Source organism: Ammodytes marinus (assembly GCF_949987685.1).
Source record: "Ammodytes marinus genome assembly, chromosome: 9".
NCBI lineage: Eukaryota > Metazoa > Chordata > Actinopteri > Uranoscopiformes > Ammodytidae > Ammodytes > Ammodytes marinus.
Window position 1 is genome coordinate 18,295,779 of NC_137213.1, and position 65,309 is coordinate 18,361,087.

The following is a 65,309-nucleotide window of genomic DNA, read 5'->3' on the forward strand; positions in this document are numbered from 1 at the left end:
TAATAGCTTTAGACCCAGCAGATTGAACCAAATAATCTCAAATCTTTATTTAAAGACGGAATAGTCCAATGAAGTGAAAAAATTAACTGCAGAAAGCTTAAAGGTGAAGTAAGCGATTTATTTATGTTAATATAAGTGTTAAATCGTTCTTTATTCATACAGTGATCACTTCCATAATGTGCGCGTTTCATAAAGCCGATCTCTCAGTCAGCTGCTCTGCATGTAATCGCCAAATAAACTTTTCGGGGGATCCCGAAATTAATATCCAAATCACAATAGAGAACGCTACAAACCGACACCTGTCTCACTCATGGTCTCGCTGCCGGTGCACGCCAGAGCGACAGATGGGATGAATGTTTATGCACCTACAATGGTGGAGCAGGTAAAAATTCTTCTCAATGTCTGTTTCGATGGTTTTTATCATGGTTTTATCACACTAATGGATCTACGATGATGCTAGATAACTCGCTGCTTGAAGACCGCAGTGTATTAATGTGGTGACGTAGGGACGAGAGAGGGGACTGCAAACTGCAGTAACTGACAGGAAGTTAGCTAAAAGAACCATTCCGCTTACAGCACCTTTAATAGTTATTATGGCAGTCAGTGGTATATTGAAAGTTACCCACCAGGACAGAATGAGTGAATGATCACCAACATTTTTGGGAACGAAACAACAAACAAAAGATGGTTGACTGATGAAAGTGGTTAACATGTTAAAGCTTTCATTGCCGAGTTGGCAGAGTTCTATATTCCAGGGCAAAAAAATTAAGTCAACAACTCAACAGCATTGTTTTAAAAAGCGGCCGCATCACAATAGTTTGACAGTAGACACCCAGTAATAATGGGCAGAGTCCCAGTACCACTACCTGTAGCAATCCTTCTCACTTCAGCCCCTTTAGGCAGGACTACAGTTGTCTCTTCTGCATGACTCTCTGAAAACAAAAGGGGGTTGAGACACTGAGAAGAGATCATCACTGTGAAGAGCTGTTGAAGCAACTATTAACCAATGCCAAATGACTGACAATATAAAAAATGTTTTCAACAGTAGAAAACACTCAGCAGAACACACGCCGTGGCTACACACAATAACAGATGCACACAAAAGCCAGACACAGAGGCAGAAAGCAACGTAACATCAAAGGCTTAATGCTGATCCTCAAATGTGTATTCACCATCCCACTGGTGCTATTCATAAGATAGTAACAACAGTATAAATATCACAAGTCTGTCTTATTATAGATTAAAATAACAATGTGAAAGATATTCACCATTTCTGTTAAGAGATGTGTTAACAGCAGTGACATACCCACAGTTAATGACTTGACTTACTCTGAACATGCTTAAAGTCCTGTTTATTGAACTTAGATTTTGGCAACTGCAGAACATTTCCATTCTTCTGCCCTTATCAGAATATATGCTATAGTTGGTTTAATAAAACAGATAAAACCCCAGGGCCTTTAATAAAGAATTAATTAGCTTTAAAAATAAAAACCCCACAGGTTTTGGAGAAGAGAAAATGTCCCTCTTGCTTCTCTAAAGCGGACAGGTGCCATGTCATTTCATCCAAATTCCCAATGACTCAGCATAGACAAAATAACAAAGCACCCTTCGGAAAAACGAACAAGAACAGGTGCTAACTGTGACAAAAAGACAGCAAGTCTGCAAAAGTAGAATCGTGTGCGAGGGCGTCCCTCTGCCTGCTCAAATTCCCCAATTAGTAAAGGACAAACAGTTCCAGCAGAAACTGTATAGGCTTATAACCAATGGTCCCTTGAGCTCTGACACAAAAGAAGGCAATCCCTGAGGTTGAAAATCAAGATGGGATTGGAGAGAGGGGGGATAATGAATCTTTAAATATTTATGAGCAAAGTGTAAAAGCAATATTCAAATTATATTGAAAAACTTTTCAGAGAATTACCAATTACCAATCTATTACCAATAAACTAGATGTATCTCGCAACAATCATCCAAACCGTAATGAGTTACTGATCTGTTGGGACTGAGGCTCTGGATTCAAAAGAAAGTTGGCTGAAACTGCATAACACGCAACAATTTTTTATAAAAGTTTTAGACGACAAGTCTCACACTCGGGTTGACCAATCTATTTATCAGGGAAGAACTTTTTAAAAAATGGTCTTGCCGTTTTCTGACCTTCCAGACACATCCCGACATCAGTGGATTGAGATGTATCATCCAACTATGTACACAGGTACAACCAATTTCCAGTATATTGCCATTTAACTGCCCAGATTGTACACACCAATATAACTGGTGTGTAACTATGCAGTACTCCCCTCCCCCCCCCGAAAAAAAAAAACATTGATCCTATTGCACCCATTTAAAAGGCTAAGAATAATAGCCCTGCTGCTCTCAGTCAATCAAACTACTGTTTTATACTCAAAGTTGTCTCACAACATGAATTCAGATCAATGACAACAGCTGGATTGTAATTAGCTGTATTGACACTCAAAACACTGTAGTCAGAAAAAGCTAGAGGCAAAAGTTTGCTTCATCAACAACGCGCATGTCCGATCGATTCTTTGTAGGCACACATCATTGCATTACTTCAGCTGAGTGAGTAGTTCGCACACCTTTAAAAAAAAAAGTGTAGCAGGAACCAAATAGCTTTTAGCTAAAAGGGCTACACATTAGCTCAACATGCTTGACCGCATGGTGAACAGCAGGGAGCTCAGCTCAGGCCTAAACTGGATGTAAGCCACCCCTCCCTTTGCAGTTTTGAATCTGGTGACAAAAACCCCAGGTGTCACCTGACTGGCCGGAGAGGTCACTGGATCCCTCCTCCTATCCTGTGGTTGGTCACCTGCCCACAGGAGGCTTAACCTTTTCTGAGACGTATAAATATGCCATTTACAGCGTTATTCAGTCTCTTTGATCGCAAATTCGTTTTCAACAATATTGAGGATGCTCTGGTTTTGGAGCAACAAAGGACTCTCCCTCTTTTGTTAACCAAAGGATGTTTTTCTTATTTATCAGCTTGCCACGGTAAAAATCTGATTGACTGACTTTGTTAAAAGGCTTCAGTGAGGCAAAGGGAGAAACACCGGTACCTTTTTCTTTTAAACCGACCACAAGGAGAGCAGGCGACCCATGCTTTCTTTTCCTCAAAACGTCGACTTCTGATTCACCCTGATCCAGCCGAGATCGCAGACTCAGAAGTGTCTCTTTAGCTGGCAAAGCACCGAGACCAAATGGACTTTAATTCATCTTTTTCTTTTTTTTGACAATTAAACTAGGTTTTATTAATATTGATTTATTTTAACTGATCACTAGACTTAAACATTAATTCTAAACCATTGATAAAACGAGACATTTTTGCTATTTTGCAATCCTGAATAAATTATTAAAGTATTATTATTAATCTTCAGTTAATTTCTGATAGCAAAATTAATCTGAAGGACCTGTTACCGCTACAAAAGATATACTGTTTAACAAAAGATTTTAACACAGCATATGCACAATGTGCTGCACATGTTTTAATTATGATACAAGTGGCAGCAAAAATGTAAAGAAAACTATTGTTGAAAGAACACATGTCGAGTAGACAGCCTTGAAAGAGTCAAACATTCACTCCAGGAGGAATGGCAAAAGTCACATGAACCTACACATTGGACAAAGCGGAGCCATAAGACAGTGTAAAATAATTTGAAAAAATTAACACAAATCCTATTGTAAAAAAAGAGAAAAAACTAATAAAATAGGAACAGAATTCAGCACTGATCTGATCAATGGTAACGGGCATTCATTTATCGTTTTAACAAGTCTGAAGTATAAAACCCTAAGAGCACACGCTTCCTGAATGTGAGGATCATGTGGTGTGGTGAGCTGGTTAAACCCAGCTCCTGTCACAGCCCACAGTGACAAGAACCACACACAGTTATTTTCTTTTTTTGAGAAAGCAAGCTTGTCTGCATTGATGAGGAGCCACTTTTCAAATTTGCCTGATGCAATATCTACCCAGCTATTTCACATGGATTTTATATCCTAGTCTAGTGCATGTGAAACCTGTCTTTTTTCTGCTGCCAGAATACAGACATAAAGAGTCCTTTTGAGAGGCAGAAATCATACAGTCTATGGTATAACTACAGCTATCAAGCAGTACATCATGGTAAATAAAAGGAGTTGCAGATTAACCAAACAGATGCTCATTCATGATATACAGTATCTCACAAAAGTGAGTACACCCCTCAAATTTCTTCAAATATTTCATTATATATTTTCATGGGACAACACTGAAGAAATGACACTTTGATAGAATGTAAAGTAGTCAGTGTACAGCTTGTACGGTGTAAATTTACTGTTTCCCTCAAAATAACTCGACACACAGCCATTAAAGCCACTACGAGTAACATGGCACGTTGGCGTCCCCTTTGGACAAAAGCGGTAGTATTTTTACGACGCCAGCTGTCGTGAAGCTGTTTTCTAGCTCGTGCCGGGCGTGCGAGATTCAAATGATCAGGAAGCGATATAGTGCATGTCCGTGTGTTGAAAGTGTGAGGGCACCGGACTCTTTTCGGCTCCGTGAGAGTGGTTAGTGACACAGCATCAACTAATGCCAGTCAGTGCTACACACACCTGATTGCAATGAGTTGATGCAGTGTCACCTCTCACGGAGCTGAAAGATTACGTGTCCTCACAGAAAGCGAATGAACGAGAGACGGCAGTTAGTATGGATCACGATGAGGTAATGTGTTTATGTTGTTGTAAATAATGACTATTTCAGATTAATAATGGTCATCTGATGATGCTGGTGAGGCAAAGTAAACTTTGTTTTAGTAGGCTACCGCTCATTCATTTAGGAGTCTAGTTCGCTCCCGTGAAATTGTGTATACGTTGCTTGGCAACGCCCTCCCGCCCATCTCTCCCTTTTAGCTTTTCTTCATTGCATTTTCTTTTTTTTCTTTGATGGTTCTGCCCCGTTATCAGTCATTATGACGACAAACAACTGTCTCAAACAAGGCTCCCGCTCCCCTTCCCTCACCTGGAGGGATAGGCTTCTCAAATCGCGTTGTTGCGCCACACTGAAATCTGCGACCAATACGGATATGTGACCATAGAGCATGCACGCGTGAACCGAAAATCGGACTGGGTGTGCGACCAGACCAAATGCAGTAATAAAAACTATATAAAAACGTCTTTCTTTGCACTGATGGTCTCGTTTGCTGTTAAAGGTAATTCATGATTATGTGAGGAAACATGAGGCTGTTTAAAAGATATTTAAATGTTACTCAGAGCTGCTTTAATGTCTAAACTGCTGGCAACAAAAGTGAGTACACCCCTGAGTGAAAATGTCCAAATTGGGCCCAAAAGTGTCAATATTATGTGTGGCCACCATTACTTTCCAGCACTGCATCACCCTCTTGGGCATGCAGTTCACCAGTATTTCAAAATGATAACGACCCCAAACATATTTCCAAACGACCACTGCCTTGCTAAAGAACCTGAGGGTAAAGGTTCTTTAGCAAGGCAGTGGTCTGGCCAAGCATGTCTCCAGACCTAAACCCAGCATCTTTGGGGCATCCTCAAATGGAAGGTGGAGGAGCGCAAGGTCTCTAATATCCACCAGCTCCGTGATGTTGTCACGAATGCGTGGAAGAGGATTCCAGTGGCAACCTGTGAAGCTCTGGTGAACTCCATGCCCAAGAGGGTTATGGCAGTGCTGGAAAATAATTGTAGTCACACAAAATATTGACACTTTGTGCCCAATTTGGACATTTTCACTTAGGGGTGTACTCACTTTTGTTGCCAGCAGTTTAGACATTAATGGCTGTGTGTCGAGTTATTTTGAGGGAAAAGTTAATTTACACTGTTATACAAGCTGCACACTGACGACTTTAGATTATATCAAAGTGGCATTTCTTCAGTGTTGAAAAGATATAATGAAATATTTGAAGAAATGTGAGGGGTGTACTCTTCTACTTTTGTGAGATACTGTATTTCTATATGCTAAGCAGGGCATAAGCCTTTATATGTTCCATGGAGCAGTGACGGTTTTTCTAACACTAAGGGCCAAGAACGAGGAATAAAGATAATCATGATTTTATCCCTCTGTGAGACGGCATGGTTTAGCTGTGCACTATGAAAGGCAGGAGAGACCATCCGTATGCTCTTTCCCCTCTGACCGTCTTTAAGCCAAACATCTGCCACAACAGTAATGCACAGAGAGCCAATATATTATCCACTATAATCAAAAAGCCTCTCTGCCACAGTCAAAGCTTGAGAAATCTCTGCGATACGGACCAAAGAAGAAGTCATATGCTGATCAATCGTTACTGTCAGAGATACACCATGCAAAAAGAGGACATTTATAGCAATGAAAGGAAGGAAGTCCCTTATACTAAACTATATAGATCATCTACAGTTCATGTAAATTTAGCAATATTTGGATTTGTTTATGTCAGGCAGTATGCCATAGTATGATAGGCAGACCAAAGTCAAGAAGATTTATGGACATTGGATGGGACAACAAAACCCTTTGACTGTGAGCCAGTCAGACATATTTCACTATGAAAAAAAGAAAACACTGGTAGCAATGACTTATCGGTCACATTTAAAACTCATTCAGTGCTGGCTCCATTCAGACTGTAACATTGCTTAATCTGACCAGATTAAAAAAGGTAGTTTACACCGTTTTTTTCCACACAGTTTAATGTTCCAATAAATCAGATTACTTGTAGAAATACATTATCTATGCTTGAACCACTTGAACCAGACACATCAGACCAGGGAATTCTGAAGCCCTAGTGTTTGCCCACTGGGACCAATGTCCCTTTGCATTATGTCAGCTGCTTAACATTTTCTCTCTTTAATCTTTAGATTACATGCTCTCCCTCTAGTTAAGCCCTCATCCTGTGCTGAAAGGCTGCTCCATGAGAATGTTTTCCTAGAAAATATACTCAGTAGGGGGCACAGGCAGGCAAGAAAGTTTTAACATTCTTGAGGAGAAATCTTCTAGCCCCCTCTGTTGGATTTGAACAGCTGTTTCAGGGGGCCAACTCACTGTGACGTAATCTTCCTCCTGTCCTCTGTCATCAATCATTTGCAGTTTGATCACATATTATTGTCAAAAAACATATTTCTTAGTCATTCAAATAGAAGCAGTCCACAAACATCCAGGTCTGTCATCATTACTTTTTTTGTATTATGGACTCAAACTCAAAGGGTATCACAACAAGGAAGTCACAATGAGTCATGATGACCAAAACATAAGTTACAAGTAGGAGACTTGCCTTATAAGTATGTTATCAAATGCTAATGTTTAAATTTGGTGATAAAAAGTTTAATCATATTTACAGGGCAAATCTCAAAATGCCATTTCTTCCCATCTACAAAGGGAGGGGGAGAATATAGTGGTATACACTGCTTAAAACAGAGACAGCAGAAAAGGCTTTCTCATCTGTTCAGTTAACACAGAGGTGCACTTACTGTAGCTGAGGTAGAGGGCTGTCAATAGATTTCCATCAGTGAGACAAACCACAGGGGCTCATTTAGAGTATAGAGGAAATGGAGCAACTACATCTAGATGCGCAAGGAAAATCTGATTACAATCTCCCCACAACGTCCGATGCTCTGGTAATAACATATCAGAGACGGACGACTAGGTTTTTAGACGCCAACATGCAGCTGCTCCACAATACTAACGGTTCAGCAGCGACAATGAAAAACAAAAGTATCAAAAAACACAAATAGACGGACAGTTAACTGGCATTCTGCACAGAGAAGCGGGCACGAAAATTAAAAAACAAAACAAACAAAAAACACACAGGTGTCCAAACAGATCTGCTCAATAAACAGACAGAAATACATGTACATTTTGAAAAGCACTGTGGGTAATAATGACAGATGGATGACCGGGTGATAAAATACAATTTTTACAGTCAGAGTGGAGGTGTCACTTACGAGGCTTCTGGCCCCATACGTGTAGATGTAGCTTCCCGGAGGAGTAGTAAATAAAGCCCAGGACCAGCATAGGGCACAGGATGAACATCAGCTTGTGTGTGGGCTTCATGGTCTTCAGTCATTCACATGGCACCATCCAGGTCATCACCTAGAATGACATGGCATTTATTTACTCATCCAAGAAGAGACATTTTATCGGTAGGCAGCAAAACTGACAAAAAAAACAAAGTGAAAGCAAAAGGGAACACACAAGCAGGGAGGGAGTAAGGAATGAGAGAAAAAGGTGGGAGTCAAAACTGAAAACACACTGGTAAAGTTAAAAAATATTAGGGGGGGTTGCAAATATGAGAAAATATGAAATATTGACCATGTGTAATCTATTGAATTGGCTACATACACCATCTTCTCTCCTTGTGGAATATTCAATAATGATAAGCAATACAAAATGATAGACAGCGGTTGTTTCTGTTATCATTGTCGGGAACCTTGATAAAATTGTTAAGTTGGAGAAACAGAAAGTCACTTTTTGTGGTCAGTTAGTAGGTTTTGGCAAAATAGTGGAAATGACAATGCTGTGTTTATCAGTGCTTCAAGCATGAACAACACCCAAATACATAAATAGTAACATTTTCTCATTTCTTCACAGGAAACCCCACCCTCGCTGCTGCAGAAAGCATGGCAGCTACATGATAAAGAGTGTGTCGGTGTTACTCACTGTAGGATGTGAGTTAATTCAGTTAAACATACAGCTCCATTCGAGTTGATCTCGCCTCAGTTTACCTGCCTCGGAAATGCAACATCTACATAAGGACTGTCCCACATTCATACATTATGTCCAACATTTCGTATAGCAAAGCAACAACTACTCGCGGTAAATCATATCCAGGCTACCTTATGCCTGTCAGCAGAAGTGCCATTATTCATTTCTGTGTCTGTGTGGCCTGGTCCCTGCTTTGAACCAACTCTTCCAATTACCTTGGGTCACCTGGCGTCTTATGGACTATAACTCAGCACAGTGCATGCATGGTGCTTCCAAGCCTAGATCATTTTTATCTTTTATCTTGATTTTATCAGATGAGATACAATATATAGGCTATATAATACATAGCCTATCAAATTCCATCTGAAGCAACCCTGTTTCAATCTGAAAACTGTTTTATTCAAGTACAAATGAGGGACTAAAAAGCTATGGCACAGTGAGATGAGGTGTTGAGCTCAGATAACAGTTTTAGTTCTGAAAACAAAACATGCATTTCAAAAGAACAGTACACAATCCACAACAGGCAACATAAGTTATCCACCAGGCTAAAATAAAGTCACTTATGTGCAACTTATCAACCAATTCTTCCATCTTTTGAACTAGAAACTGTCAATAATACTCTGAAAGTTACCTGACAAACTGCCAGGCAAGCAGATTGATGACTTATTTGACTAAGCATTTAGTAGAACAGTTGCTCAAATAAGAAATAGAGACCTGTCCTGTGTGTTATACATTCAACAACATTTAATGAAGCCGACACAGGTCAGTGATCAAACTGTTCCCAGTCATGCAACTACGCCAGTGCATCGCGCAGGTCAAAACAATATTGGTTTAATCTCCCTGCATGAAATGGTGCATTTCTAAACTTCTTGCGTGAGAATATAGTCGAACACTGTCTATCCAACTAAATGGAAATTACAATTAGGCCTAGATTATGTTCGTGGCAGGAAAAGAGGAAACGTGTTCATTTAGCTTTTAGCAGCAGTAGGGTTCTAACTCACCACATCAATGTGCCCAGAGTTTACAACAGCAGCAGTGAGCCTCGAGTCACAGTCATATTGCAAAAAGCGTTGTATTTCAGGACATGTCGAAGGTTAGCGCCGTCTCTAATTGGCTTTCACACTTAAGTCGTGTAGATAGGCCTACATGACCAACTTCTAGACAAAGTAAACTACTAGAAGTTAGCAAGACAAACATAACGGGACTTTTGTGGTGCGCTATTTCAACCCAATACCTCAGGCTGTCTGTCCAGTTGGTTCCAACGTGTACTTAAAAGATAACCCGTTGGCTTCTCTCACTTCGCACTGCTCCTTTTCGCGCTGGAGTTGTAACGGCTCCCAGATATTTTAAAAACGGATGAAGGCACGCGCTGTGGATAAAACGAGAAAATACCAGGGCAGCTAACCGTTACCGCTAGCCTTGGTTAGCCAGTCGCTATGCTAACGACGCTACGTTGGCATAGTGGGGATTTTTGCCTTGATCCCGTCGGCAGGCCTGAAGCATAACACCACAGCACTGTTTGGGAAATGCCAAACATGTACCATAAGAATAAGTAGGCTGCCGCAGCCAGCGCAAGTGGTGTCCGTGTAGGCTACTAAATGGTAAGTAAAAACAACCCAGTGTACTGACAAGCAAACAATACTGAGGGAACCCTGGACCACCAGTTGTCCAAAATGTACCACCACCATCATTGTCGTGTAAAACACGGCGTAGCAACGTTTCATTGCCATTTTCTGATTGCTGTGGATAATTGTAGATATTACCTTTTCTTTTCATTTGAGTCCTCGGGTCCAAAACACTTTTAGTCTTAGTTTAAATGTGGGATAGGTCGATAAAACGACCGTGTTCTCCCTCCTCGCCAAGCCATCTTGATGGAAACCTGCAAAAGTAGACCAGCACAGACGAGCAGTCTGACTGCGTTCTTCTTTCTGCTTCCCCTTCTGTCTCACGAGCTCCACTTCGCATGAAGACTGGCACATTGAAAAAGCAGCACCCCCTCCGTCAACATTATCATCATTACCAGAAGCAGCATCCGTTTAATGGTCCACAGCTCCCCATTTTGTCCCCGACAGTCACATGAGGGGTCTCTGAATTATGATGCCCTCTCCTGTTTTTAACAGAGCATTAATGAATGCACCTTTTCATCTGGCTCTTCACGTGGTGCTCCTCTCTGCGCGTCAGCTGTTAGCCTACATGACATTAAAGCTGGTTTGCATTTGCAGTTAATATAGCAAACACATCAACTCCAACTCACATCCGACTGCTACAGGGATGTGCTCACTAGCCAAATTAGAGATGCAATAATGTAGGCTATAGGGCCAGTCGAGATGCCTGCCTCATATAGGGGTATGTGCTTGTTGAGCACTAATATTTTGCATTGACTGAGGCCCACAGGTTAAAAGCATGGACAGTAGCCTAAAAGAAAAGGCTTGTTTTTTATACTATAGTAATGGTATAATTTCTCTGAGATCCAATGACTTAAGAGTTTAGTAGGCGAGTGTGAAACTGCTGAGACTAGTTTCAAAGTAGTCTCTTTACAAATCAATTCAGATGAAAGCCTATTTTGTATGATTTTATGGACTAATATTTTAGGTTTTTCAGACAATCCTCGCTGTCTTGTTTAGACACTGGTATCCCATGGCTAGTATTGATTTCAATCCATATCCAACAGACGTTCAATGAACTGTCCAGTTCTTACCAGTGACTGCCTGGTGGATCTGCACTGGGTTGGTTCGCTTTTCATGAAATGTTTAACTCTAATTATCCCTTAGAGGACTACACATAATCATTACTTACACAAATGGTAGCCCCTTTGCTCCATGATTCATTCTAAAACTTTCCAGGGTAATAATGCCTGCCCACAAGCCAAAAGTAGCCTACTCACCAAGCTGTTTGTCTGGAGCTGTTGTATCTGTGTACTGTTGGCTATATGGGAGGAGGTGGTTTCTATCACATGGTCATCATCATGAGGTCATACAAACCAAGTGATCAACTGGAATCACTAAATACCGACAGCAGTGTCAGAAAAACAACACACAAAATATACACCGGATTTATACCAAAGATGAATAAAAATAAATAATTTGAATAAAGTTCCCAGCTTAACACTATAGTGCGTAACTTCTTTCTACCCCATGAGAAGGTAAGCCTTTGTTTATCGCGCCTGGATTTTATACCTTATACTATAGCTTTACATCCAGGTTTTTTTCTTAGCAGTCGAATTAGCAACTGAAACATTTCTTGGGCGCTTCTTGGGGTATTTCTGAGCTCCTGTGCTCATTGTTGCTGCTTTATTATCTTTAGTTTTCTGTTATTAATGAGAACTTCCCCTTCATGGAGATTCTTGTCTCAGCGCTGGACCAAGTTCAACCACAATCTGCCATCACTAACTTCATTTTTATAAGGATAATAAAACTGGATCTGGTAGTCCTCTGTCTTTAATCGCTGCACACCATAAAATAGATTCAGTTGTTTTCAGTGGTCCACGCTGCTATAGCCGGCCAATCATGTAAACAGCAAACATAGATGACCAAGAGGGTGAAGCAGTGATGTAACCATCACACACTGATGAGAAAAGCCACTATAAGTCTATCAGACGTCTCAGATAGTGTGAATATAAAAATAACTGAATAAATAATGCACTGCTAGATGCTCATTGCTTAATAAACACAGTCTCTGCAGACTCATCCTCAATGCCGGTTGAGCTTTTACCCTATCACTTGGCTACTCACGGCAGATTGTTGTATGGCAGGAGATCTATAGCCCTGTCCCTCACAACTGCTCGGGTTACTCTGTGTTAATTCAGTTTGCCCCTCTGATCCTTTGTCTTATTTGTGCCCTAACATTCCTCGTATCCTACATAAGCAGTTGATGGGCTAAGAGCCAAGGCAGGCAACGGGTGGTTAAAGGGGATGTGGGGTTGGCAGTCCGTTCCTTTTTTGCCTCGCAAAGAGTGTGGCAGAGCAGCATACCGATCTATTAATATTAAATCATGCAGGAAATACAATCTGCTCACCCACTGTTCTCCATCTGGGGTCTGAGGAGACTAGCAGGAGCCAGGAGAATACAATACACAGGCAAATTGCGAAATATGTACACATACGCAATACAACACAGGGGTCCCAGGATCATATGTTTTTTTTCAAAGCTGGTTTGGGACTCCTGTGAAGTTGCCAGCACTTCATGACCTTTGGCCCATGGCTCATTTGTTTACATTACAAAAAAGGGTACTATTAATGGCAACACAAACCAATGAATAAGTTGGAAGCCCACTTTCAGTTGTTTGTCTACCAGTAAGGAACCGTTTGTTTGATATGTCCACAACTTGTAATCCATTCTCTTCACTGTGCACCTTAAAGGGATAGTTCAGACACAAGAAACAGAAATAAATGTCTGTCTGGCAGCAAACTAAAGCTGTTGAAGAAATCTCAGTATAGCGTATAATTGAACGGATTTTTAGGTTTTAGGTAAACATTTATACAGTATATGTGGAGACTGCCATCTCCATAAGGTAACACACTAGCTATGCCTAAGTACCCCATACAACCCTACTTCAAAAATACTGAACCACCCCTTAAATTCCAGTTGCCAAGAAGAAGCCACATCTAAGCTATTGTGATCCTTTGTGGGTTGAAACATGACTTATTTTAAAATTGTGGTTTTTCCTCATCTCCTCAGTCACGCCCCATTTCTCTTAATGCTCCAATTATTATCAAAGTGACACTGTCATAATTTACAACCATTGATTGTAGTATTGAGTGATACATATTCCAACGAAAAATGAAATCCTTCATCCAGTGTGGGTTGTGAAATCAGTGCCAGTAACAGCGATACCATCAAGTCTATTACTTGAATAAGCATGTCATACTTCCAGTGTAATCAGACAGTGCCCGCAGTGCACAAGCTTCTACTTCAGCCCAGGAGCTTAGAGGTACAACAGACCAGTGGGTGGTGTGGAAACAGTGAAATTCTGTTTAGGAAAATGTGATTCCTTTCATGTCCTTGTATTCAATGGGGCCATTTTTGTGCCCAGACGCCACTAGTTTGATCCACGGTGTATGTGTACTGAATCCCTATTCGAAGGAACTTAACCTTGATTCAGTCTTTCACTTCGTATGCGAGCTATACGTTACGGTTAATCATGTACGCTCACAGGCAAATCAATTATTTTAGCCATTCCCAAGCGTATTAATAAATAAAAAAAATACAAAATTAATCTAATTAATTACAGGCTCTGTGATTAATTAATCTAAATTAATCGCATACTTTTATGACACTTTTATGCCCGTTTATAAACAGCTGTATAGCCTACTACAGTTTGTTTCTCTCTCTCTCACTCTCCGTCTCTCGTAACTTCTGTCTCCTCCCCTCAGTCAGGTTTCTACATGAAAATTAGAAACTAGCGCCGAATTTTCTCAAAAAAACAAGCAGACTAAATGACGACTTTCCATCTCCCACAACTGAGCCGATTCATTCACCATCGTCGTCATAGGCAAAAATATTGACACACACACACACACACACACACGCATAGACGGATTATGAGATAATGGGCCCCTGGGCACAAACTCTTAAAGCTCCCATATTATACACTTTTCGGTACTATTATACACCATATTATATGGTCTTAGTGGTCCCTAATACGTTTTTCTTTAATTGTTTGCTGAAAAAAACTTTCAGATAATTTATTGTACTATGCTGATGTTCAGCTAATCTCACAATGGCCTATTTTTTAAAAAGAAGCTGCAGCTCCCCTCGTAAATATACAATCTTTGAGCTCCCCCCGCCCCCTGTCCGGAAGCGAAGCCAGATACGCCTCGCCCTCTGTCTGTCAGGGCCGTGGACCAATAAGAAATAGGGGTGTGGGTAGCTTCTGGCTTTCCAGTTTGTGAGGTCAGAAACTGGGAGAATTCTGACTGGAGTATATTTGGGGGGGGGGGTTCAGAAAGGGGGATTGTGAGAAAAGGAGAGTGTTATTTCTTTAAATATTTTGGCAGTCTCTAGGCACACCGTGGACCCATGGATATGTTAGAACACATTTAAAAAGTGCATTTAGCATAATATGGGACCTTTAAAGGGCCCCCCACTCGTCCCTATCCAGTCAGGTACATTGACTTTTCCACACAGATACAATTAATGGCAAAAACATATTAAGGAAGTCAGTGTTTCCCACAGGATTTTGGGATACTGTTGGAGGGACCCTGTACCTTGTTGGGGGGGTCCTTTTTAAAGTAAATGCATCAATCTGGTGCACTTTGAAAGGAAATTTTAGAGGCTATATCAAATCCTGAGCTGCAGAAGGAACATTATTTTTCAGATGTTTCTTAAACAGGCAGCACTCTTTACTCTGCAACTGTAAAAACAGTACAATATATTGGTCTGCAGACCCATGTTATATGATGGAGGGGATAGCTACTTTTTATGAACAATTTAGAATTCACACATATAAAGCTTATTTCTATATGTGTGAGGGGGCCTGCAAAGCCCCTTAGACAGAGCTAATAATGCTGTTGTTTTTAACTTGCTTTTGTATTTCTCCCCTACTAGTTGAGGGGCCCATGATGATTTCTATCTTGTTAAATTTTAATGAGTATCCTTATATTTAGGCTATTCCTTTTTGGACCCTGTTATTGACATCAGTGACCGAGCTCTTTCACTATGCAACATGAAAAGTTACTATCAGTATCTCTGGCTAAGGGCCCCCCTGAGCCCTTGGGCCCCTGGGCCTGTGCCCGGTGTGCCCGTGCAGTAATCCACCCCTGCACACACACACACGGGGCGGGTGTCCATTTATGCGGAGACGAGACAGCTAGCAGACAAAATTGAGACACACGGAGGAAGATCGAGAGATACTGTTTGTACCGCTTATTTTGGCTTTTCATTTGCCAACAGTTGGGTAGGGTCCGGAAATAAACGCGCCTAACCACTCTAAGCCGCTCCTATTTTCGGTACTCCTCCATTGGGTACCAGCCATAAAGGTGGAGCTACACACTGCCATCCGTTGATTGGTCGAAAGAATCATTTCCACATTAAATCGCCGTGTGTATTCCTTTATAGGTCCATGGTGTATTCACCTCGGCAAGAGTGAGGAGAGTCTTTTGCTTAGAGAAAATCATTAAATTAATCAGTGAGCTACACTCACGGACCTATAAATGCTACACTGTGTCCCGCTGCTACGATGTCACCAGTTAGCCTGTAGCTGCTGCGGCCAGCGCTGTTTGCTCACTGTCTCGGTCGTCTTGCACCAAGCCGTCTCTGTACATAAATTTACCGGCGTAATAGGCTCACAACACAGTAGGGCTGGCCCAAATGCCATTTTTCAGGCTTCGAGTATTCGTTGGCTTTTCCGAGCGAATATTCGGATATTCGTTCCAGAAAAACACACCATCAAACCAACATTAATAATGCCAATGTACTCACTGAAACCGAGTGTGTGAGCCGAGACAGCAAGCTGCGTAGTTTGTTGATGATAACTTTCGAACGGTAGTAAAGTTGGAGTTCCTTACTTTTTCCCCGTGGAGGCAACAGCTGTTTTTCGTTCCAAAATCGTAACTCATACAGGAGCTTATCAATTCATCCAGGAACGTGCATCTTTTCGGCGATTTATAAATCCATACAAAGATCCAATATTGATAGTCTTTTTTGTCCATATTATATCCATTATTGACCGCCTATTCCCATGATGCAAGCAAGTCACGGCAGGGTTCGACATAACGTATAGCCCGATGGCCCGGGGCCAGTAAAATCATATGCAGGGCAAGTTGATTGGCCAGTCACTGTCCCGCCCGGGCCAGTGACTGGCCAATCACAGTTCAGTATCTTTTTGTAGACTACATCATGGTTCATTGAAATGCGCGTTGAGAGTCGGAATGAAAGCAGTGTTTATTTAAGACTCAATATAATAAACCTAATATAAAATATATTTTTTAATGAAAGGCCAGTGGACACCGATGCGTGGGTGTTTTGACAGGCGGGGCAACAAGCGGGTGCACTCTCGCTCCGTTGGCAGAGCTGCCTACTGTCCGCCTGCGAGTCGACAAATCAATCGACTTGCTTTGCCCCCTTTCTTTCTTCCCACAGCAGAGGTTGAGGTGCAGAAAATGATAACTGCGCTTTTCCTTTATCTGCCGCCGTAATGTTACAGTATTTTCATCCAAGCCCCAATGGTAATACAAATGAGAGGCGTTATTTAAACGCTGTGAATGCGTCTCTGGTGATTGTGTCGGTTGTAGACAGAAACGAACGGAGGGACTCCGCTCACTGTACAGTATAGTCGCGCAGTTTGGCACTGTGTTTTCAGGCTCGAGACATTCAATCAGATCGCGGAAGTCTTTCCCATTGAAATCGTTAACGGGGAGAATATCCCCGGTTATTATTTTAGCCACAAACCACAGTTCATCTGCGCGGCGGCTCACTCGCTGGCGAGATCACACGGTGAAACGCTGCTGTGATCGGACGAAGGCATTGTGTGTTTCTAAGGTGATTTAACGTCATAGTCTTAGACGAGCGTTTAACTTATGCTGCATATTTTGCACTGCATTGTTTTTTATCAATAGTTTGAAAAAATGGTCCCACACCGGACTCTTATGTGAAGCTGACACTTCATGGAGAAGTGACACTCTTGCAGCGCGCACGACCAGACATGAACTCACATACACGGTGAAATCTCCCATTAAAAAAACGGCATAACCCACTGATTTTCGGATTTCTATTCTATTTTTAAAGTCAACTTGAGCGCAAGTGGAAAACCGGTCATTCGGTCGACACATTCACATCCCTAATGCATATAGAGAAATTAATAAAAACAGCCTACCACACCACAAAGAATGATCAGACCTTCATCTCTTATTTTTTTTTTATGTCTGATCATGACTTCTGCAGGTGAACTATTCATTAAACTGCCCAAATTCAAGAATAAAAACAACCATCAAACTACTGGACTTTAAAATACTGGCCGACTCTTTCAACATACTTTTAGTTGTAGGCTTCTAATTCAATATGTTTGCCTGGTTTTATATTATGTGTATGAGCAATATCAACATTTCATATAATTAACTAAAAGAAAAATAACCAAATCTAAAGGGAATATCTATACTGTTACAGAATAGATATTCCCTTTAGATCTGGTTATCTTTCTTTATTTTTCTAATACAGGTATTATAATTATTGACACTAAATTATGAAGAAAAAAAAAGTGTGTGCAGGGCCAGTGAAAATATACAAGGGGCCAGTAAAACTCGGATCCACTGGCCCGACGGGCCAGTAGGAAAAAAAAGTTATGTTGAACCCTGCACGGTTGATGATGGCTGATGTAAACAAACAGCTGAGCTAAGCTAACGTTAGCATTAAGCCAAGCATAAGCATTACATTTCCTTCCGAAATCGCGCTAATTTTGTGGTAGCCTATAGAGTTATTAGGAACACAATCTATTCTTCCTCCATCTCTCTCTCCCTCCTGCGCTTGGTGCCGCTTTTAGTTTGCCTCACTCTTGTAACATCACGTAGCCTACTACATCACCGGTTGCGCAAAGGGCAGCGGCCAACTAGGTCAAAGTTCAAATAATTCGATAATATATTTTAAATGAACGTCTAATTTGTATTTTACAATTGTTTTGTAACTTGTGTATCCAAATATTGTTTGCTGACAAAATATACTGCAGTTTGAACTACCTTTTGAAAAAAAAAAAAAAAAAACGAATATTCCGAATACTGAATTGAGCTCCGAATACTAATTTAACAAACGAATACTCGGATATTCGAATAATTCGGGCCAGCCCTACAACACGGGGAATAAATATAAAACCAGACGGTTTGGCCAAGAAAAAATTAGAGACCGTTGGCTTGACCACAGCTGTTCCACAGCCCGATACTTTGACCAATATTCGTGCAACAACGTGCCCCCAAAACCTTTTTTTTTCATAGACAAAATAGTGTCTTGCAGATTCAGAAATGTGTCAGCGATTTCAGGGTAGATGTCCCCCAGAGAGATGAATTCACATAAATATATCCATGTTGCTGCAACTTATCTACCATAAAATCCATAAAATGTGCCCTGCTCTCCCCTACAGACATGGGAGTTTTGACAAGAAAACCAAATGCATAACAGAGTCTTATATAGCACAATAAGATAAGTTTGTATAGAAATAAATGAGAAGTAAATCAAAAACAAGGCAGGAAAACAGCACAGAGTGTTACTGAATATCGGTATAATAACCCATAAACAGCTTTAAATGGCAGTCAAAGCGATGAGCTTGTGCAAGGTGATGTGCAAAGCAGCACTCACCTTTCCAGTCAGGATTTTCTCCGTTTAGTTTCCTCACACTAGTTTAACTGTTCTCTATGGTGGCGCTGAGCATTCAGCAAATAGAAATAAATTATCACCTTATCTAGCCATTAGAACACCAGGATCTCGTAATTATGACATCAGGATCTCGTAATTATGTTAATTATTATTTAAATTTATTTTCTGAATGCTCACTGTTATGTTACACGTTTTGAGTTTGTATTAGGTATTTTATAGCCCTCTGCAGGCCATTACTAGTATGCAGTCTTTTTGTAGGTAATTCATATGTATTCATTCTTATTGGCTGATAAGAGTCACATTCTGTTAAGTCACGTGATCGGTCATTATTTCGGCAGCCATTTTGAGCCAGAGATCCACACGGTGAAACATCTATTTTTGTAATCTCACGTCATTCATCCGTGTAAGCCTTGGAGAAGCTTTGTTTGTGAGTAACTTAATTCATACATGTCTTACGTAATTATTTATGTTCATATTTCATTGTATTTCTCAACTTTATAAGTACATTTTTATAACCAATTTGCATATTGGTTCATTTTCAGTTTCACACTTCTAAACCTGCTACAAACAACTTGTTCAACAACCTTCAATAAATGGACATACAAGTGCATCCGTAACGGTCCTTCATTATTGATCCTGTCTTCAAGTTTCGTGGGAAAAGTGTTTAGCTGTCTGGTGATGTGTGCATCCCTACGCGCTCAGGTGCCAGAACACTCACCGCCACCGTAGGTTCTCTCCAATTCAAACACTCTTTATTAAACAAATATAATTAATCTATACTGTTTAAGTAAACAAGGACATATTTATTCCTGAATCAACATGTTTTGTCAGTTGAGAAACAGCCGTACTGAGATTTAACTTATGTGTAGTTTTTAGATGCTAAATTAAATTCTGTGATTATGAACAATTTATTAAATTAAAAACTGTCAAATATTTGCAAATAAAAATTCAAAAGAACAATTCTAGCTTCTTCTTTGTGGACAGTACTGCTTACAATGTCACGTTGCACCTCTCTGGATTGCTACACAGAGCCTATTTTAAGGTCCCACTCAGCCAAGGTCAATGGCTCCATCCTTGGCCCACGAATGATTCCTGTTTTTGTTTCAAGCCTCTATTTTTGCTTTTGGAGACACTGTATTTTAGGAGACCGATTAGGAAGAAAAAACATTCCCACGCAAAAAGAGAAACAAACCTAACTGCTTTTAAAAAAGAAAAAATATATATATAGTAAGCGATATCATGCAAGCTTTAAATACTTTATCACCATTCTCTTTAATATCCTTTAACAAATTTAGACATTTTATCTTGAATCTTCCAAACTCTAACTGCTACTGTTCAAATCCAAATAGGCTAGATTGAAAATACCTGTGTATGTGTGTACTTTCAGCCATTTCATTTTCATTGCAGCCATTCTACTGTACACCACTCTCTAAATGTTTCAATGATTTTTGCCCTTTTTGTGTATTTGATGTATTTGCATTGTTGTGTTTGTGTTGTTTTTGCTTTCCATTTTTGATTGACTCAACGTCATTGGAAATGAGGGTCAATGATCTCTCGAGTATACAGTCATATGAAAAAGTTTGGGAACCCCTCTCAGCCGGCATTATAATTGACTCTGCTTTCACACAAAAAAGATAAAAGTGGTATGTCTTTAATTTACCAGGAACAGCTAAGTACTGGGATGTTTTCCAAACAAAGATTTTTTGAAAAGCAGTATTTAGTTTTATGAAATTAAATAAAATGTGAAAAACTGGCTGTGCAAAAATGTGGGTACCCTTGTGGTGTTGCTGATTTTAATGCATGTAACAGCATGTAAAACTGAGGACTTTAAACACCAAATTGGTTGGATTATGTTGTTAAGCCTTGAACCTCATATAAAGGTCTGTTTAATTATGAGAAAAGGTATTTTAGGTGCCTAAATGCAAGTTCCACTTCTCTTTGACTCTCTGCTGAAGTGAGACAGAATGCGATCATCAAAACAGCTCCCAAAAGATCTTAAAAACAAAGATTATTCATTGTCATGGTTTAGGGGAAGGCTACAAGAATCTTTTCCAAAGGTTTCAATTGTCAATTTCTACTGTAAGGAACGTTGTCAGGGAATGGAAGGACACAGGCACAGTTAAACCCAGGTCTAGCAGACCAAGAAAAGTACAAGAGCGGCATATGCGGCAGATTGTGAGAATGGTTGCACACAACCCAAAGATCACCTCCAAAGACCTGCAAGAACATCTGGCTGCAGATTGTGTATCTGTACATGGTTCTACAATTCAGTGCAATTTGCACCAAAACATCTGTATGGCCGGGGGATGAGAAGGAAGCCCTTTCTGCGCTCACGCCACAGATACAGTTGCATGGAGTATGCAAAAGCTCATTTAGACAAGCCAGCTTCATATTGGAAGAAAATGCTTTGGACTGATGAGACAAAAATTAAGTTATTTGGTCTTTATAAAAAGCAGATGCTTTGGTGCAAATTGCGCTGAATTGTTGAACGATGTACAGATACACAATCTGCAGCCAGATGTTCTTGCAGGTCTTTGGAGGTGATCTGTGGGTTGTGTGCAACCATTCTCACAATCCTCCACCTATGCCGCTCCTGTTTTTTTCTTGGTCTGCCATGCCTGGGTTTAACTGCCACTATGCCTGTGTCCTTCCATTTCCTGACAACGTTCCCTACAGTCGAAATTGACAATTTAAACCTTTGGGAAAGCTTCTTGTAGCCTTTCCCCTAAACCATGACAATGAACAATCTTTGTTTTTCAGATCTTTTGGGAGCTGTTTTGATGATCCCATTCTGTCTCACTTCAGCAGAGAGTCAAAGAGAAGTGCAACTTGCATTTAGGCACCTACAATACATTTTGTCATGATTAAACAGACATTTCTATGAGGTTCAAGGCTTAACAACATAATCCAACCAACTTTGTGTTTAAAGTCATCAGTTTTACATGCTGTTACAGGCATTAAAATCAACAAAACCACAAGGGTTCCTATATTTTTGCACAGCCAGTTTTTCACATTTTATTTTATTTCATACAACCAAATACTGCTTTTCAAAAAATCTTTGTTTGGAAAACATCCCAGTACTTAGCTGTTCCTGGTAAATTAAAGACATACCACTTTTATATTTTTTTTGTGAAAGCAGAGTCAATTATAATGCCGGCTGAGAGGGGTTCCCAAACTTTTTCATATGACTGTAAATAAAGGTTAAATGGAAAAATTAATTGTGATCTTGTCTGGCTGTGTATTAACATATGATCAGCTGAGCAATGCCTCTGGGGTGAGGATATGGTTTTTCGTTTCCTTCCCTTTAACAGGCATATTGCTCTGTTTTCTATATTAAGTTGTGTAACCCATTTCGTTTATGTTGTTAAATAAATTACACAAATCCCTCCCTGGGGTTGATGACCTTCAATTTCCCAATATGAGAAAAAGTACTGTACCTTTTCAGCTGTGGCTGTCGAGTCCTTAATCCAGAGTAGTGGTTTCAAAGGTATGACACGTACAACTGAGCGACATTCACACAGATCAGTATTTCCAAAGGAGAGAAGAAACACAGCAGATAAAGTCACTGTACTCTTAGCGTCCGCAAACATTACTCAACCAATAAGAGTAAGGATTTGTAAAACTGTGTGGCATTTAATCCTAACTAAACACAGGCAGGCAGCACATTACAGTTTTGCACAAAATGTGTTAATCAATGACAAGATGGGTATAGGCAAATCCATATGGCCTGTTACACTTTCAAAGTAAGCTATGTAACATCAATAAAAAAAGTGTACTATTGCTAGATGTAACATCAGGGGTAGCACAACACAAATCGATTAAAAGAGATATTTGGTGTGACCTTCGGACTAGAGGTTATGAGCATGCTGCAAGCTATCTTAAATCAGTTTATATTGTGAAATTGGGGATTTGGTTCATTTGTGCACTTACATATTTGTCTTAACAACAGGATTGAGTAACAAAACGTCACATTCTCTAATTCTAGAGAAAGAATTAACATCAGCTAGGGCCCGACCGATATGGATTTTTGGGTACCGATGCCGATTATTTTCTGAGAAAAATTACGATAGCGATTAAATCGGCCGATAATTTTTTTTTTTAAATCCCATAAATATATATTGAAAACATTTTTGAACCCTTAAATATATATAAATACTTGTTACTGTCAATAGGTGTACAGGAACTTTTTATTTATTGAAATAAGCATTATCTAAAAAAAAAAAGTAAGTGTTACAAATATGTCTAAAGTGACATGACGCATTTTTAAACTCAGAACATTAAGCATTTTATGTAACTGCACCCAACCCTCTGGAACTCCCTCCCTCCAAACATCAGCATCTCAGACTAAATAAACTCATTCAAAAGTCAACTCAAAACTCACCTCTTTAAGAAAGCATAATTACACCGGACTCCACTCCAAACATTATCTTTTATTTATCTGTATTTTGTTTTCTTTTTCTATAAGTATGATTTTTTATATGTTTGATGTAAAGTGTATTTGAATGTCCTCCAATAAAGCACTATATAAATTCTATATAATAGCTATTGTAATATCAACTACTATTAACAGTCAAGAGATGACCAATGACTCTGCTATTGGCGTCAGGGGGAACTGTCAAGTGTGAATTAATCTAATGTATTACAACACACCTGCTGCTGCTGTTAATATGCTATAAGGCTACCTCCGGGGCAGCAATGCATCTCACTCAACATGATTGCTGGAATAAAAAAATAAATAAAAAAATCGGCGGCCGTTTTGCCGATTTTCGGAGATGTGCTATAATCGACCGATTAAATCGGCCGGCCGAGATATCGGTCGGGCCCTAACATCAGCCTAAGAGCCCTAGAGCTTGTTGCATTTGTATAGATGTATATTTTGATAATTTATGGAATGTATTATTACTATTTGTATGTTCTTTGCATACAGTACTATATTGAACATTTCATGTACGGACAGGTACAGATTCAAGCAAACGTCGTTTGAACAGACCTGTAATGTCTGTTACTGAATATGAAGACATATTCAAAAAGTCAAATAGCAATAACTCCACAAACAACAAGCACAGTTTGTGGGTCATTCAGACAACATTTTAACCAAATGAGGTTTCTACAGCCCTTCACACATAGAGTAAACCCACTGTAACCACCTGTCTCTCTCTCTTAAAGGTCAGGGTAAACCTTAGTGTCCATAAAGTTGAAACATTTCTTCTACTTCACCATAGACAACAACATGGGTAAACAAAAACAGGGCAGCAGTAAAAAAAAAAAAAAAACCCGGAGCACTTTGAGATACAAAGAAATAAACCCAGCAAGGGAGAGGACCCGCCATACTGGCTAACAACTCAATTAACAACCAATCATATACCATCAAATACATTTAATTAACTTAATAAACAAAAACAACTGGACCTTCAATATAACCTAAACAAAAATGTAAAACCCAATGGAGCCTATTACTAAAACTTTCATAATAGTTTAACAAATTAAAACCAATGGATATTAATTGTGTGTCTCTACACATCAAGGTGTCCAGACAAAGTGACAAAGTTCAATGACAAGATGCTTTCTACCACATTTTTGTATGCCATTTCTATACTTTTCTGGCTCACCCCAAAGGCATTAGGCTGCCTGAATAGGTATAACCTCTGCATAGCTTTAAAAAAAAAAATTGTCTTTCAAATTAAACTACCATGATCTTGTTTCTTTTTTCAGTTTTGGCGTTTCATTTGTGGTAGGAACAGTAGAACCACCATGCCAGAACTGAAGCAGAATTTCTTTGGAAGGGGGAAAGACTGTGGGCATACGGCAGACACACAATTTCTCAGACAATTATGAGCTAGATCCATCATGTGACAAAGTAGAGCCTTGGGGAAACCTATAAGCTTAGATTGCTGCCGTCTGCTGCCTAATGAGGTGGCAACAACAGGAAGCCCCATTACAATGATACAGTAATGTAGCTGTACACAATCTCAATCACAGTACAGTATGCATAGAACTTGGTGAATAACGACACATTTAAATGTTTGGTGATTATGGTATTTCACAGATTTTGTCTTCTAACAGAATATATACTGTATATATAAGCAGAAACCAAAGTAAAACATAATGTGCTGTTATAGATAATGAGATGAATAAGTAATACAGCAGAATATAATGGACATATTTAGAAGATTTTAAAATGTGTAAAAAATCCAACCCTAAAAAACTCAGTCAGAAAGAGCTTATAAGAGTGAATGTGGGAAGTAGTTACTTTTGCCGTCACCAAGTCTCTCGATGTGTTCATCTATCAACTTTCACACCCTCAAATATCTAGACTCTCTGTCTCTGTCACACACAGACACGCACACACACTCGCTCTCTATAACATCCTCTTGTGTGTGTGTATGTGTGTGTGCGCGTGTGTGCATGCAGCGGCCTGATGTTTTATGTTTCCGTTCTTGGCTGCCCCCAACCCTATGCTGGAGCATCTGCAGTCACTGTGAACAAACTTTTTATGAGGGAGCTTGCAAGTGGGGGGATGTGAAAAAGCAGCAGCATGCAGGCAGGTTGTGACATGTAGCCTGCATGATCTGAGGAGGATAGAAAACAAGTGATAAGATCAGGTAAAAGTCTCATGCTGGCAGCCATTCAGCACTGATCTGATTTCATACATTCCACCACATTTCTCATTTAAGATGGAATTAAAGACAACGTTTGCCTATGGCAGTCTTCCTCCTGGCATCAAAGCTGCAAGTGAAAATCCTGTGTGCGGTAATGTGCTTGGAAAAATCTATTATTTTGTCTTCCGATTCCCTGATGGCCATGGGATTTTTTTTGTTCCCATGGATATTTTAAAAACACAGAAGTGAGGCAGCATTGCAGCTACTTTTTTCCCCTGAAACTTTTCAATTATCCAACAAATAAGGCATTAAATGAGCCTGTGCTCACTGACTTTTGAAAAACACTTACGCCAGTTGTAAGACAGTCAAAAAGCAAACATACTTAGTCCGGGAAGGCAGAAAAGAAATTGAATCATACTTTGAATTACTGAAGTTGACAGTGATCCATTTTCTACTGAACTGCAGTTCACTTGTGTGAGTGTGAGTGTGGGCTATACAAATCTTGACAGAGATCTCATATCATATGTCATGTCCCTGAATCAAGCTCAGCTGCCAAGAGCCTTAAAATCAGGACGTGTGAAACAGCATATGCCCCTGTTAATGGACAAGTGGCTTATGTCCGACTTTCACCTCGTGAGGGACTTTGGGTAGAGGTCCACTGTGACTGATACGGTAATGATTGATGACATGAGTGCAAATAGCTTTCACAAGCAAAGAGAACAGATCCAAATCTTGACATATTCAAAAATAAACTACATAAATAGTCATATTAAGTTATATTTGGAACTGTCAAACTGTTATCAAACAGTAAGCTAAGGTACAGGTACCAGTTTTTGGTGTTCCAACCAAATGACAGATGAAAGACTCACAAAAGCATTGCTTAGGCCTTGTTCACACTATAAGTGCAAACTGCCTCTTGCACGCTTGTGTATTTAGCATACATTGCACGCCTCATTTGCTGCGTGGTGCGGGACCTGCCAGCCCTATCTCCTTTGATTTAACATTGGCCAGGGCAGGGATATTTAAAACAACATGAAAACGAGATGGTAAATCTGACTGTGTGTGTGTGTGTGTGGTAGTAGTTACTTACTACAGTTACTCGATTGGTATATAGTACTGAAAGAATATAGTCGTAACTCATTAATCTTTTATTCGATACTCAGTAACTACCTACAATTGTGTGTATCCAATTGTAAAGTATTAACAATATGCTTGTTTCTACCAAGTTTTGTGGCTTGTTTGATGTCAAACTTATCATTTTCACGTCCTTCTTCATGCGAAACGCGGGCGGCTCACGACAAAAATAGGCGTCCCTCCTGAGCTCGAGCCTAGGCGAGAAATGTGAATGGTTTCACCTGTTAACATGGGAACCTGATTAAAAAGAGGCAAGCCAGGCGCCCGCCACGCCTAGTGTGAACAAGGCATTAGAAAATGAGACATGCAAGTAGTGGATTCCCTGATGTTTGCTTTTAGCTAAAATAATGTGCATCCGTACTTTAAACTACTTTCACTGAGGAAGGATAATGTTTCCTGTTTTTTCAAGCAACACAACCCTTGGCAGTGTGCTAGAATCAGCACAGAAAAACCTTCTCCTTACCATTTGTGTGGTAAAAGGCCCTATCTGAGTAAAACAGTTTCTTCACCAAACAGTTGCATCTACTGCACTCGATAATGAAGAATTTAGAAGAATGTACATGGTTGTCGTGTTGTTCAAGAGTAATTACTTTCACCCACCCACATAGCTTTACATTCGTTTGTGAATTACAGGAAATCAATATATGCAGCCCTCACTCACCACATATAACATGTTCTGCCCACACACATCACATAGCCTTCAGTTCTTTACAGCCAGCATCTGCCTTTTGCACTCGCTACCTAGATTACTATCACAACTTTCACAAGAAGAAAAAAAGTTTAAAAATAGCACAAACATTTGAAAGGTAGAAATCTGAAAAGGCTGCTCAATGGTTGGTTTAATGTGTTAGTGTAAGATGACTGGATGTTACTGGAAAAGTGAAGAGTTTAAATAAAGAGCATTGAATTTATTTTACAGTCTTTTTTGAATGTATTGTTTAGTGGTGTGTTAAGTTGCATTTGACTTTTCTGTGACCTACTTTGCCCCCAAAAAATCTAAGGTTCAAAAAAACATTGATTAAACAAAAGACATTATAACCATATTGGTTCTGTTGAGTTACGAGTTGACCTAGCCTATGACTGATGCTGCAGTGCATACTGATCAGTGAAGCACCAATACCATTAGAAGTTGACTCTACAAGTCGTCACTGAGTGCATAGTGCAAAGACACCAGTTGGTCTTACAACAAATATGAAGCTCAGTAAAATACTGGTTAACACCATGTCTGACCATCAGACATCAATAGGACAAAGGAAGCTGAGCTCTGTCACTTGACTACCATGTGACTGCGGCTTCAGAAATTAATACCCTGTAGGCCTACTACTTACAGAGGGACCTGAAGGAGCCACAGCTGCCAGGTCACACAGAAAAAATGTGAAAGAAGGAGGAGGGAGGGTTTAGATAAGGAGGCATACTGAGAATGAGAGAGCGCTGGTGTGAAAACAATAAACGAGCTATTTGCTGACATGCTCCTACTCTGTTTTCATGTCTACAAGAAAGAAAAAAAATGTCAAGCAGTAAAGACATCACTGGCTGGTAATCGCTTTTTAAGTTGCTATGGTGAACTATGCAACAAGCAAATGCCTGGTCCAACAGATACTAAGCCATATTAGCGTTTATTTAGAGCCGTCTTTCTGACTAATTGATGAGTTCAAGTCCAATATTCACTTCACTTTCAGCTCTGTTTTGGTCTCCAACAACTCCCGAGTCACATACTGTATATGGCACAAGCTCTTTAGAAGCTGTTGCTCCACTGTGTGGTTATACATGTAGTTGCTAAGCTGTTGTATTCTTCTACCAAGTCCAGTATTATACATGGGGTGCCACAGGGCTCAATACTGGGCCCTTTATTATTTTTGATCTATATAAACGATTTAGCCATGTCTTGCAAACATCTTTTTCCTGTATTATTTGCTGATGACACTAATCTCATAGCAACTCATAATGACTTTAATTATTTGATTGACTGTGTGAATGATGAATTATGCTGTATTGCCAAATGGTTTCTAATTAATAAATGAACACTTAATGTGAATAAATTTAACTTTTGCAACATAAACAAGTCTTACCCCAAAGAACAAGCAAAAGTACTTATTAACGGATCAGAAATTATGCAAGTAAAGGCTACCACATTTTTGGGAATTCTAGTTGACGAAAGACTTAACTGGTCAAATCACATAGACCTGCAAAAGGTCCACGAAGATGATGGGCATATTAAGGAAAGTTTGTCCTTTAATTCATCCTTCTGCCCATTTAACTTTATACTATAGCTTTTTGTTTCCTTTCCTGAACTACTGTAATCTGGTCTGGGCAGCTTCATATCCCAACCATCTCAAAATTATGTATTATTCAGAAGCGATTTTTAAGATTCATCTCACATTCAAACAGATATGCTCCGTCAGCACCACTTTTTATAAATTTTTATATATTTCCAATTCAGAAATTGAATATCTATCACATGTTTATTCATTCACAAGTTTATTTACAGAAACCAAGATCTCCCGGAAAGCTTTCAGACTTTGTTTACTTATTAATTTAACTTACATTCACATCGCACTAGACAGAGCAACAATAACAACTTATCTTTACCCTTTTCCCGCACATCACATCATCAATTTAGTATAGAGGCCCAGCTTTATGGAATGTTTTACCTCCCCTTTTAAGATCCATATCATCCCACTCACTCTTTAAAAAGCAGCTTAAAAAACATCTTATCTTTTTGTGAATCTTCTAATCACCTCCTGTCCTCTCCATTGCTTTTTTTCTACCCATTGGGCTTCGTTCCCTCCTTGCACTATTAATTGTTAATGTGTGCTAAATAAATAAACTTAACTAAACTTGTCTGCTGTTTAGTGCAGGACAGATAGCTTTCAATGGTTTATGAAAGTATTTCTTTTTTGCTGGAAAGAAAGGCCGGCTTTGGCCACACACAACACTTATGAGAGACTGAACCAAAACATTAAACTTTAAGGGCTCTTGTTTAAGGGAAAACAATTCAAAGAGAGCTGAACATTGCTTAAAGGTGCTGTAAGCGGAATGGTTCTTTTAACTAACTTCCTGTCAGTTACTGCAGTTAGCGGTCCCCTTGCTCGTCCCTGCGTCACCACATTAATGCACTGCGGTCTTCAAGCAGCGCGTTATCTAGCATCATCTCAGATCCATAAGTGTGATGAAACATGATAAAAACCATCAAAACAGACATTGGGAAGGATTTTTACCTGCTCCGCCATTGTAGGTGCACAAACATTCACCCATCTGTCGCTCTGGCGTGCACCGACAGTGAGACCATGAGTGAGACGGGTGTCGGTTTGTAGCGTTCTCTCCTGTGATTGGATATAAATTTCGGGATCCGCCGAAAAGTTTATTTGCCAATTACCTGCAGACCAGCTGACTGAGAGATCGGCTTTATGAAACGCGCACAGTATGTAAGTGATCACTGTATGAATAAAGAGCGATTTAACAATTATATTAACATAAATAAACCGCTTACTTCACCTTTAAATGCTCCATAGAGATGTAGGGAACTGCTGGGCAATAATTCTCTCTGGGTCTGTCACCATGAGCGACACCTTTCACACAACATACAGTAATTTGACCCGTTGCCACTGTTAAAATATTTATAGTAGTTGTGTTAAATAAAGACAAAGAATCAAGGTCTGGACTCTTGGCCTGCTGCAGGTGATGAAGAAGGTATCAAAAAGCAAGAGAGAGTGAGCAAATGTGACAGCTAAATAGATAAAGTATACAAAGAAGTGGTATATAGGTACAGAATTTTCAGGCCATTTACAAATTTACAATCTTCATACACAAATTAGTTATTAAAAGTTACTTGCATTTCTTCGACCTCAAATAAAGAGTGCATAAAAAAAGGCTACTTACTTTAAGTTTCTTTTTGTAGAAGTATGCTTTGTTTGTATCTGTACAATAAACAAGTGCACTGTAGACAGAGCTGAGATTCAGTCCAACTGAACAGGCTGAAACCAGCACAACCCCTCTGATTAATTCACACAACCTGGTGTGTTCAGTCCTGATACGCCTTTCTCTGTCACCCCCACATGCAACTTGCTGTGTATTTGTAGTTATTATGGATTCAGTACAGTAGTAGGGAATGTATTATGCATTCCGTAGCTGGGACTCGCTGGTTGAATTATGGGTCATATTCTGGCGGAATTCTGTCTCAGTATTTTACCATTGGTCATGCACCACGGTGGCAGAATAAATCAGTTAAAAGTTACGTTGTTTTCAGAGTATCTTGGTTATGAAGGAAACATGAAAAGAATAAAGACAACAAAAAAACTCTCTGCTTCTACAGAAATGAGATTTGATGAGCACTTGGATTTTATTTTAACTCCATTAGTCTCATTGAAAACGGCCGTTATAACATAGAAAATAAGGGCACAGCAAAGCAGCTAATTAATATATTCGAGGATATAGCGTTGAGTCGATTTCTGTTTGTATATACGAATGCATTACTCCCTATGTAGAACATGTTAAAGAAACATATTTGAAGTGTACTGAAACGTTAACAGCTTTTGTAGAATGCTGCAAATTAATTCCATGTCATTTTCCCGCACGTTATGATCTTGCTTAGACATTGATGATGCGATGGAAATGACAGAGCCTGCAGGGACGGTTTAGAAAAGAGATCTGATATGCTGCAGGTGGTTTCTGTCTTTTTCTGTGTGTGTTAATGTGAGTGAGATAGCCATCTGCCTCTAGGTTGTTGCTTCCCTGCCATCTGCCCGTGGCGTAGTGATGAACACTTTTCTCTGCCCTCTTTCTCAGAGCCTGACTGATTTCATGACATTAATTAATGTTATGGTACATACAATGATTAAAACCAGCTAAACAAGATTACATCCTACGTACGAGTGGAAGCTACTTTCTGACAAGAAAAGGTGAACAAATGGTACAAAAAGAATGGCGCTCGTGGTGTAGTGGTTAGAACCCAAGACTAAAAACACAAAAGAAACACAAAACCAGATATTGCCAATCAACAAAGGCTTGAAACCAAGGCAGGGGAATAACAGGGTTCTCTTTCTCGTCAGAAGTGATTTTATGGAAGTATCAGTGAGGGCAAAAACTGCATCATGAAAGTGAGGATGGCAGGATGTTGGTTCTCATTTCTCACTACCAACCCAAAAGGGAATTACCACATTCAACCAGTCTACATAATCTCTTTTGAAGAAATTTTACACGTAAACTGGAGTATACACAAAGGAAAACTGAAATGGCACCCTTGGGGCATTTCCTTAAATTCAAGCTGACAAAGTCATGAGGCATTTCATTGAAAGGCGAACCTTCAAAGGTGTACAACTTTCATAGGTAGAGGCAAATATACTAGATATGCAAGTAGATCCAATATTTCAAAGCAACCAATTTCCTCCCAAAAACATAATGTTGACAATCTGGTGGTAAAATGGTGTTATGGTGGAATTGAGGTTTGTCAGCGGCTTGAAATAAGAGGATGTAAGAATACTGTCTTTGGTCTGATCCTTAATAGAAGCTGAATCAGGGATTTTGTGGGAAAATAGCAGATTGAGGCATTTTTCACCAGCGAGAGTATAGAAACAGAGAATATATCGCAAACTTCTTCATTCATCTTTAAAAAGGGAAGCAAATCAATTCCTACTCACCTCAGCAGTACGCAGTGTTTTCTCTGGTTGCTCCATCTTCCATATAGTAATGTTTGCTGTCATTCCAGGAACAAGAGTGGCTAAGATGCGCAGAGCTTTGAGTATGATGATCTTCTGGAAAGTCTTTTTTTTTTTTTTTGTTTTTTTTTGTGGCTTGGTTGGACAAGTCTGAATATTTGTAGCAAATTAGTGTAAAAAAAAAAAAGAAAGACGAGGAAGGTAACATGCCGGCACATGATGGCTATTGATAACTATCAAGTCTTAAAGAAGTTAAAAAAATAATATTTTATTGTAAGCTATAATAAATCATTTGATAAAAATATGACACATTGAACAACCTGGGGTTCACAGGTTGACAGAGTGCAGTGATACAGAGAACTAAGGGCCATCAATCTAATCGAATTCCAGCAGCAGCCTGCACTGTCACAAGACCCTTCCTACTTTGGCACAGCTGCAGGCCCTTCTGGTTGAGACATCCAATACCAGCAGTTTAAAGAAGACACATAGGAATAACAAATTTAAATTCCATCAAAGAAAAAGCAGATGACAGCATCCCTAGGAGAACTGTATTCATTTGAATGTAACCACTGCCCCACTCCCCAAGGCTCTTCACACGGCTCATTTCTACATGGGGTAGCTGTAGTAGAGAAAGTATATTGAAGATGAAGGTTCTTTTTCTCACAATGGGCCTTGGATAGGAATCCAAATGAAAGAAGAGAAACAGTGGCAGTGAAATTGAATGGCAATAAAATATGTCTACTGGTGTTCTCCTTTCATAAAAAGAAAAAAGTAAAGACATTAGGACTAAAAAAAAAAAAGTTGCTGGAGTCTGAAAAGGATCCTTTCAGCACTGTTTTTGTTTATTTGTGATCAAACTAGAACCTGGTTACAATGTTCATCTACTGAGCTATAGCTTTCATCAGGCACACAAACAATCTGAACTCTGAACTTTGTGTCTACAAAATGGCCAATGTCCTGTGGCAGTAAGTAACAAGTGCTTTTTTGTTTCACACCTTCCGAACCCAATGAAGGAAAAGTGAGCATCAAAATTTAAACAGGATGTCTGAAAACCTTTCCATATAATAAATATAAATACATCTGAGGTTTTCCTACGAATTGTGAAAAGGACATGACAAAAATAGCTTTGTTCTCAAACTCAATGCACTCGCATAAATAAAGTCTAATAACATTAATTACAATAGTTATGACAAACCTTAAGCTTCAGAAAAACCAAAGTATGCTCGGCCCCTTTGAAATGTAAGGAGTGGGCATTTAAAACAGGTCTAGTTTACTTCTATCTTCACAGTAGACGCACGTCGTTGACACACCTATAAGAAGACATACTTATGAACCATGCCATGCAAAGCACGGGGTAATAAGTACAATCTAGAGATGTGTCAAAAGTTACCTTCGGACAATTCATTTCTTTGGGGTTAAAACTTGACGGGGTACTCAAATTCATGAGATTGTTATTGTAATAAACAGCCGATAGGCTTTAAGTTTACAGTTTTGCTTTTGTTAAAATGAATTAATGAAAAAACTGATCTGATATGTTTCCTTTAAAACCTCATTCACAAGCATATTTTTCTTTTACTGCAAAAAAATATGAATTATTTTGAAAATTATGGGCAAATGGTTCATTTATATTAGAAATATCACTACAGTAGAACATTTTTTATATGTATAATGTGTAAAGTTGTATTTACTTGAAAGCTGCTAAATATGGTAGGAGATCAAAGAAACAATTAGATTGCCCCGGTTAGATGATAGTTCAACCTTTTCCATATTTATAATTCATTGATGGCTTTGTCCTGAGAAAATGAAAAAAAAAAAAAAAATGAAATGGAGGAAGAAAAAATAATCTACAGAGTGTGACGGGAAAACGGAGGTCTAAGCATATTGGTCAATGCACACAAAAGTAATTTAAATTCCCAGCCGTGGTTTATAAATATGTAGCCTGACAGGCTGTGGAAGAAGGATGATGATGATACAATGGGGGGGGGGGGCAAAAAAAAGGAGAAGCCAGGCCGAGAAACCAAAGAGTCGGAGCTGCATCTCTACGGAAAGCAGGAGCAGAAATAAATGGATAACAAAGTTCACTCCATGATGGTTCTGTAGATGACAGGCTCGATGAAGTCCCCTCTGTACTTGGAGTTGATGACGCGTTGCCTTTTGGAGTTCTGTTTGACTTCAGTCTTTGTGAAGATCTCGAAGCGCATGTCAGACGCCACCGACTGAGAACAAAACACAACACGGGAAACGGTCATTAAAGCTAGTTTGTGCTACAGATATCTCACATACAATAACCTTGGGCTGTTGGATATGGTTAAATACAAATGTTCATGTTAAAAATGATCAGTGGATAATTATCCTGATTAATGCCAAATCATTATTTCTTTTTAGTTTCAAGGCTGATTTTTGTTCCCGAGTGAAAGTTAAAGAAACCAGATGGTTAATTAGTTTAAATGAATTTTGATAGTTTGCTGCTGGGAGGTTCCAAGAACAACACTCAATTGGGACAGTCATTTCTTATTTTGGGCATGTTCTAACGGATGAAAAAGGTTTGTAGTGCTGTCCGTTTAAGATGGAACGTGTCTTCGGCACAGTTTTTTGTTGGATAATAAAAAAATATATATATTCAACTACAGAAATATACAGTCCCCTCCAAAAGTATCGGAACGGTGAGGCCAATTAATTTTTTTTGCTGTAGACTGGCAACATTTGGGTGGTGATATAAATATGAGACAATAGATCAACATTTCAGCTTTCATTTCCAGGTATTAACATCTGGATCTGATACACAACTGAGAAGATATCATTATTTGTAAAGGAACACCACATTTTTAGTAGAGCAAAAGTATTGGAACAGATAGACTGAAAATAAATTTAAGTGAATAAGACTTAATGTTTTGTTACAATCCTCCGCTTGCATCAAGCCTGTGACCCATTGACATCACAAAACTTTTGCATTCTTCTTTTGTGATGCTTTTCCAGGCCTTTACAGCAGCCTCATTCAGTTGCTGTTTGTTTTGGGGGGTTACTCTCTTCAGTCTCCTCTTTAGCAGGTAAAATGCATGCTCTACAGGATTTAAGTCTGGAGATTCACTTGGCCGGTCTAAAACTTTCCACTTCTTGCCCCTGATGAACTCCTTTGTTGTTTTTGCAGTTTTTTTGGATCATTATCTTGCTGCATGATGAAGTACCTTCCAATCAGTTTGGTTGCATCTTTCTTTAAATTGGCAGACAAAATGTTTCTGTAGACTTTTAAGTTAATTTTGCTGTTGCCACCATGTGTTACTGTGTTGTTGTCAAGATGAACCTTTACCAAAGTGATGGAAAGGCTAACGTTTGGAGAAAGAAAGGATCTGCTCATGATCCCAAACATACAAGCTCATCTGTGAAACACGGTGAAGGCAAAGTCATGGCTTGGGCTTGCATGGCTTCTTCTCGGATGGGCACATTAATCTTCATTGATGATGTAACACATGATTGCAACAGCAAAATTAACTCAGAAGTTGACACAAACATTTTGTCTGCCAATTTAAAGAAAGATGCAACCAAACTGATTTGAAGATCCTTCATGATGCAGCAAGATAATGACCCAAAACACACTGCAAAAACAAAAAAAAGGAGTTAATCAGGGGCAAGAAATGGAAGGTTTCAAACCGGCCAAGTCTATCTCCAGAATTAAACCCTATAGAGAATGCATTTTACCTGCTAAAGAGGAGACTGAAGAGAGTAAACAAACAACAACTGTAAGAGGCTGCAGTGAAAGCCTGGAAAAGCATCACGAAAGAAGAATGCAAAAGTTTTGTGATGTCAGTGGGTCACAGGCTTGAAGCAGTTATTGCAGGCGAAGGATTTGCAACAAAATATTAAGTCTTATTTACTTTAATTTATTTTAAGTCTATCTGTTCCAATACTTTTGCCCACCTCAAAATGTGGTGTTCCTTTACAAAGAATGCTATCTTCTCAGTTGTGCATCAGATTCAGATGTAAATACCTGGAAATTAAAGCTGAAATGTTGATCTATTGTCTCATATTCATATTTTGGTGTCAAACCCAAATGTTTCTAGCCTGGAGCTACCAGACCATCGTACTTCATTTCATTTGTACAGAAGGTCTGGAAGTGCTGTAATTGGCAAACGTTCACTCACTTGGAGGCGGGTGTCTGTCGAAGTTTAAAACTATTGGATCTGCCCAGTGCCACTCTGGATTAGCCAACCAATCGCATCACGTTTGGTCGTCACGTGTGTCATGAGCCGGCTTTTGACGGTGCGTTCCAGTTGGACAGGGAACTCGGAAATTTCCGACTTCACTACATATTGTAGTCTATGAATCTACCGGTACCTGGCAACGAACTTGCTAGAGCCTAACGTTTAGTTATTTGGATGAGAAAGGTTGTAGGCGTCCATACTTTCGCGAGCAGATGCACTGGACCACAGACAGGTCGGAACTCGGAACTACCAAGTCGGAAATCTCCTTCTTCCGAGTATAAAGGAACGCAGCATTCAACTGAAACTGGAGCGCGACTTCGACGTCATCGTTCTCAGCCACTCGCTCTGTTCGCTGATTGGACGACTGTAGATTCTCCGGCTAAAGCTGGGAAATGCACTGTACACCCAGACTGACTACTGAAGGGAAAATGAAATTTGGCCGGAAGTAGGCGGGCGGGCGGAGCCAGGCTAAAATGTTTCCAGTCTACAGCAAAAATAAAGGAATTGACCTCAATGTTCCAATCATAGATAGTAAATAATATGGATGTAGCATCCGGGCTGACCTCAGTTATTCACACAGCATCCAATAATCCTGGTTTGTGCACGTCGCCATTTTGTGAGGGGGAGGGAGATAGCTGACGTATAACTCCGAGGCAAAGTGAGCATGAAAGTGAGGGACAACGGGCGGAGAGCTGTCACTCAAGAGATCGCGCCAATACATTTTAACCTCCAAAAGAATAAAAACTAGCGTGGGCCAAAAAAATTCACCCCCCTCAGTGTTGTCATGGAGATATGACCTAAACATACAGACTAAAATGGTTTCGTGGCCCAGGCTGTAAATAGGTTTAATAATGCTGTGAAAACGGCATGTTTAACATTGGAGTCAATGAGAGATGGCTGTCTTCTGCTCCCAGCCCCCAGTGGCACTTCCTGGTTACTACAGTTGTGGTCACTTCCTTATTGGATGCTGGTAAAAATCGCTGAGGTAGGGGCTTGGTTCCAATACTTTTTTTTTGGAGGGGACTGTATTTGGTTTATTCATTTTTATAAATGAAAATCATATTGAGCTTTTTCTCCCGTTTGATCACCCAGCACTAACATTCTATAGGGTTTTATTAGTCATACCTAGCAGCATTTTCTTAGATTTAAAAAGGTTCAGGGACCCTTGAGATGAAATGGGTGTTTCTAAATTACCAATCGTGACTTGATTCTTTTGGGCAGATCCTCTTCTAGAGTGTAGATGTCTTCTCTCTTGAGAGAGATTTGTGATCCATCCTCAAACTCCACCTGATTGTACACACACACACACACACACACACACACACACACACACACACACACACACACACACACACACACACACACACACACACACACACACACACACACACACACACACACACACACACACACACACACACACACACACACACACACACACACACACACACACACACACACACACACACACTGAAATCATTAATACACAGATAATGTGCTTGAAAATTCAATTCAACACCATAGAAGTGTATGAACGCTGATTTAAATAGCTATTTCATTGCATAATCATTTAACTGTTGCACTCAGTCTTTTTTGAAACAACAATAGTATAAGCCACTGTTGTCACATTAGTACTTCCCTTTAGGACATCACATATTGATGAGCAGGCTTGTGTATATTTAACATGTCCCAGTGACTTCAAACAAAACCAGTCAAACCACATAAGCCAACACACACTGAGTGAGTCCTTTTAGATAGAGTGTATGAACGTATTGAATTATATGGGGTCCTACTGTAAACAACTAGGGGTTGTGTCTATAACAGCACCCCACAATATTTAGTAGGATGTCGGTGCTAGTGAGACAGAAAGAGCAAGAGACTGATAAGGGGAGATTTACCAGGTACATAGGGATGGAGTGTGACGCTACAAACTTGGCTCCATATATCAACCCGTCTGTCCATTGCACTTGAACAACGTCACCTTCGGCGGGTGGACCAAGATGGACACAGTCTCGGTTCTGGAAAGAGAGAGAAAGAGTCACTCATGCTATGTATTAGATCTTTAAACTTTCTAAAAGGGAAACTTAAATTACACAAGCTTATATCTACCTATCTATCTTTAAGTCTCACAAAGTTCTTCTACTTTATCTCTTAAAGGAATAGTTCAACATTTTTGCCTCACTCTGCTGCTCAAGAAAAGGTGACAGAAACCGTTGCTGTAATTGAGCATGCATTTTTGATGTAGAAATGGTCCAAGGTTGCTTATTTCTAAATAAAAAATCCATGCACAGGTACAGGAACAGTTTCTGTCACCTTTTCTTGAGTGACGCAAACAGCTAGAAATGTTGAACTATTCCTTTAATATTTTTTCACTTGACGGAGTAAGTATTGTTGTGAAGCAATTATTTTCACCTGGATGTCCTCTGGGAAGAGATTGTCGCTGTAGGAGCCGTCGTCGAACACAACCTCGTAGAATGTGGCCGTTGTCAGTTCCACCACGTCACTGTGGTAGTAACGGCCGTTTTTGTGTTTACAGATTGCCTTCTGCCCCACAGCCAGCTGCCGCATTGAAGCCTTGTTGCGCTAGGAGACAAGAAACTGAGTGTTACTCTTCAAAGCTTATCACTTCTACCGGCGCATTAGAGATAAACGGCTGTACTGCAACCAACACCACAAGTCTACAACGATAACTGGGGGCGGGACCTGATAAGCCTTTGGCTTCTTCCGTCACCCTTCGGACAACACAAAGTATGATGTATGATGTGAAAGAGATAATTGTGTATCGTGTGGAATTGTCCGAAAGAATAATAATAAAATAAAAAATAACTCAAGCTTGGATTAGTCTACTATTATGAATGAAACAATACTTGGTCAGTAATGTGGCCTTATGAAATGATTCTGTTCTTTGACTAGTGGTAAAAAAAAAATGGAAAAAAAACTTAAGCATGACAGTGGAGGATTCACATAACAAGCCTGGACTTGTAGTCACATAGCTCAATACCACAAGAGCAAAAGACAGACCCAGGTCATATTTTAAGCAGCATGAACATGTAGAAAGGTATGGATCACCATGGTAGTATAGTAGCTTAGGCAAAAAAACTGTTCTCCAACTTACACTGTGCTTCATGGCTGACTAAACCAGTGCTCGAAACCAGTGCAAAAGTAATTAGAAAGTCTTCAAAAATATCCTGTTTGTCAGAAATCTACAATAATATGAAGAGCGCTAAGATGAGTGCATTTATATAAAAATAAAGATGCATGTTTTGTTTTTGCTGTCAGTGAACCCAAATGCCTGAAGAAAGAACAGTACATATCTAGGCAGCAGGATTTTTAGAATTCAAAATATATGTAATCTCTCATTTATATAAGTTTTCAGACTCTTTATTCAGTGCTTTGTAGAAACCCTCTTGGCAAAAATAACCGCTTTGAGTCTTCTTTGATAAGTTTCAACAAGCTTTGCACACCTGGGACACCATGTAGCCCGCCAATATATATTCAATGAAAAGGAAGAACGTAACACCTTAAACAAAGAGCTTCGAGGTAAACACTCAACCTATCAACTGACTGCAGTGTGCAGCTCCAATGAATTTCGTTGCACAATTCTGAAAGGATGACAAAACTAGGTATGGCTTATGTTGGTAGCCTTCCTAACTTTTGACAGTGGAAACTCAAATAATTGCCTGCTCTACCAAACCAAACAGCTCTCTTATTTATTACACCCTGACCAGACCTTTATACCCGTCCCCTGACTAGTTAGTTTAGTGCATTTGTGTTTTCTATTTTTCTTTTCTTTTTTTTCTCTGTACATAGGCTGTACATTTGTATATCCGTTATATATTTGTCTAATGTGAGTCATGCTTGTGTATTTGTTATTTGTCATTTGTGCCTTTATTCCTAGTGGGGCCTCTTGGACCAGATCAATATTGTAAATAAGAAACTGTTCTTAATGTTTTATCTGGAAAAAATAAAGGTTAAATTTAGTGACCATCGGGTTCTGGGTCATCTCCCTGATGGAGGCTCTTCTCGACTGCTTTCTCAGTCTTGGGGGACAGCCAACTTTAGGAATTGTCCTGCTGGTTCCACACTTCTTTAATTTCATACTTTTTGAGGCCACCGCCCTCCTGAGAACACTCAAAACTGGTTTTATATCCTTGCCCTGTCTTTACCTTGCCAACATTTTATCTGGGAGGTCAACGGAGGGACTTTGTTTAAAAAGCAAACAGGATGCACCAGGCGGCAATTGGTCCACCATCTTTAAACTGATTTTGAATACATCTGTAAATTGAGAGGTGTGAATTCTTTGTGAAGCCACTTTAATAGAATGTCTGAGTGAGCTTGTTTGGCCCTGCTGATTATGCCACCTTCCCTGCTGTAGAAACTGATACTGACCTCCATGGAAGTAAACTTTCTTTACTCAATGAGGAACTGAGAAAAACAGAACCCTGCTCTCTTCTGTTAGCATTTATATCCTTGGTGGATTAATATACTATCATAAATAAACTATTCAAGCAATATGGAAGAAAAAAAATTTCATCAGCCAAGAATACTCTCAAAAATGAAAAGAATAAAGTTGTCTGCTTCCCACAACATGCATATCAGCTCTTAAAACAGAAAAAGTGCTTGTAGAAAAATTAGCCCCTGACAAAACTAAAAAAGTCAAAGGGCGCCAAAATAATGTGACCTTTTGCACTTAAAGCCACTACGAGTAACATGGCACGTTGGCGTCCCCTTTGAACAAAAGCGGTAGTATTTTTACGACGCCCGCTGTTGCAAAGCTGTTTTGTAGCTCGTGCCAGGCGCGTGAGTGTGAACTGAGAAGGGAGCAATATAGTGCATGTCCGTGTGTTGAAAGTGTGAGGTCTCTTTTCGGCTCCGTGAGAGTGATTTTGACACTGCATGAACTAATGCCAGTCACTGCCACACGCACCTGATTGCAATGAGTTGATGCAGCAGTGTCACCTAACTACTCTCTCTCACTCACGGAGCTGAAAGATTACGTGTCCTCACAGAAAGCGAATGAACGAGAGACGGCAGTTAGTATGGATCACGATGAGGTAATGTGTTTATGTTGTTGTAAATAATTACTATTTCAGATAATGGTTATCTGATGATGGTGAAGCAAAGCAAACTTTGTGTTAGTACCAACCGCTCATTCATTTAGGAGTAAACACTGCAGTCTAGTTTCGCTCTCGTGAAATTGTATACACGTTGCTTGGCAACGCCCTCGTCCCGCCCGTAGCCTCCCTTTTAGCTTTTCTTCATTGCATTTTCTTTTTTTTCTTTGATGGTTCAGCCCCGTTATCAGTCATTATGACGACAAATAACTGTCTCAAACAAGGCTCCCGCTCCCCTTCCCTCACCTGGAGGGATAGGCTTCTCAATTCACGTTGCGGCGCCACACTGAAATCTGCGACCAATACGGATATGTGACCATAGAGCTTGCACGAGCGAACCGAAAATCGGACTGGGTGTGCGACCAGACCAAAAGCAGTAATAAAAACTATTTAAAAACGTCTTTCTTTGCACTGATGGTCTCGTTTGCTGTTAAAGGTAATTTATGATTATCAGAGGAAACATGAGGCCAGAGCCGGCCCGAGGCATAAGCGAACTAAGCGGCCGCTTAGGGCCCCCGACTGCCTGGGGGGCCCCCTAAAAAAAAAATAAAAAATTTTTTTTTTTTTTTTTTTTTTTTAGTTTGTGTGTTTGATATTAACATCATATTATGCAAATGTGAGTTATCATACAAAAAAAGGAATAAAATGTTTTGGTCTAGATAATTAATAGCCTAAAAATGTAATCAGTTCATCTGGGAGGAAATCCGAAATTATGTGATTATGTCACGTTCACATCCATGCACAGTGTGTATTGAGTTTATTTAAAAACAATTGGAAATGGGGCTGCCCTCAGTTGCCCATGCACTGTGTATAGTCTATAGCCTATTTCAGCCTTGTCTGTGGAAAAAAAGATACAGTAGCTGGACAACAGAGTTCTTCTGCTTCGTTCCTCACACTGCATTTAAATGCATTCATTATATTACAGAGAAATATGTCCCGTAAAAGAAAAAGAGCTCCAAGCCCAACCCAGAGGACCCTCCATAATATTTTATTTTATATTAATATTTTTATGGAAAATCCATGTCCTTCTTCAATAGCTTCTAATTCATCTGACCCAGTGTCTCCAAATTATTTGTTCACACAAAATTTCTCAGATTTAGCCTCTTAATTTTCCTCTCAAAGTGCACCAGATTCATGCATTTCACTTTAAAAAGGTTAAAAAAATCTCCCGGGGGGGGCAAACCCCCGGACCCCCCTAGGAGGGTCTGAATCTCGGCTGTCTAATATTTTCGCACAGCCGCACAGTGGAGGCACTAGCGGAAAACACTGGGTGTGTGAATGATATTTAACACAGATCTATAGTTTTAGCAGCGCTAACATTGGAGAGGGGCCCCCTAATCATATTTCGCTTAGGGCCCCCTGAAGGCTTGGGCCGGCTCTGCATGAGGCTGTTTAAAAGATATTTAAATGTTACTCGTAGCCGCTTTAAAGGTGAAGTTGTCGATACTGGAGAAATCAGTGAATATCTCCTCAGGCTCCTAGGGCTGGCCCGAATTATTCGAATTATTCGAATATCCGAGTATTTGTTTGTTAAATTAGTATTCGGAGCTCAATTCAGTATTCGGGATATTCGGGTTTTCTTTTTTTACATTTAAAAAAATAATAATTAACATTATTTTTTTTGCAAAAGTACCTCAAACTGCAACATATTTAGTCAGAAAATAATTTTATAAATTATACAACAATTGTAAAATACACATTAGACATTCATTTAATACATGATCAAATTATTTGAACTTTAACCTAGTTGGCCGCTGTCATGGCCGCTGTCCTTTCAGGTGATATCAGCTGTAGGCTACGTGATGTTACCAGAGCGAGGCAAACTAAAAGCGGCACTAAGCGCAGTAGGGAGAGAGAGATGGAGGAAGAATAGAGTATGTGTTCCTCTTAACTCTATACCACAACATTAGCGCGATTTTGGAAGGAAAAGTAGCCTAATGCTTGGCGTAATGCTAACGTTAGCTTACCTTAGCTGTTTGTTTACGTTCCTAATGCAGCGCTGCTATCGCCCATCATCAACAGTGACTTGCTTTGCTTGCATCATGGGAATAGGCGGTCAATAATGGATATAATATGGACACAAAAGACTATCAATATTGGATCTTTGTATGGATTTATAAATCGCCGAAAAGATGCACGTTCCTGGATGAATTGATAAGCTCCTGTATGGGTTACGATGGTGCGGAGGACAGCTGATTTGCAACGGAAAAACAGCTGTTCGCCTCCACGGGGAAAAAGTAAGGAACTCCGACTTTTGTGGGGTGGGTTTTTTATGTTTCTTATGTTTTGTGTGTTCTTTTTATGGACCTTGAGTTTGACAATAAAGATGATGATGATGATGATGATGATGATGATTTACTACCGTTCGAAAGTTATTAAAGCATCAACAAACTACGCAGCTTGCTGTCTCGGCTCACACACTTGGTTTCAGTGAGTACATTGGCATTATTAATGTTGGTTTGATGGTGTGTTTTTCTGGAACGAATATCCGAATATTCGCTCGGAAAAACCAACAAATACTCGAAGCCTGAAAAATGGCATTCGGGCCAGCCCTACAGGCTCCACTACCTGTCCCGTACTGTGAGTGTCCTCAAAGAATATACTGTCAATACACAGCCTAAGCTCTGTAAACAAAGGGTAGGTAAACAAAGAGGGCCCACCATAGCTGGCAACATGCCTGTTTTGCAGAGCCTAGGCTGTGTATTACATTTTTTTTCAGCGCACACACAGTACGTACAGGTAGCGGATTCACTGATTTAAAAAAACATATCATTATTTTGACAACAAGCATTTTCCAGAGCTGCAGACTACACCCTTAAATCCTCCCGTTACTGGTTGGTTACCTCGGGCAGGGCGGGAGCTTTGTGTCTGTGGCAGGTGATGAAGACGATGAAGGGCCAGTCGTCTGGGTGCATGAGGATACCAGCAGCTTGAGCACAGGTGGGGTGGAACGCAGTGGAGCAGCGGCCGTGGGAGCACTGGACACAGCAGCCCTTCACCTCCCTCTTCATCCGCTTCCTGCAGTATGCACACTTCTACCAGAGGGACAAAGACCAAACGCATGGATGTGTGGGAACAAAGGGGGTTGAGAGGAAAAGGCAAATGAGTGGCAGGTTGAAGCCAAGGAAGTACAGGGGGAAGGAAAAGGAGGAAAAAGGAAACAAGGCAAGTGGGGAGGATGAGAGAGAGACACGACAAAAAAAAAAAAAAGTTGTCAAAGGGTGTAAATGCCAGGCCAGGACCCAGACATGACACTGGAACACAGACACATTAAAAAGGGAAATTACATAACTTCCTTTTGACCATTTAATGCGGTTCATCTGACATCATATGTACATATTTTAGATGTACATCCCACTGATAGAGGTCCCCCTTTGAGATCAAGACCTATAACAATGGAGGCAAGGCCAACCATTGTGAACAAAGTCCAGCATTATTTCCTACAGGCTGTTTGTGATGTGACTCATGCAAGACAAAAGGTACACATATACTGGGTGCTGTCAGTAGCCTTGGTTAGCTGTGGTGTCTTATGAACATTTGAAAAGAAAATCAAAATGTTAAAGTTCTGTCACAAAAAGCAGCATCTATTGTTCGGGAACGTCCGGGGGCCAGAAGGCGAAGTGAAAATAAGTAGCGACATTCAACAGGTGCCACTTTAATTTCCCAATGGTGAAATGTGTATCCTCAGAGAAAACCGCAAACAAATGCCCTTAGATTACAGTTAACCAAGAATTAAAGCTGGGGTATGTGATTTCTGATTGGTCAAAGTTAACATGAGCTGTACACTTTGACCAATCAGAGCGAGGCTCCAATTCTCTGTTCTTATTGGCTCTCGGGACTGTCCATTCACTTTGGCACGACTTTGTTGGTGTAGAGCGTGTCAGGGAGGGACCATAGGGGAGGGACCAAAGAGAACTAGTGGAGCGGTTGAGGTATTTGGATTCAAATCTCTATCCCAACTGCCATTTTCTCCCCAAATCCTCCACCCCAGCTTTAATATGCGTAGTGTTTGACACATAAAAAAAAAACTTACCCGGCTAATAGTGGTATGAATATTACGTATATAGGTATAGGAATTACGACAACAGCGATATTTAGGAAAGGTTTTTGTTTGCGGCCACAAAAGCAATACGGCATTTTCTGTGCATTGGTGCATTTATTTATAACAATGTGCTTGAGTTTAAGTTATAAACAAAGCAAAGCTGAACAACTACAGTTCAATTGCAGGATAGTAGCACATCAACTCACAGGCTACAAAACAGGTCTGAGGTCTCCAAATCTAAATCGCTGTAAACCAAATGATAGCCGGGCTGCAGTAACTGAAGTGAATCTTACCAGTCTGAACCGTGGCATTGGGATTGCAGAGAGGTCAATGGGGCCCCGCTCGGTGATGTTGACAAAGCGAGCTTCCAGCACAGTGATGGCACAAAGCACATGAACCCATCTGTGTGAAAGGCAAACATAGAGTAGATTCAGGACAAACTGTTCGATTTTCAGGGTGCAAGTTTTCTAGAAATGTTTGAGCACGTAGTCAGCAATGTGGTTACACTATCTTCCTAATTAAACATCATGACTGGCCCTAACTACTGTTAGGAGTGCAAGTTAATGTCCAAATATGGTCCATACTTCTAGTAGTATTCCTGCAACATTCAAGAACATAACATAAAGTTTGGGACTGTTGAATGTAAAACATTGAAAAAGACATATTCAAAGATGAAATTACAGAGAAATATGTAATATTATTTAAATGGGAAGCAAGTGTTAGTCACCATTACTGAACACCAAAAAAATCCCCAAGCTTCCCCAAAGGCAACAAAGGTTCCTTTAAAACAGGACTGTGTTGAGAAGGGCTGGATACCTTGCCATAAAATAAGACAACAATCTCTGACAAATAATATAATATCTGAGAAAATTTAGTTTGCAAAATCACTCCGTTCTTACTCTCAAAAAGAGGCATAGTGGTACATTTCTAGGAACAATGGTTGTACAGTGAGGAAAATCAAACAAACAACGGACAAGGAACGAAAACAAATCTGGTGCACCTGGTGCAATTCAGGGCAGCAACAAGTTCACGTTAGCAAGTTACACATGCTGTTACACAAGAGCAACACCCCTCATCTGTGTTTGAGGGGAACTATATTAACACAGTACGTATATGTAGTGTTGAGGAATAAATTAATGCATTTTAATTGTCAAATTTAGATATTTACTCGAAAAAAATTGTTGCATCCCCAGTAGTAACCCATAGGATAATATTTAACAGACAATTATATGATGTAGTGCATTATTCTGAAGAACTAAAGCCACAAGCCAATCAAGATGGATGACTTGTGGAAAAATGTTATTTCTGTCTATAGGCATTTCCTGTCATTTAAACTGACATTCACTTACTGTGCCCTACACAGTGCGATGTTATCACGGGCTGAGGGCACCGCAAATGCACATGCGTGTGCGTGAGTGTGTGTGTGTATGTGTGTGTGAATTTTAAGCTTGAGGGGCATGATCCACCAGCTGGGTTTCAGCAGTAACAGACTGAAGAAACGGGCAGACCCACTATGACTGGGCTGTTTTGTAAACATCAGAAATCCTTCTTGAAAACTTAACATTCACAAGTTTGTGACTGTGACAATGAATTTGTTTAAATGATGTGTTATCATATGATTTAATTGCACATTAAAATATATGTTACACATTTTTAACATTTACTTTTCGGTTCTATTATGGAGAACAGTTAAAACTTCCATGACACATTAACTGAATGATACAACTTATAAATTGTCTGCTGTCATATCTTACTTGTCATTGTTGGCTCTCTGCAGCGCTCCGCCTCTCAAGGAACACAGACAGCAGTCCTTGAGGAAGAAACACAGACACAACACTGTTATTTAATGTTCTGACTGAATTATTTATACAAGGGATGGACAACCTGGACAATCTCCTCTACTGGATCACATGGATAGGTGTCAGCTATATAAAACTATCGCTGATCCTTGTAACTTATTTAAGTAATGCTTGTCTGACAACTGCACTCTCTTAAAGCCAGTTGCTTAAGTATTAAACTGTGTGCTATCAGTGAATCGCAGAGGTGCATTACTATCTATACAGCAGCCATACAATACAGGAACTGTGAGGCAGTAGGTGAAGAGAGCTGGTATGACATAAATAAATAGCTGATTTGGCTATCTAACAAAATCTGTTCAAAACTGCTAGCCACAAGTTTTAATCTGACAAACAGTTCTTTAAAGATGTTGACTCATTTAGATTCATGGTGTAAAGAAAACTGATGGGGACAGCCTGCGCAGTGGCTAGAAAATCAGTGACCTTGGCTGCTTATATTTCCATAAAATAAAACGCTATAATTCTTAAATAAATAAAAGAAAAATGAGAATCTTCAGCCGAAAGATTCTGAAACTGAAATGAAAGGTTCAGATTTCAACTTAAAACAAAATCAGTGTGAAGCTGAAGTTCATTGGGGTATCACAAAATGAACTATAAAGTGGAGCATTGCCCACTGGTGGTCAAAATGTGTCACTGCAAAATTGGGCCACATTCACCTCAAATGTCAAATCTTGCAAAGAGGCTTGGAAGGAACAGATACTTCAGATAGTTGCACGCAGAGGAAGGAACACTCGCACAGTCTCAGAATAAGACGCCACAGCACAGAGCCAAGCTTATGTGTGTAACAACAGCGAGACTACTACCATTGGGGTCCTGGTGTGGTACATAATAATCTATAATAAGTAAGACAAACTTTAAACAGACTGAGTCAGCCTTTCTTTTTTAACTTTACTTAATTTAAGTTTGTCTTATGTTATAACAAACTGGTGACAGTTAACCATCACTACTGGCCTGTCATATAAAGAGGTCACAGTTTCTTCAATATTCAACCTGTGTTATACTATAGTTTTCACTCTAAGCTCTTCCTAGATTACCTGTGTTCAGTATTTATCACCTGAAGCATATTGTCAGGCCACAGCATTAAATATTACCTGATGACATTTTTCAAGTTTTTCCAATTAAAATGTCCTTTTCCCACTGTGCTTGCTGTTGATGATTGGTGATGCTGGACTTCCTTATATTACTGAACAGTGAACAAATGTTCTATGATACTAAACAACGTGTCAAAGGGATACCACAACTCTGCTACTGTATTTTCTTGGTATAATGAGCACTATAAATGACTTGCAGATCAAATATAATGAGTAGGGGAGAACGGGGTTAGTAGGTACACTTTTTACTCTAGTAAGAATTGCTCATCGCCAAAACATCTTTCAATAGTCATTCCTACATTACATTGAAGCTTAAGGCGTTGTCTTGAAATGTGTGCCCTCTCATTGTAATGAAGAAGTAATTGACCATCAAAGACACTGACACATTGTGACAACCAACCCCGTCAAGGGGTCGGTTGTCACACACTATGGGGTTGTTTGTCACAATGCTACATTGATGGGAAAAACTTAAAAAGAAGGCAGAACTAAATTTGAAAGTTTAATTATAAGCCTACATAACTTAATGTATCTTAACGCAAAATGAGAAAGGAAGACGAACAGGAAACCCATATTAAGACCAGCCATTTAACAACATAAAAACAAGGGGCGCCCGTGGCGCAGTGGGTTGGAATTTCTTGCTAGCATCAAGGCTTACAACCATCTAACTAGTTAGCTGGCTAACAACAATCTAAACTATAGCTTTCCCTTCACACTTTTTAAGGGTAACAAGTGTTTTGTTATAAACCCATTGTGTAAAAGCCTAGAAGAAAAATACTGAGGAGCTAAATATTTTCATATTTCAATGAAAAACACAAAACGTACTCTTCTGTCTTACTCCAAAGAGGACTATGTAGGTGACCTCTGATCCCAATTCTGGACATTTCCGTACCAACATTTCAGAAACAGCGCCTTCTGGTGCCGAGATATAACGAATGTGACAACCAATCCGTGTGACATATAACCCTGTTCTCCCCTATGTACAACAACGTAGCCCAATGAACTAACCTCGGTGGTGGCATCGGCCTCGCAGCGGGCGCACAGCCAGTCGTCCAGCTCTGCTTCATCGCCAGACACACCATAACAACCTGCACAGGAACAGAAAGGAACATGTAACAAAGGATCTTTTCACAGTATTATTAGTGATGTTTTGCTGGTATAAAACATTTAAAAATACAAAAAAAAACTATCTGTGTTCAAAACATTGGGTCATTCCTGCATCAAATTAAATGAAACTTGTGTGAGGAGTTTTTATTTAATTATTTCTATGCTGAATATTGTATAGTGCCATGGGTGTGTCTGTGTTTAAGTAGTTGTAACAATATCCGTAGTGGTTAAAAGAATAACAAATGACCTGAAAATGCCAGATGTATTTCATTTAACAATCCCTGCAGTAGTGCTACATACTGTACTTCCCGACAGAAAAGAGGCTTACTAGTATGTACGCGGACGCAGCACTGAGCACAGCTGACCAGCCGACTGGCTCCATCCGGGCCTAGATAAGGGTTAGACAGTTGCCCCTCCCCACTGTCGTTGGTCTTGCTAGTCTGGGTGTTGAAGCACATTTCAGGGATGATTGGCTTGGACCACTGGCGGTCTCCTGGACGGTTCACCAACGTCACACAGGAACTCCCACTCATGGACTCGGACTTGAGAGGGGGAATAAATGGCCAGATGCTTGTTAGCATACTATTTCTAATAATACTTAAAAGAAAACCTGATATTTCCAACCATCAGTTAGTTCAAACTTGTTCAAAACTAAACATAGTTCAAACTCTGAAGTGGCAAATTAAATTCATGCAACATTTGTTTCACTTAAAAACTACAGTAACAAGCTATTCTTTAAGAATTATATAACTTGTTAGAAGGTAAAAAATAGTAATTAAAATTAAAATATATCAATTTCTAAAATAGATACATTTTTGCTCTTGCTACTACAGACTTTTTAATTGTTTTTATTGTTCTTGGTTCTATTGAAGGCCTTGCAAACTGATAAAACCATTGCACAACATCCATGAATGTCAATATTTAAGGAGCTATTGATAACTATGATACCACCTAATACAGACACTAAAGGGTTGTAATAATAACGTCAAATAACAGAACTTAATAAATGCTGGAAGTTTACCTCTTGATAAGTGCTGAAGAGCAGACAGATGGAGCAGTATGGGGCTTGCTGGCCCATGCTCCTGTTGTACTCTTTCTCTGCCTGAGGGTTATATGGCCGACACTGCCAGAGCTGGGTTAGCGGCTTTGCCCACTCCTCTTTCTCCTCTTCCTCCACCTCTATATCTTCATACATCTCTACAGAAAGGAATAAGAGCAGAGAGTTATGGTGAATAAAGGAGGAAGGGGGCAGTGGAAGCAATAGGATTTTGAGGAAGAGAGGAGTGAAATTAGGCCATGATAAGAAAAAAGTATTGGAAAATAAGACAAACTATTACTTTAAATAGAGTAAAAAGGTAAACTGGCACCACACAACAGTATGGCAATGAACTAAACAACTGCTTACCATCGTCACTGTTCATCTCTCGGAGTAGAGGGTGATGACGGGGCAGCTTACCCAGCTCTGCCTGCTGCTGTTGCTTCTTCACAACTGACTTGCAGTATGACTGCTCTTCTGACATCTGCTGGTGTAACACGTGTAAGCAATACTCCAAAACAGGGATTGAACTGTGTCCGTAGCAACGAACATGACATCAGTTGCCACATGAGGCCTATTGGGAGCTCTGTACTGGTATGCATTCATTTCCAAATAAAACATTGGGTGCATGGATCTCTTGCTAGTAGTCTGGCTTGACCACTTCAGCCAGCGTCTATTAAGCGCTGGCGTCGGCAAACAACGCTACGCCTCCATTGGCTGCTTCCCGGGGTTAGCCCCGCCGTAGATGATTGTGATTGGTTTAAAGAAATAAAAACAGGCCAGCCCAGTTTCCCCCCGAATAGACGGCTCTAAACGGAGTGCTTCCAGACCATACTACTTGCTGTAGTTTGGTCTGGCTTTGCGAGACTACTTGCTAGTGACTACTTACATAATGATTTAGAGCGATCACCTTCTTCTCATCATGCATTGGTTGCCTGACAGGAGCGGTTTCTTTCAGGATGATAATGCCACTATCCGCAAGGGGGCATTGGTTACTCTGTAGTTTGAACAGCATGAATAACATTGAAGATGTGCGGAAGACATTATTTGAATTATGCCTAATAGTGTAATTTGCCTCCAGAGAGAAATAACTGCTCTGTTAGTAGAATTAGAAATAATGATGAACTCAAAGAGATTAGTATGTCATCATCATACAAGGAAATGCACCAGTACAGAGTGACCCACAACTTATTTTAGTGCCTTCATGCAGAGTGCAATTTTGAAGGAAAGACACAGGTATCCAAGAACACTGAATATAAACTTAAAACAAGAGTATATTTGTTCACAGGCGTGCAAACTCATAAGCCATGAAAAAGGTGAGAAGTCCAAAAACAAACCCCGGCAGGGGGGTCTGGGGGCAGACTTTTACAATACAAAGTGTGTAGGTAGGCTATTTACCAAGAAAAACGTTAAAAACAGCTTGGAAAAACGGATAAAAATGCTGGCAAAACCAGCTTTAAATAAGACAGAAAATAACATGGAGCCTCAAATCAATCACACCAAATTCCCTTACAATAAACTAACTATTTATATTGTGGCAAACAGGATTTGCCTTATCTTTGCTACACAACCATCAATCACACACATAAGAATACACTCTGTCACCATAGTTAATCTCGTGTTCACGCACTCACACACGCGCACGCACACACACACCTCAGTCATGGGCAGGAACATAATGGTGCAAAATGGGATGATAATGGAGGAAACAGGTGAGTGTGTTGTTTCGCCGCTGATCTGCTATAATCACTACATTCACCTCAGGTGTGTCGACAACACCACGCACCATTCAAAAACCGTGAAAACAGCAATAGACAAAAGCACATTATTAACTTGAGGTGACACGTTAATCTGCAGTGACAATCCGCCAACCGCGGCCGTTAATCAGCACGCGCATAAATCAATGCAAATGGCTGTAAAACAACGGTTGGCAAACTCCGTGAATTTATTTAAAAAGTGATTCACATAAACCAAGTAGGCACATTAACACGGTAAAGTAATAGTACTGCGGCTGCGGCCCTCCCCCTCCCCCCCCAACGGATCTCCACGAATCACATAGATGGCCAATTTTGTTTCCAAAACGGCGAATTTCGCCGAAAGGTGACTAGTTTGCATGCCTGTGTTCAGGAGTGAATAGTGTTATGATGACACAAAAGACATGCATGCAACGTAGAACATACTGTGCTGAAACATGCATGATTGTGCACCAGTGTACAGAAAGCCAACAAGGACTAACATCTTAACATTTTATTTCATGTGATTGTATAGATGGTAGAGAAAAATAAAAACAGACCTTTCTCTTGTGTTTTGGGGCCTCCTCCACCTGCGTTCTGCACATCTCTTTGTGTAGTGTTTGAATTGGGGAGGTGGGCTGAGGCTTCTCCTCCTCAGCTTGATCCTCAAGGGGCTTTGGCATTTTAGGTTTATCCTGCTCCACAAGACTCTGTGCTTCCCATTCATTCTGTGCTACTTTGGTAGAAGAGATCTTGGCTTCTGGCTGTGTCTTGGCTCTTTCACAGCTCGGTGCTTTAGACGAGATCTGAACCTGTGTGTGTGACGGCGTGCAGCTTTTGTGTTGTAGATGACGGGGCTGGTGCTCTCTGGCATAGCTGTGCACCTGCAGCTGTGTGTGAGGCTGCTGCTGCCGCTGCTTTTCTAGCGTGTAGCTGTGCACCTGAAGAGTGTCCTTTGGAACCAGAGTCCTATGGAAGAGCAGGCTGGCCACACCCATTTTGCGAGCAGGTTGAGCGGCTGCTTCTGTCCACGTAGGCGCAGTTGAAACGGATAGATGACCGTTTCTGGCCTGGGACTGGGACGAGATGGCAGGTGCACGGGTCTTGGTGTAATGAGGGGGCCGGCCTACATCACTGCTAATTTGGGTCAAGCCCCTGTGAAACGGATCCAACAGGGTGAGTTTGGTCGGTGTGACAACCAACTTCGGTGGACCTGTAAATGAAATCAAAACGGCGTCTGTTTAGGAAGTGAGAGTGAATAATGGGTACCTTCAGCTGCCCCATAGGAAACTAGTAAAAGGTGATACACAGGTGTTATTACCTTTATTTTTCTTGCCATCTTGTGTGGTATTACGTGGGGGTATAAGGCTTAGTCTGGGTCGCTTTCCATACTGCACCACTTCCTCATCTTCCTCCTTGGGAACAACCTCCTCGGGCACCTCCAGACACACTCTGTGTCTCTTGGTCTCTATCCTCTGTGTAGCGCTGAGGGTTTACCAAACACACAGACATGGGGAAGATAGTTTGGACATAGAACAATTGAGCACAGAAGACCTTCAACTCAATTTACTAAACATCTTCTATTTCCCAATGCAATTATTATATTATTTCATTTGCTGGAAAGTGAAATCAGCGTGTAGATAGCGAACCTGATTTTATTATAGAACTTAGAACAAGCCATTTACAGGACATTTACGACTACGGTCAAATGTTTACCTTAACTTGAGTTTATGTTTTTTAATTGATTAGAAACAAAACTCTGAATTGCTTTGGAATAGCATCTGCTAAATTGTGTAAGTATAAAAAGGATATCGGGATTTCGGTTAGTTACTAATTAAATCAATCACAGTTCTCATATATATTCTTTTAATCACTCCACCATAGAAGGAATCTTGGTTAGTTTGGCCAATCCACATTCACTGATGCAAGACAAAAGTGCTACAAAGGCGTACAGACAAAGACATAGGAATGATGCTCTACAGTCACACATTGTCACTGGACTTTCCATGGCCGACAAACCCAAAAGGTGTTCCCAACACCACATAGAGCAACATAACTTGGGAGTTCTAAATCCCCCTAACTGCTTAACCATGTTACACTGTAAAGTATTAGTACAAATACAGTAATGGAATAGGACATTTTCTGTAGTGAATGACCCACCCCTTCCGCTCTCCGTCCTCTCCACAGCTCTCCATGGAGTTGCTGTTGTTGGTGATGTCATTAAAGGATTCTCCCAGGAACTCTTTAGCTTCTGGTGTGGGCCGTGAGTGATCAATGGGTCCCGTGTCTCTCCCTGCCAGCCACGTGTCATAGCGATCGGGCTGGAATTTCTTCACAAATACGTCCATGGAAATCTTCACCATGTCTTTACGGCATGAGCACTAAATGGAACAAAAATACAGTTACAAATATATATATATATACAGATGACAAAATGTTTACAGTTGATAGTTATAGTCCACATACAGTCCCCTCCCAAAGTATCGGAACGGTGAGTCCAATTCCTTTATTTTTGCTGTAGACTGGATACATTTGGGTTTAACACCAAAAGATGAATATGAGACAATAGCTCCTCAATAAAAGGAGTTCATCAGGGGCAAGAAGTGGAAGGTTTTAGACTGGCCAAGTCAATCTCCAGACTTAAACCCTTTAGAGCATGCATTTTACCTGCTAAAGAGGAGACTTAAGAGAGTAACCCCCTAACACAAACAGCAACTGAAAGAGGCTGCGGTGAAAGCCTGGAAAAGCATCACAAAAGAAGAATGCAAAAGTTTGATGATGTCAATGGGTCACAGGCTTGATGCAGGTATTGCAAGCAAAGGATTTGGGACCAAATATTAAGTTTTATTCACTTTAATTTCTTTAAAGTCTATCTGTTCCAATACTTTTGCTCGCCTAAAAATGTGGTGTTCCTTTTCAAATAATGCTATCTTCTCCGTTGTGTATCAGATCCAGATGTAAATACCTGGAAATGAAAGCTGAAATGTTGAGCTATTGTCTCATATTCATCTTTTGGTGTCAAACCCAAATGTTTCCAGTCTACAGCAAAAATAAAGGAATTGGCCTCACCGTTCCGATACTTTTGGAGGGGACTGTATAAACATGTAGTTAGACAAATGAATGTGCGTGTTTACATTCTTACTAGCATTCAAATTAGGTTATTGATAGTTTTTAATGCTGTGTCCTTTGGCGTTACTTACCAAAACTGCTTTCTTGCCGTACTCAATCCATCTCTCTGTGGCAAAGTTGGTAGATTCTGCACAGTTGTAACCGTGGTTGAAACCAGCATGATAGGCATAGGGGAAAGTTACCATGAACTCACCAGCCTCCTGAGTTATCTGAATGAGATGCAATGAAATGATTAGTGACTGCAGTGTAGACATTTAGCCTGTTTGGCGGGAACAAAGTAAATACTCCCAACTCATACCTTATCAAATGGAATGCCATACTTCTTCAGTATAGAGGGAGAGAGGAGAGTCATCTTGTGCCTCAAAAAGGCCTCACAATTTTGGGCGCTTCCAGGAAAAAACCCTTTGGGAAGACAGATTAGAAAGATGTTAGCGTAACAGGGTAGTTAACAGCCTCATATTATGACCATCTATAGAAAAAACCCACCGGTATCTTACCTTTAGCCAAACGCTCCAATCTTTTCCCATGCTCTGGTGGAACACAGTACCTGCACATATTCAATTGAGTCTTCTTAGTCACAGTAAAACACTTTTTTTTTAAAGCATTCTGGGATATTGGGTCTTGGATCAACATTCAGATCTAACACTCTTCAGATTAATATAAAAACAATGTAATGACAATAATTTGTAAGAATAATCAAAAGTTCCTGCATGGGATCAAGAAGATAACAGTTTGTGTCTTCACCATGATTTGGGCTCTCCAAAGTGCAAGTAGTTGATACTGTAGAGGTCCATGTCCTCAGTGTGCCATGCAAAGGTGGTCTTCCACATGCCAAAATATAAGTAGGGTGTATTAACACCCTCAATGGTGATGCCGCTTTCATGTTCAACGGTATCCAAAATGGTGTTTAGGCGGCGAATGTTCCACTCTTTGATATCCTACAGGAGCAAAGCAGATAAAACCAGATGAGCAATAATCAGTAGTATCAGCATCCCTGATGTGTCACCTCAACAGCTACTCATCCACCCATGTTATTGTCACTGTCTTCTATATTTCTTGGTGGGGTGTGAACTGAAATGCAATTTTGTTGTTCTGTAATGGTGCAATGACAATAAATCTGATTCTGATCCCTGATGAATATATAATAATATTCTAAACATCCACTCACAGGGTCATATAGACTTCCATTAACATCTGCTCCGTAAATGGGAGGGTTAAATGTCACATTTTTCCAGTACTTCCTTTCCAGCTCCTCAAAGTCATCGTAATGTGGACTACAGAACCTGTAGGCAGTCAAAATGGTTAATTAGTACCAACACCATAAAATGAGTTTAGCAGAGGATAAAAAAGTCAACGTTATTCCACTGTAGATGAAACAGAAATGACTTCAGAATCTTTTAATTGTAAGCTTAAAGCTTCTCACTTGTCACTGTTGGCAATCTTGCTGAACTCTTTGACGGTCATGGCCTTCTTCTGAATGTTGTATTGTGTGAAAAGGCCTGACTGGCCGGTCACCACCTGCTGAATGGGTGCAGGAATCACCAAATCGTCTATGTCGTCATAAGAGCCTCGAGGCTTCCATTCCTTCGGTGGGACAATCTTGGGGGAGGAAAGTTGTTAGTTGTTATTCTGTTATTTTAACACGGTTTCTTTTCAAGACTATTCACCAGCAAAGCTATGAATGCATTTTTCTGGGAAGCTTGTGTAAACATGTATGAAACACATGAAGGGATGGAAAAGGCAAAACAATGACATTATGTGCCTTAATGATTGCATATTAAAAACACACAGAAAGATAGATTTGTCAGATAGAATGCACACATTTGTCACAAATGATTGTACAAATGATATATATATATATATATATATATATATATATATATATATATATATATATATATATATCACCATCACCATTTTTGCTGCTAATAAATATGATCCCTTACACTACAATGGCTGTGAATAAGGTCTGTGTGAATGAACACATCAAATCAAATCAAATCAAATCAGTTTTATTTGTATAGCCCAAAATCACAAATACATTTGTCTCAGTGGGCTTTACATTTCATACAACATGCAATGGTTCAGTACTTACTTTAGCGAGCCCTGCTTTATGTGCTCCCTGGGACTCCACATATGCAATGTAACGTGTAAAGTTCTTGAATTCCTCCACAGTGGGGTAAAAAGTCATGATCCCCTTGGAACCATGGTTTTGGGAAACTGCGTCTGACGCCATCCCAAATCCCAATGGTTGCTCCTGTTGGATTTTGAATGACGAAATTGTAAATTTATGATATGACATTCTGATTAACTTCACTCTGATTTTAAATAAACACTATTAACAGTTCCATTATCTGTACTCTTATCACTGTAACTTTACTGAATAACTGCAAATCGATATCTCCAAGTTTTTTTTTTTAATAATATTTTAATAAAGTCATGATTATATAAAAATTTGTATTTTGGCACGTTTCTTTTTCAGGATTTCCAAAAGTGGTTGCTGACATTGACACTATTAGCATTACAACGTACCAAGTGTTTGGTTACCTGAGTAACTTCTCAAAACATCCTGAACCATTTTTATTTTTGACATTTAAAATGAACGCTCACAATTTGTACTGTTACTATCAGTGTTCTAAATAGCAGATCATGCATGTCGTAATTTAATTTGTGGTATTATCATAGACTGTAAAAAGAAAACAAAAATAGGGTTATTATATGCGACTGATGTATCTTGCGTTTGTGTAGACGTTTCCACTTGAGACCAGGTAAAGTTAGCAGGGGACAGGGCTGGATAGGCTGGAAAGCTATAACCACCGGTGATTGGTTGATACGGAGTCTCTTTAAATCAGCCTGCTAACAGTAGCTCGCTTGCTAAACCAGTAAAGAGACACGAGCTAATACCATAGACTGTAAAGCGTAAAGCCTAATACATAACGACTATGCAATGACATATAGCATAGCATATATGTTGTCGCTGGTAGCCTATATGACATATAGCATAGCATTGGCATAGCACATATGTTGTCGCTGGTAGCCTATTTACGTTCTATTTAGTTCTACTCACGAATATGACGTGCAAATTATCGTATAGTGTTGAGAGTAAACTTGCCATCATGTTTTCATGGTGTAAAAGTAGAAAATACATACTTGCTAGCTAGGTAGTTCACGCTAACACCGTGATGGGATATGACTACTTCCTGTAATACTGTAACCACCACTGCTACGTTACAGTATACCGAGCTTATTCGTACAGTGAGCCGTTAGCAAACTTGGACATATCTAGCTTTACCGTTTTCATTAGACTTTTTAAGTTACACAATGAGAGCAGGCTTGTTTCTTAAAGTGTCTTTCAACGAGTGTTAAAGTATGGGCAAAACAAACTGTAAAACTATCACACTCCAAGTCAGTTATACCTATTCCAGGAAATACACCACACCCGACCCCTAGCATCGACATTAGCTGCAGAGCAGTTCCGGCTGGATTAGCATCTTGAGTTGAGAAGCTAACAAATAGGCCAACTCGAAATTAAAACACTTACCGCCTCCTCGCGGTTGATTCAGAGGTTATTCCTTTGCGTTGTTATTACCTACTAATCAATAATTATATCAGCTCTGAACAAAAGTTAGAGAAGACAGCTTGCTAACTAAGCCCCCTGTGAGTAGATCACTATCCCCATTACCACTTCTACGCATGCACACCATGCACACGCACGTCGGATTTTGTTTACCACAACACGCATGGGACACGCTTAGCCAATCAGAGAGGCGACTCCGATCAGCCGTCGTATGATGGATGATGTTATCATCTTTTTGTAATGCCTGTTAATATTACCTGATATATTATCCATGTTGCTGCACTTTTAAATGGTTTAAAGGATATATTGAGCGAGCGATTTTCTGACATCAAGAAAGTAACATGGTCCTGTGCAAAGATAGTGTTGGCGATTCAGAATCGATAATTGGTAGTTGTAAACTATGAGATAGGCTAATGATCCGTCAACTCATCCATCTTTTCTCAGTTTACCATTATTTAAATGTATTTGGCTAGCTGAATAGAACTAATTTAATTAAAATTATAGTTTGGACTAGCCCACTATATTACAACACACGTAAAGAGATAAATAATATATAGCCTAATAACAATTTATTAAATTGTGTTAACTGAACTGCTATGATGACATGGGCAAATAAATTACATTAAAACAAATTAGAAAGTTTATCTGATTTTGATAATGTGGCTGTATACTGCATCAATTCATCAATCCTGGTGTAATTATCCCAAAACAATCTCATAAGCAATGCCTTTTACCCAAATACCTACATTTATTTTCTACTTGACTGAAATTGTATCTTAGTGTAAAATGAATTACTTTTATATTACATTTTAAAATGTATAATCAAATGATTGTTATGCTTTTACTTGCTGAAAAAAAAGACCATATGACTTCAAGCAAAGAAACAAGAAAGCATAATTTCTGCAGACTGTGAACATCTGTTTTATTTTTTGCCAGGAAAGGCACGTTCATACACTGAATCCAACTGTTTTGATAGGCTATATAATGTAATATGCATCTACATTCAGGCAGTGCATATATTATGATTTCCATGAATAAAAGCAACGATAACATTAACACATTTTGTTAACCACAAAAAGGTATAGCATTTATGAGCACTGACAATTTGTATATGCACACTTTTAGCATAAGAGGAAGTACATGTGCACCCTGTAGTCCATACAGTTTTACTAACCTGTTACATCAAAGGAGACATACGGTACATTGCATCAGCAGCACTTGTTGGTCAGTTTTTCCCCCAATCTGTTTGCCTTTATTTAGTTCCATTTGCATATGACCAGTCTTGTTGCATCCACATTCTGTCAAAATGCATATTTAACACACCACCATGATGAGTACACATGTTCCTCTTTTTAGGGGACTTTCTCCTTTGGCTGACTCATGTTCGATTGTATATAGTCTCACAGTCTCAAATCCACCAATTTACTTAATCTGCTACTCAAAACAGTACAAACGATTCAGTCAACTCATAAAACTGTGCTTTTTTCCCGCACCTTACTGTCCCACTATGAGACAAAGCAGCACCCATGAATGAATGTCTTTCAGTGAGCATTATGTTCAGCTTATTCATTCTGTCTGACACGATTAATAGATAAATAGTGTGGACTAGACTGTGGTGGAACACACTTGTTTTGCGATAATTATCTTAGAGACACAACAGCTTCAAGCGGTCGATACAACCACAATTGGTTATGGCAGTTGCTGTTATATCAGAATAAAGGCAAATAATCCTAAAACAAATAAATAAAGATACACTTATTTAAGACAGGAGTGCACAGGGAGTTTTTCAATATGAGAATATATTGCAATAGTTTGAACAACCCCTCATACCTTTTCATATTCTGAACTCATGCAGGGCCTCTGTACTTTGTATCCTTAGGATATTATAAACTATAGAAGAAATTGCTGCTAGAATAAAGGTGTAGAACCTTTTGGCGTCCATGTTTGTTAACATCTGTTTTTTACAACCAGTTTACATAAATCTCTCATTGATTATTACTTCATTTTCATGCAACTATGAATTGATGAATTGTTTAACATGCGAAGACACACATAGCTTTTGTGATTTAGTTTTAATATTAGTGGTCAATATTATGACAAATTACTTGCGGTATTTGGAAATTGGTGAGCCAATTTTATGGACCATAGCTGTGATTGTGAGTCTTCACGTCTGGTGCACATTGCATGGACGTGGTTAATATGTGGCTGGACTGCATGTGAACAATTAATTTTTGTGTTTCTCCTTCTCTCATAATGTAATCTAAATCTATGTGCATATGTTGTGCAATTATTGATAATATTTTGCATGGATATGATAATTGTCTTAAACCCTTTCCTACCATCCAGTCAGTATTTGATAATAATAATAAATAATACACGGACAGATCTGTAATCCCTTAATTCACTATATGGTGAACAGTGAACTACAGTGGCGAAGTGGGTAAGGAGGTCACCTCTGGAGTGCAGGGTCGGAGGTTCGATCCCCCGCCTACCATCCACATGTCGAAGTGTCCCTGGGCAAGACATTGAACCCCAAATTGCTCCCTATAGTTAGCTTGCACCCTGCGTGGTAGCTGCTGCTATCGGTGTATGATGTGTGTATGATTGGGTGAATGTGTACGAAACAATGTAAAGCGCTTTGAGTCTGGGGAAAAGCGCTATATAAGTGGAGACCATTTACCATATATAATTTTGACAGTTTCCAGAGGAAAGCAGGTGTAAGACCATTTTGTAGAGGTAACAGAAGCTCTGCAGTAATTTACAGAATATTTAGGATATAGGTGAGGAAATTCACAAATCATTTTATGGATTTTATGCTTTTTGCATCTTGCAGTAGTCAGTTCTTCACCAGGAACATTTCATACACACATCAGTGACATCACGATCGGGCATAGTCCTTTTGATCTCCAGGTATTGTGTCATTTCGCAAACACTAGGCTGCGTAGCACAAACTGGTATCAAAAAGCAAAGTGGAAACTGCATCCATTCCTCTCATCTTAATGTCCATTCCGTCGTTCTCTGGTTGGCACCACGCCTAAGTCCTGCTTTATCTTTAAGCACCAGTGGCAGTCCGCATCCTGAAGATGTGGCCCTGTTTATAACAGCTCTCAGCCTTGGAGCAGCCTTAAGAACACCTGTCAAAAAAGGCCTTCTGTTTGGTTCTGTGGTAAAACTACTCGTCTTGTTGGTTATTTGTCCATAGACTTATTGAATTTCAGTGTGTGGAGAGTGTCACTGAGAGCAACAGTCTTCTCTGTGTCTGCTTTGCTGCTGTCTCTACTTGACATATCAGGCTCCCATAAAAAGAACTCATGGAGAAGGGTGTTGACGGTGTCAGGACACTCCATCATGACCATGTGACTTCCTTCTTCAATGACTTTTAAGAATGCAAATAGAAGGATCTGGAAAGGGAGCCAAAAATTAATGCATTACAATAACACTGCATACAAACACGTCATTTCACATTAAGAACATCGCAAGATATGGATGTATTATACCTCTGCCATGCGCTGATCCTCATCCATGGGAACAAACTTGTCACACATGCCGTGAACCAGAAGGATGGGCACAGTGAGCTCGGCATGGTAGACCTCATCCCCCTCAGGCCAGTACTGACCACTCATCATGGCTCGCAGGACAAACGGAGACACGTTGAAGGCATTGCCCTGCTTCAACAACTGCTTTTCTTTGGCACCCTGACGGGCAAATCCAGCTCTAAAAAGGTTTGCAAAAGAGAGGAGGTGTTACTTGGAACTGCTAATCGTACATTATACGACAACACGATATGAGGGAGAAAGAAGACATTTTATGTTGAATTTAGTTAAAAAATACATATTTCAAATGTTTTCACGTGCACCAGCAATGCTGCTTTGTGAGCAGCGATTAGAGAAGTAACTGTGTGGTGTGTCACAGTCTCTGGTGTCAATTTTGGCACCGCACGAATGCAGATCTTACTTGAGGAAGCTCCAGGCCAGACAGGGTGATAGACAGTGCAGGACACAAGATGGCAGCTGGAAGATGGAGCACAGGCTAGGCTCCAGAGCTGTGGGACCCCCTCCATTGATCATCACCACTTTATGGACTAGATCAGGATATTCATGGGCCAGAAAGGTGCAAAATGACACTCTGGAAGAGATTTAATGAGATGGGTAACTCATGTTACTTGATTCAAGACTAGAATTGGTACTATTGGTAAGCATTTCTAATTTATAACAATAAAGAAATCTCACAAATCCTCACCCATATGAGTGGCCGATGAGAATGTTGCGTTTACGAGCATATCTCTTAAAGATGGCACGAAGGTCCTCCGCCAGAGCATAAAAAGTATACGCCGCTGCAATATGCGGGCCAGTGCTGGCTCCGTGGCCCGCCAGGTCGGGCGCAATCACCTCGTAGCCCAGCCGAGAGAAGAAGTCCAGCTGGCTGCCCCAAATGTCCAGGGAGCCTCCCACGCCGTGCACGAAGAACAGCGCCACGTCCGAGTGTGTCCCTTTGCAGCTGGAGATCACCCGCTCTGAGTCGATCTGCACTGTGCGCTTGGGCTTGCGGCGACGGCGGCGAGGAGGCGGGGCGGGTTTCTGTTCCCCGGCCGTGGTGGGGACTGTGGGGGGGATGGGGTTAGGGTCTGGAGAAGAGGGCATCTCTTTGTATTCTTTGTAGTCGGCCAGCTCCACCTCCACAGTGCTGCAAGGCTCCAGGTCCCCGTCCTGACACTGCAGGATCTCAGAGTGCAGGACATCCCCGAGGTTCTCGATCACCAGCTGGCCGTTGCGGTAGACGGTGATCTTCCTCTTGCAATGCACGCTGCTTCCCGTGTTGGGGTCGTTGTTGTCGTTGGATTTTTCCGTTGAGCCGTCCTCGTCACAGTCGTCATCCGTCCTGTCTGTCTTGCCCGCGACTTGCTCTTCTGTAACGTTGGGCTGACGCTCTGGGATGATGTGCCGTACTCGCAGGACTCTCCCAGGTTTCACCTCCACAAACTCAAAACCATCAGAGGGTTTGGACGACTCCAGAGGCAAGACCAGACTGGCAGCCTTCCCAGTCAGGCAGCAGAGTATGCCCTCAGTGATACTGGTCAGCATGGTGCCTCCCTGCAGAAAGCACATCACACAACAAGGCAGATAAACACTCAGATACTTCACTAGAAAATATGTTTAGTCTTACAGTTTTAAACATCAAGATTCTAAATCCTGCCAGTGGCAGTCTTATTTCCTGTCGCAGTGTTTGCGTAAGCAAAATACAGCTCAACAAGAAGAAATTGGATCCAAGCGTGGTTCCTATTTAATTTAGACACAAGCTGTTTCCTAGCAACGCCATTCCAATAAAATGCTATTCTTTATGCTTTCATCAGCCCAGAGCCACTGTCAAGCAAAATTAAACACAGCAATAGCAAGGATGCTTTCGGTTTAACAGGCTCCAAACCAATATGCAAATTCTAAATTCCACAGCCAGTGGAAGTGCAGCTCCAACAGCATTTGTAAAGATCCACTAACACACTCACCGGGTTGACAAAGCAGCTTAACATTCAGGGAATCCAGATTCATGAGCAGACAACATAAAAACGATACTTGAGCCGTACTACAGTTTCAAAGTCAGTGAAGACATATGCTGACCTAGACGTTTGCTATTAATAAGCTGTCCTTTTCACATGATCAGAACCAGGATATATATAAATAGCAAACGTCTGTCATAGGGCATGACTGTGAACATGCCTGTCAACTGTAGGCTTCAAAACAATATGAGAACAGCTTTCCAAGCGATACTGTTTCCACTGGAGATTAAATGCAAACTTGCATTTAGGAAGTTGTGCCAATAAAGCATCATTAATCCCCTTTGTCATACAGACACAGGCTGGTTACACTGTGTGTTTGAAAACATAGTGAGAAGAATAACATCTAGTAAGGCATATTTCACATAAGTGCTGATGGTATATCCTGAAATATGGAGTTTAGATCATGGGTGTGTTTTAATAAGGCTTCCTACATAATGTATTTAATAATAGCATCTGAGCATATTGAGGTGTTGCTAAGAGACTAAATGAAGTGAACAGATGGTCAGGGTGAACT

At 40.1% G+C, this 65,309-nt stretch overlaps 2 protein-coding genes across 3 annotated transcripts; both read right to left on the minus strand.

Moving 5' to 3' along the window:
* Nucleotides 1–33,198: 33,198 nt before the first annotated feature.
* kdm4ab (lysine (K)-specific demethylase 4A-b) lies at nt 33,199–59,346 on the minus strand. Of its 2 annotated transcripts, XM_080034337.1 has the most exons (23): nt 59,209–59,346; nt 57,763–57,924; nt 57,091–57,266; nt 56,836–56,950; nt 56,412–56,605; nt 56,165–56,214; nt 55,966–56,069; nt 55,739–55,876; nt 54,699–54,919; nt 53,860–54,023; nt 53,099–53,751; nt 51,695–51,802; nt 51,175–51,304; nt 50,791–50,966; nt 50,098–50,311; nt 49,671–49,750; nt 47,473–47,528; nt 46,012–46,120; nt 44,520–44,711; nt 38,975–39,145; nt 38,461–38,580; nt 37,757–37,849; nt 33,199–34,579 (listed from the first exon to the last, which is right to left on the minus strand). In XM_080034337.1, exons 2-23 carry the CDS (start codon nt 57,901–57,903, stop codon nt 34,442–34,444), a joined length of 3,543 nt encoding a protein of 1,180 aa, XP_079890463.1. In that variant the 5' UTR covers nt 57,904–57,924; nt 59,209–59,346; the 3' UTR covers nt 33,199–34,441. The 2 variants fall into 2 exon arrangements, with proteins under 2 accessions (XP_079890463.1, XP_079890462.1); XM_080034336.1 differs by lacking the exon at nt 51,695–51,802 and having other exon boundaries at nt 51,175–51,289.
* Nucleotides 59,347–62,432: 3,086 nt separating this feature from the next.
* On the minus strand, nt 62,433–64,325 carry abhd8a (abhydrolase domain containing 8a; the record flags this gene model as incomplete). Its single annotated transcript, XM_080034445.1, has 4 exons — nt 62,433–62,645; nt 62,742–62,958; nt 63,199–63,369; nt 63,484–64,325. 4 exons carry the CDS (start codon nt 64,323–64,325, stop codon nt 62,433–62,435), a joined length of 1,443 nt encoding a protein of 480 aa, XP_079890571.1.
* Nucleotides 64,326–65,309: the final 984 nt, after the last annotated feature.

Coding starts and splice junctions, on each gene's coding strand:
- kdm4ab (XM_080034337.1), bottom strand. CDS start 57,903: ATGGCGTCAGACGCAGTTTCCCAAAACCATGGTTCCAAGGGGATCATG. Junction 56,070..56,164: donor ATTGGAGCGTTTGGCTAAAG/GTAAGATACCGG, acceptor GTCTTCCCAAAG/GGTTTTTTCCTGGAAGCGCC. Junction 37,850..38,460: donor ACTCCATCCCTATGTACCTG/GTAAATCTCCCC, acceptor GTGTACAATCAG/GTGGAGTTTGAGGATGGATC.